The 72,089-nt window shown below is 46.7% G+C and overlaps 2 protein-coding genes across 2 annotated transcripts in view; one reads left to right on the plus strand and one right to left on the minus strand.

Moving 5' to 3' along the window:
* Positions 1 to 15,430: 15,430 nt before the first annotated feature.
* On the plus strand, positions 15,431 to 45,429 carry LOC143344993 (uncharacterized). The gene is made up of 3 exons (XM_076771657.1): positions 15,431 to 15,512; positions 16,593 to 17,125; positions 39,579 to 45,429. The coding sequence occupies exons 1-3, from the start codon at positions 15,431 to 15,433 to the stop codon at positions 43,332 to 43,334; spliced, it is 4,371 nt and encodes a 1,456-aa protein (XP_076627772.1). The 3' UTR covers positions 43,335 to 45,429.
* Positions 45,430 to 69,340: 23,911 nt separating this feature from the next.
* Positions 69,341 to 72,089, minus strand: part of LOC143345000 (cilia- and flagella-associated protein 43-like) — a 5,596-nt gene continuing 2,847 nt past the window's right edge. Inside the window, exons 4-8 of the mRNA XM_076771670.1 lie at positions 71,869 to 72,089; positions 71,526 to 71,809; positions 71,039 to 71,464; positions 70,024 to 70,888; positions 69,341 to 69,909 (exon numbers count right to left, since the gene is read on the minus strand). The exon at positions 71,869 to 72,089 is cut by the window's right edge and continues 581 nt beyond it. Of these exons, the coding sequence (XP_076627785.1) occupies positions 69,341 to 69,909; positions 70,024 to 70,888; positions 71,039 to 71,464; positions 71,526 to 71,809; positions 71,869 to 72,089 (2,365 nt within the window). The remainder of the gene's footprint in view (positions 69,910 to 70,023; positions 70,889 to 71,038; positions 71,465 to 71,525; positions 71,810 to 71,868) is intronic.

Below are 72,089 nucleotides of genomic sequence, written 5' to 3' on the forward strand. Positions count from 1 at the left end.
ATTACGTAATAAATTTTTGCCGAAAAATTCAGGCCGGAGTTGTTGTCGCTGCCTGAAACTTCTTGGAAATTTCAGGGATTCCGAGAAGTTTCAGGGACGCTGGTAAGTTTCAGGGATCCGAGAATTTTCAGGAATTTTTAGAAATGACGTCATTTCCAATTTGGAGAGGGAAAGAGGGGTAAAAAATTATGAGAATGCATAGAATTCTTTGAAATTATATCATTTATTGTCATAGATTTACATTATACAAAACTTTAATACATATAAACACATTATATTATACTACATCATGTCACAAGTTGTCAGTAGCGGTCAGCAGTGGTCAGCGATGGTCAGCTGACGTCGGGAGATGTTGTCAGAGGCCAGCTTGGGTCGGGAGATGCTGGCAGAGGTCAGCAGAGGCTGGCAGTAGCCAGTAGTAATCGTTATACGTTGCCAGAAATATAAGCGGTGGTCAGCAGTGGTCAGCAGCGGTCAGCAGAGGCCAGCAGAGGCCAGCAGAGACAAGTAGAGTCCAGCAGGGGCAAGCAGTAACAAGTAGTAATCGTTATACGTTGTCGGAAGCATCAGGGGTGGTCAGCTGTGGTCAGCAGAGGCTAACAGTGGCAAACAGTGGCAAGCAGAGTCCAGCAGGGGCAGGCAGTAGCAAGTTGTAATCCTTATACGTTGTCAGAAGTATCAGGAGTGGTCAGTAGCGGTCAGCAGAGTCCAGCGGAGGCAGGCAGAAGTCAGTAGTAATCGTTATACTTTGCCAGAAATATCAGGAGTGGTCAGTAGTGGTCAGCAGAGGCTGGGAGTGGCTAACAGTAGCCAGTCGTAATCGTTATACGTTGTCAGAAGTAACAGGAGTGGTCAGCAATGGTCAGCAGAGGCCAGCGGAGACTGGCAGACGTCAGTAGTAATCGTTGTACGTTGTCAGAAATTCCAGGAGTGGTCAGCAGCGGTCAGCAGAGGCTGGGAAAGACTAACAGTAGCCAGTCGTAATCGTTGTACGTTGTCAGAAATTCCAGGAGTGGTCAGCAGCGGTCAGCAGTGGCCAGTGGAGACCTGTTGACGGAAGATCGGATATTAGTTGTTCAAGAGCGAGAAGGGAAGTGTGAACCTTTCTCTATCGACTCCCACGAGACGGTCCGAACTTACTTTGGGCAACTTCGGAGAATCGAGAAAGAATGCGTCATTTTGCCTTTGTCGGGTTTCCAAAACTCCACGAGCTCACGTACGCGTAATCTGACATAGTGTGAGAGAGCACCTTCGTTGCCTTTCTGGCATCTCTGAGTGTAGGGCTCCATGACGATTTGTGTATGTTGAATCTGTTGAAAGATGTAGCATCAATTTGGATAGTTCTATGGGTTAGGAGCGAATGCTCGACTTCCGTCTTGCGCGACGTCGCCATGATTATTGGCCCAACGATTCGTACCGCGATTCCTGGTTCCCGAGGGCGGAGAATCGATCGAAACGCGAGTATCGAACAGTCTGGAGCAATTAATATCTATTAGAGCATCGGAAGTAGGGGAAGGGGGGTCGGTACGGACGGATGACGCGGCGGTGACGTCACTGCCGGTCAACTACAAGTATTTCGCATTAGCAGCCGGCCGGGCGCGCTAATTAATTGGGTTAAAAAGACGTTAGGCGAATTGATCGGTCCATTGAAGGTGGCCACCGGGCCGAGATAAAGTTATTATTCGGCAGTATCAATTTGCCGGGGGCGCGAGCGATCGCGTGCCACGCCGCCGTATCTCGCCTTATCGCGTTCGATTCGCCGCCATGGGAAAAACCACGATCGTTCCTTTTCCCGCGGTAAACTTTCGGTCCAGGGGAATCCTGGCGCCCGCTCGACCTCATCGAAACGTCCATTGGATATTACGGAAACTCGAGGATGTTCAAAGTTAACCCTCTGCATAATACGCACCGTAGCTCTATTCAAGTCTCAATTTATTGCAACACAAATTGGATTTGGTCAATATACGAATAAAATTTGAATTATAGATATTTATACATTTCTATGGAAACGAGATCATTCCTCTACCTTTGGAAGTTGAATCAGAAAATCGCAGTGGTATTGCTGGTTGTTCGTATTTGTTCTGAAGGATTAGAAGCATTAACTCACCCCTGGGAAAAATTTTAATGGGGGATTCTAGAGACCAAAATAAGACGAAACTCAAGAATATCAATTTGTTGATGGAGGCTTCGTTAAAAAGTTATTAGCGTTTAAAGTTCCGCCCGTTCTGAATTTTTTTCTCGAAAATGCACAGGATTTCGGGGGTATGTCTATCCACCAAAAATGATTGTAAGTGACCCCCGCAACCAAAAATAATTTTTCTAAAACGATTTGAAATTTTTTTTTTCAGTCGAAAAATTTCACACCTTCTCGAATTTTTTTCTCGAAAGTGAGTAGGATTTCGAGGGTATATCTAATGACCAAAAATGATTATAATATACCCCCGCAACCAAAAATAATTTTTCTAAAACGATTTGAAATTTTTTTTTTCAGTCGAAAAATTTGACACCTTCTCGAATTTTTTTCTCGAAAGTGAGTAGGAATTCGAGGGTATGTCTAATGACCAAAAATGATTATAATATACCCCCGCAACCAAAAATAATTTTTCTAAAACGATTTGAAATTTTTTTTTTCAGTCGAAAAATTTCACACCTTCTCGAATTTTTTTCTCGAAAGTGAGTAGGATTTCGAGGGTATGTCTAATGACCCAAAATGATTACAATTAACCCCTCTAGCTGAAAATAATTTTTTTAGAACGATTTAAAATTATTTTTTTCGCCGAAAAATTTAGGCATCCCCTGTCGATTTTTCTTAAAAATTTGTTTTTCATTTTAATAAGTTTCTTTGACGCTCTACAGAAAAGTTGTCTAATACTTTTTTGTAGGTACCCATGAGCTCTACTTCAGAAAAAAGTTTCATTGAAATATATTCACTATTGTTGGAGTTATGGTTGTTTGATAATTGGACCATTTTTATGGGGTTTTTCTCATTTTGCGGGGTCAAGGACCAACTTTTCGAATATTTTTGCGATTTGTACATATTCTCCATCAAAATACGCGTAGTTTGCTTTTTTAAACATTAAAATCGTCCAATCTGTTCAGAAGATATGACGTTTTAAAGATTCGCATGAAAATTCGGGCAGACATTTCTGGCCAGAAAGTATATTTTCCGTAAACAATTTTTTTCTCGAAAATGCGTAGGAATTCGGGGGTATGTGCAACGACCAAAAATGATTGTTATTGACCCCCGCAAACGAAAATAATTTTTTTAGAATGATTTGAGAAATTTTTTTTTCACCAAAAAATTTCAGCACTTATCCGATTTTTTTCCTCGAAAGTGATTAGGATTTCGAAGGTATGTGTATTCACCAAAAATGATTGTAATTGACCCCCGCAACCGAAAATAATTTTTCCAGAACGATTTGAAATCTTCGAATTTAATTCTTAATAACTTTTCAACGAAGCCTCCATCAATAAATTGATATTCTTAATTTTCGTCTTATTTTAGCCTCCAGAATCCTCCATTAAAATTTTTCCCAGGGGTGGCCGAACACCCCGTATATTATTCCACTATAAAAATGCAGATTACAAAATATGTCTTACATTTCACATATGAATAAAGATTCTCGGAGTACAAAGGGTTAATAACGATCAGAAACGAGTGATTCTATTCTCCTTTCCAATTGTATCGTTAGTATCGTGTTCCTAATGATACCGTCAAAGGATAATGATAGAGAGTTTTTCCAATTTATTGGCAAATTCCTAGGAACGACGTCTCGTGATCCGGAGGAACGTATGCCCCGACGCGCGCACGCGAGCATCAGAGATACAGGCGGATAAAATAGTTGGGACAAGCAGGGTCGACGGGCCCGACGTGTCCTGTCGCGTGACGTTCGCGAGAACCGCCTGGGCCCGGTCCCCGTGGTCCCTCGCGCTTTGATCTGACCGCCTCGACTGGCCCCCGGGACGACCGGAATCACCGATGCACGATGCCCGTTTGACATTTTCACTACGGGGGACGAGGCACGATAATAATAGGTTTAGCTCACCGTCAATCCGGGACTGGTCCGCGTGGTCGTCCTCCGTCCGTCTTGAAATTGCCTGGAAACCGACCGTCGCCGATTTTCGGTGTCCTCCGTCGATTTTTCCCGGATCCACGATCGCCGTCTGCGGATTAGCCGAAACGCTAAACGGATCCGCCGGTGTTCCAGCCCGTTCTAGCAAAAACAGAAGCCAATCCCCTCGTTGCCCGGCCAAGATAAATCAAGTTGACTCGGACCCGGCCAGGTACGCCGCGCTCCGGGGCCCTGCGCGACTGTTTGGATAGGGCCCCGGGCATCTCGAGGACAAATTTGTTTCTACTCTAAACACCGTTTCCTTCGACAGCTGCCTCGTGCATGGCGGGGAGCAAAACCGACCTCGAAAATTATTTTTTAAATAGAATACCGTCGATGGCGGGACGCGAGTTCATCGATACGAAAGAAGAATGTACGTTTCGCTTCGCACGCGATGCATTTAATAAAAAGAAAACGCGATCGGGATGAAAGTAGAGCAGGGACCGCCTCCTTGCGGCCGCGAACGGTACCATCCAGCCTTATGACTCATTTTCATGACTGACCAGTTGCCCCCGTATAATTATCAATCGTTTAGAACACTTTCTGGGAGAAAACGAGCATACGTTTCCCATCGAAACCTGTAAATTTTATACGCTCGCGTCCCCCTTCACGTATCACACACGATTTTTATTGTTCAAGATCGCCGCGAGGTCGGCGTACCTTCGAGCCGAGCGTATCATTAGCGTTTCCTTTCACGTGTGTTTAACTATTTTCAACGAACTTCTTACCGATACTGTAAATAAATAATCCACGACGGACCGCGGTGCTATTATCGGGGTCCGAGAGGGCCCCAGAAAAGAAGAGAATAGAGAGAACGAATCGCGAGGAGAAAAGGTGGCCAGAAAAGAGGGGGGGGGGGGAGCGAAGTAAGACCCCATCGACAGGGACGAAACCGATAAAATCCAGCAGAGCGAAGGCTGAAAGACCGGCAGAAACATCAATCGTTGACTCATCCCATTTGGATCACAAAAGTACGTCGAATTGGGTCGTCTGGTGTCGGGTATAGGTCCCAGGGTATAGGGGCCCCGAACTCATCCGGCGAACAATTATTTTGCGGGTCCCTTCTCGATCGTTTCTCTCTCTCTTGCTCACCTTTCTGCCCGTCCTCAGTCCGTTCTTTGCTTCGGGACAGAATGGTATATCCCGCAGCGCGACGTCCACCGACGCGCTGCAAGACAAATGGCCTCGTGACGGCGGCTACATTACGTTTCAAAACTGGCCTAATCGTCGGCTTTCCGGATGAGAAACAGCCTCGATATATAGAGAACCGCGGTCGTATAATACTACCTGCGCCGTTGCATCGCGGAACGCATTGTCTCCTCTGCAACGTCGACGCGACCAGGAGCAGCTCTATCGATTACGTTGTCGAACGAACATTTCTTTTATCTTGCACGTTAGAGACGCAGCGTCCCTCTGGCTTACGGAGGAAATCGAATCCTTTTAAATTCCAAAACATCGCGAATTGCCGCGAAACGCCGTGAATATTTTCGACGAGTTTTCAGCGAACACGCGCGGCTGATCTTCCTCGAGAATAGCCGGATATCGGGTTGTTGTTCGTCGAGCGTTGTGTGTAAAAAAAAAAAAAGAAGAGGCGCGAAAAAAATCGATTGTAACCACCGGAGGTCCGCAGGGACCCTGCGGATTCAATGCGCGGCCGATTCCACGAGAGAGAGAGAAAAAAAAAAAAAGGAAAACAGGGAATAAACCAAAATGTCCGTCACGTTGGGATACCGACGCTGGCAAAGGGAATACGATGAAGGAAATTGCATCGTTCGACGTGCACAGCTTGCAGTTATTTAAAGCGTTACGATTTTAATGGCGTGTGTGCGGAAAGAGCTAAACACTGTTACGTAAACCAGGCCGCAGACGGCGGAGCGTTTTTTGCTAACGAATAATTGTTCGGTTATCGTCATGAGACTCGATGATCGATACCAATTAATAGTCTATGAAAATAAGAGATAACTATTAGAGTACACGTATCGGGTATTTGCATGGAAGTTGTTACAGTTGCTACACAAGGCGATTTCGTTTTCTCTATATTAGTCGCGTCGAGAGTTTCTCTATTAACTCGATCGAGACTTATACCGTTGTTCCCGATCGTACATACGTTCTGCATACGAAGAATCCACTCGGCGAACAGTTGTTCGGAGGAGCAATCTACGAAACGGTAGATCAGCGATCGGAGAGCCTCGAACGGTGTATACACGGGTCTTGTTCATGGGGCGTGACGCGTTTCCACGGGGTTTCATTGTCCGCGCTATTCACCGGCCAAGAATACCACCATGGAAGGTAACTATGGGACAGAAAAGAAAGATTTGCGCGAGGTATCGTTGGCGTAACTAAAGGCTACCGAATGAGGACCTGTCGCGAGCTACCCCATTGGAGTATAAAAGGAGGGAAAACGGGGATCGACATGCAAATTTCGTGCCACGGGGAACAAAGTTTCCTTTTCTTTTATATCGATAATTAGTTTTTAGCTACTCGAGACACCAATTTGATGAATGTCACTTTGACAAAAATGTGTTCAAAGCTTCCAAATTTAATTATTACAATCAGAATCTACGATTGCAGGTTGTAAATGGACGATCTTTTAGCAGTTTTTTATCTATAATTATTTTTTGGTTACTCTGACCACCAATTTGAAGAATGTTACGTCGACAAGAATGTGTTTAAAGCTTCCAAATTTAATATTTACAATCAAAATCTACGATTGCAGGATGCAAACAAATTTCTGGACGATCTTTTATACCTATAACTAGTTTTAAGCTACTCTAGACACCAATTTGAAGAATGTTACTTTGACAAAAATGTGTTTAAAGCTTCCAAATTTAATATTTACAATCGAAATCTACGATTGCAGGTTGTAAACAAATTTCTGGACAATCTTTTATATCTATAATTAGTTATTAGCTACTCTAGACACCAATTTGAAGAATGTTACTTTGAGAAAAATATGTTTAAAGCTTCCAAATTTAATATTTACAATCAAAATCTACGATTGCAGGTTGCAAACAAATTTCTGGACGATCTTTTAGCACTTTTATATCTATAATTAGTTTTCAGCTACTCTAGACACCAATTTGAAGAATGTTACTTTGACAAAAATGTATTTAAAGTTTCCAAATTTAATATTTACAATCCAAATCTTCGATTGCAGGTTGCAAACAAATTTTAGGACGATCTTTTAGCACTTTTATATCTATAATTAGTTTTTAGATACTCTAGACATCAATTTGAAGAATGTTACTTTGACAAAAATATGTTTAAAGCTTCCAAATTTAATATTTACAATCAAAATCTACGATTGCAGGTTGCAAACAAATTTCTGGACGATCTTTTAGCACTTTTATATCTATAATTAGTTTTCAGCTACTCTAGACACCAATTTGAAGAATGTTACTTTGACAAAAATGTATTTAAAGTTTCCAAATTTAATATTTACAATCCAAATCTTCGATTGCAGGTTGCAAACAAATTTTTGGACGATCTTTTAGCACTTTTATATCTGTAATTAGTTTTTAGATACTCTAGACATCAATTTGAAGAATGTTACTTTGACAAAAATATGTTTAAAGCTTCCAAATTTACTATTTACAATCGAAATCTACGATTGCAGGTTGCAAACAAATTTCTGGACGATCTTTTATATCTATAATTAATTTTTAACTACTCTAGACACCAATTTGAAGGATGGTACTTCGACAAAAATGTGTTTAAAGCTTCCAAATTTATTATTTACAATCAAAATCTACGATTGCAGGTTGTAAACAAATTTCTGGACAATCTTTTATATCTATAATTAGTTTTTAGCTACTCTACACACCAATTTGAAGAATGTTACTTTGACAAAAATATGTTTAAAGCTTCCAAATTTAATATTTACAATCGTAATCTACGATTGCAGGTTGTAAACAAATTTCTGGACGATTTTTTAGCACTTTTATATCTATAATTAGTTTTCAGCTACGCTAGACACCAATTTGAAGAATGTGTTTAAAGCTTCCAAATTTAATATTTACAATCAAAATCTACGATTGCAGGTTGTAAACAAATTTCTGGACGATCTTTCAGCACTTTTATATCTATAATTATTTTTTAGCTACTCTAGACACCAATTTGAAGAATGTTACTTTGACAAGAATGTGTTTAAAGCTTCCAAATTTAATATTTACAATCAAAATCTTCGATTGCAGGTTGCAAACAAATTTCTGGACGATCTTTTAGCACTTTTATAACTATAATTAGTTTTTAGCTACTTTAGACACCAATTTGAACAATGTTACTTTGACAAAAATGTGTTCAAAGCTTCCAAATTTAATATTTGCAATCAAAATCTACGACTGCAGAATGTAAACAAATTTCTGGACGATCTATTATATCTATAATTAGTTTTTAGCTACTCTAGACACCAATTTGAAGAATGTTACTTTGACAAAAATATATTTAAAGCTTCTAAATTTAATATTTACAATCGAAATCGACGATTGCAGGTTGTAAACAAATTTCTGGACCATCTTTTAGCACTTTCCCCTTCGGGTACACTCGGTCTTGTTCCAAGAAGGAGGGAAAGATCGGCGTAACTAACGCAGGGGGATCGTCGCGAGGGGGCTTTAGAAATCATCGAGAGTCCATGCAAATTCGAAAAGTTCCGTCGAAACAGAATTTCGTGGCATTGTCTCAGACGACTTTCGGGAACTTCCCGGCCATTGTTCCCCGGGAGACCTGTCAACAGGTCGGTCACGCCGCGTTTCCGGAAGAATTCGCGCTTCCCCAGAGTCATCGTTTTAGACAATGGCCGAGCACCTGCTGCCCATTGACACTCCGCGGCAAGTTGAAGGGACGCCGCCCCGAAACTGGCCAAACTAAAGGAGCCGCTAATTATCGAAACTATCATTTGTTACAGAGGGGAGGGGGACACCAAGCCCTCCCCGCATGGGGCGCTCGCATCGTTAACTTCCTCTTGCGTGAAACCGCCTTTTTGCTCCTTTATTTTCCTTTTACTTCTGTTTTCTTTTCACCCGGCATCGATGGCTTCGCGAGCCTAACGGTGGATCGGGAAACGTATCGAGTAAACCTCGACAACTGTACAGGATACTGGAAATTTTAATATTGGCCTAAACAAATGATAAATCGAACGTGTTTACGAGAATCTCTCGGGGCAACAGGTCGCCATCGTCGATGACGCGATTCCTCCGCGAGTTCTGATCGTCTTGATCCGTTCGAGTAAAAAGATTCGTGCTCTCGATGAAAATTCTCGTTCCACGTTGCATGCCTCGCAGGAGGCGGGGGGGGGGCGTCGCGACAGCGTTGTAAATATCGATTAGTCGCTCGTAGGAGGACAATCGAACGGATCGATCGATCTCGTCCGCGAGGAACGTGTCAGGGCTGACTGCCGGAGCCCGGCCTTTACGTAACAGCGTCTCGTTCCAGCCGAACGTTGCGAAATCTCTGAAGACGACAAATATCGATTGGAAGAGTCGAACAACGTTTTTAGAAAGTTGCAAACTTCGTGGTAGGACTTTTGGAAATGGAAATTGCACGAACATTCACGTATATACATACAGTGATCGTTAATCTATAACACACAGCATGTTCTTACGATCTTCACACCGTTCCATATTCTTCCTTTCTTTAAAATAAATTTAAGTAGATACTATGACACATTTTGTGTGGTTTTCAGAATCTGGTCCAGCGATCAAGTTAATTGCGTTTCCTTTTTTGGGGACGAGAATGGTCGCTTAATTGCGTTCCCAGATTCTTTTCGAAGTCGTTTTCAAGGAACGATCGCTGGCCACTGATTCCACGCGACTCTTCCTTTTGACAGGGGGCGGGTGTCGACCTAGAACCGAGGTCGTGGTTTCCATTTTTAGAATCTTCGATTCGTTTCTTGCGTGCTTGGTCCCGCTCGTGACAAATTCATGTGCTCCGTAATTTGGTCGTTTTATCCAACATTCCCCTCTCCTTTCCATTTTCCAATTCCTCGAGTGACATGTTGTATACTGGATGTTCGACTACCCCTGGGAAAAATTTTAATAGTGGATTCTGGAGGCCAGAATAAGACGAAAATGAAGAATACCAATTTGTTGATGGAGGCTTCGTTGAAAAGTTATTAACAATTAAATTCAAAAATTTCAAATCGTTCTGGAAAAATTATTTTCTGCTGCGGGGGTCAATTACAATCATTTCTTATGAATACACATATCCTCGAAATCCTACCCTCCTTCGAGAAAAAAATTCGAAAAGGTGTGAAATTTTTAGACGAAATTAAAAAATTTCAAATCGTTCTGAAAAAATTATTTTCGGCTGCGGGGGTCAATTACAATCATTTTTGATCATTACACATACCTCCGAAATCCTACCCAGTTTCGAAAAAAAAATTCGAGAAGGTGTGAAATTTTTCGACAAAATTAAAAAATTTCAAATCGTTCTAAAAAAATTATTTCCGATTGCACGGGTCGATTATAATTATTTTTTATGAATAGACATACCCCCGAAATCCTACCCAGTGTCGAGAAAAAAATTCGAGAAGGTGTGAAATTTTTCGACAAAATTAAAAAATTTCAAATCGTTCTAAAAAAATTATTTCCGATTGCAAGGGTCGATTATAATCATTTTTGGTCAATAGACATACCCTCGAAATCCTAACCATTTTCGAGAAAAAAATTCCTTATCGAAAATATAATTTCAGACCCAAAAATTTACGTAAATTTCATGCGAATCTTTAAAACACCATAACTTCTGAACGGATTGGACGATTTTAATGTTCAAAAAAGCAAACTACGCGTATTTTGATGGAGAATATGTACAAATCGCAAAAATATTCGAAAAGTTGGTCCTTGAACCCGCAAAATGAGGAAAACCCCATAAAAATGGTCCAATATTCAAACAGCTATAACTCCTACAATTGTAAATATATTTCAATGAAACTTTTTTCTGAAGTAGAGCTCATGGGTACCTACAAAAAAGTATTAAACTTTTCTGTATGGCGTCAAACAAAATTACTAAAAACGAAAAAGTAATTTTTAAGGAAAATCGACAGGTGCCTAAATTTTTCGACAAAAAAAAAGAATTTCAAATCATTCTCAAAAAATTATTTCTAGTTTTGGAGATCAATTACAATCATTTTTGGTGAATAGACATACCCCCGAAATCTTACCCACTTTCGAGAAAAAAATTCAGTATTGGCGGAACTTTAAACGTTAATAACTTCTTAACGAAGCCTCCATCAACAAATTAGTATTCTCGATTTTTGTCTTATTTTGGCCTCTAGAATCTCCCATTAAAATTTTCCCCAGGCTGAACACCCTGTATTTATAGAATTTCCTGTTACTTTTATCCTTTCGTTCGTGTAGTCAACTCTTTCTCTTTCATAGTAAAATTCCAACAGAATTTTAATTTGACAAAACAATTTTTCGTCGAGTAACGTCCAACGTCCTCCGATGGCTTCACTTCGCGAAGCAGAGAAGGTGACGCGTCCCAGGAAGTCGACGAAGATTGCGCAAACGCCATCCTTGTAATCTGCCTAACAACATAATAAGTGATTTCTTGCTTACTTTATGCGAACGATGTAATGGCGCCGGGTGACGTCCGGCATCGAACTGAAATTACCTGTTAGAACGCATTCGTAAGCAGCGATAATAATGGAACGCGTTTAAACGTCGTTTCTCCTCGAGAGTAAAGTTACGACGCTCTTCTAACGCCTCCTGTGGGAAAGAGCTTACGCGACTCTTTCTATTATACCACGCTAACGCGTGCCCAGTGACCGACACGAGGCTCTCAATTATTTTTACTCCATTAACTCCACTACTCGATTTAAAATTCATGTATATGTAACGAATGTAATGAAGAAATTTTAAACTATCAAGATTTATAAACTTCTCTAAGGAAAAAAGGACGATTTTGATATTCCTTAAAATGTCGTTACAAAATTGTGTTCGAGTAGCCAATTCTATTAAAATGAATGCTTGGAGTGCAAAGGGTTAACATCACCCCTCTTCGAGTCGAAAATAAAACCCAGTGAAACAATTTCGAGCATCCCCCACGTCCATTAATTAATAAATCAGTACGAGATCCAATGGAGTAATGACTTCGAAGCCCCCCCCCCCCACTTAATTTTCTTTAATGTCCCTTCGATGGAAACGGAGGTTCCAGGCCTGTGGTATCCTTTCGTGGGAATCGGTGGGTCCGTTATCGAGGCGATCGTCGCGATATCGGGAGAAGGAAAGATCGCGAGGTGGGCGTCGCGGGCGCAGTTTGTACAGTACTGTAAACAGCCGCGTAGCCGAGGTTACAGGGCGCGAGTAAATGGTATGTAAACCGTGGGCGGCTTCACCCTTGGCCCGAACGTATCCCGTTCGCCGTCCCTCCTCGCACTCAGCAAACTCCATTAAAACATTATCCACGTGCCGATGCGCTCGGAAAATCAGACGCGACTATCCTGCCTCCGTGGCGTATTGATATTACGTCCCGGCAGCATCGCGTCGCGTCCCGCGCTGGTTATGTATGCATGCACTCGAATCTCCATTTCGTGGCTGCCTGGCTCCGATCGACCGCTCCGGTGTCGGGGGGCTTTCAGTTCTCTCGATTTTTTTCCTCTTTTCTAACCCCCCCTCTATTTTTTTTCCTTTTTTTTTTTTAGACTCTCAAAGGTCAAAAAGCCACCGTCGATACGGGATTTTTGTTTTCGGAAAAAATCGAGCCCGGACTTTCACGGCTGGAGACACAGTGCCTCTCAAATCGAGACGCTACGATCCACCGCGGGTCGTTCGCGACCCTGATCCCGAGACACGTGTTTCGGTGGCGCTCCTTAATTTTCGAAAACAAACCCCCAATCGTTGGCAGGAAGATTCCGTGGTAATTGATTCCTGTGAAAAATTACAGTGCGTAACACCTGCCGCGTGGACCACCCAACTGTCATTATCCTCAGAGTCTCTCAACCTGTGGTCCCGTGACCCACTTCCGAGCCTCGCGGCCTTCGAGATCGCACGAAAGCAGAAACGAAAGAGTTCGGGTTTATGTGTTGTGTATGAAATGGAGAGTATTGGGGGTTTGAGAACAGACAGGGTTGGCCAAAAATCGCGACCGGAAACGTCGAGAGGTAGACGTAAACTGCAGCGTAAACACTGTCCTTTGTGGAGTCCATCGATGCAGGGGCAAAAATAATACCGCGGCAGAAATCCTGTGAAATTCGACGGACGGCTGGCAGCGCCGCGTCTCGCAAAAATGCGTTTCGACCGCGTAAATCCAGCTAACGCACCCGACACCGTGCCACCCTACCCTTCCATCGATGTTCGTTCGTCAGAAAATTCGTTGTCGCGCGCAACCACCGAGGCGATCCGCAAAAAAAAAAAAAAAAAGAAAAAAGGGAACGAAAAAAATAAACAATAACAGCGCCGCGGGAAAACGGATCGAGGGCTCGCGAATTGCCGGAACCAACGTGTCTCTGTTTCACTTACTATTCGCAGTTGTCGGTTTTACTAAAACTATAATACTCAAAGGAAGCTAGAAAAAAAAATGCCAATGCACTCCTTTCTCCCTTAAATTGGTCCAACGTTTTTTTATTTCGTTTGGTACGCGACGTGCTTATTGTTAATATTTCCCAACATCCGCCATTTTTTCATCGAGAACTCCCGCGAAGATGAATGCGGTTCAAAGAGCAAGCAAACTCCCTGGTTAACGTATCCTGAGAATCGCGGTATTTAACCTCAAAGTTTCCCAAACGTACTTAACCTTAAACTTTCAATGGTGGAGATTTATTTCTGTTACTACGGGTCGCGTGACCCTAACTAATTGCATATATTAACGTTTTTTACGACAGCTATATCAGCTTTGAGAATATTTCTTAGTAATTCTCAGGGAATTATAATGGGGTGAAAGGAGGAAGAGAGAATTCCTACGGCCATCTCTGTCTTCTCGTTTCGCTTCTCTCCTACTTCATCTACTGTCCTAGACTCCTATAAAATTATCTGTCACAATTATTTTACTTTTACAAACTGCGTAACATGTTCCAACGAAAATTCCAAACCCAAAGCGTCAGAACAGCCTTCGATCTTTCCTGCTCCAGGGTCATCAGCTTCGTGTAAATGATCCCTTCCGTCCTTAATAACCTCGTAGCCGGTACGACACGAAGTCCCCGCATAAAAGAAACCTTCTGGTCGCCAAAAACCACGCCCCTCGACTTTCGAGACCGAAAGAGACGAATCCACGTGACGCGTGAAAGCCCATCGTCGGTCAACGGACGTCGGGAACTCGTTCCAGAATACGATTTCAGTCCCCGATCGTTCCCGTGCAACGGGGCCCCCCGACGTCTAGGTGGCAAGATCGTCATCGCGGTTTAATTAAATCGAAAATCGGATAGTCATTAATGACAAGTGGCGCCCAATCGCGATGACTCCGTGATTTCTATTGATCCCACGCTGGGACCGCTGTGAGGGTTCGGACCGCTCGCGGAGTCCCCAAGGGGCCCCGATGTGGCACCTACAACGACAATCATCGCCGTGGCCGCAGCGTCGCCCCCCTTAATGTTATCGCCCAAACAAAAAGCGCGTAATGGATCCTCCCGCGTACGCGTACACCGACCATTTTCCCATCGGTTCGATACGACAATGAGTGATTATGTTCCCGGTGCACGGGGCTGAGGGGACCGTTTCGGGGCCAGCTTTGTTTAGGTTGAACGGCCCCCGACTCCGACTGTGCTTCGCTAAATCGTCGAACTTGCTTCCCCCCCCGATTTTTATCGAAAATATAGCGTTCACAATTTGTCTGAGATTTATCTTTTCGGGCAGGAGTGTACAGCTACCCCTCGGTGTTCCTAGGGTGTAATCGTCGTTGATCGATAAATTCGCCGATGGCCCGTGATCGATGGGACCACAGATAGAGAGAGAAAAGATTAACGTGCACGGTTTCGATTAATGTTTTCGTCGTACGCGAAACCCCGGCGACCGATAGCATCGTCGAGTGTGTCTGCGCGGTAAGAAGGCCCATAAACTTTCGTGTCCCGAGATAGGGATCGTCAGGTGCGAAAAGCGTGACGGTTCTGGAGGGAAAGTGCCTCCGAGACCTTACGGGTGTTCCGACGACTATATACGTCGACCAGTCGGTGTCTGAGAAAGCAACTCGGCCCACCGTGTCCGCGGGCGTCTTCCCTTCGCGAAACTCCGGAACCCCAGCCTTGAACCGTTAACCCTGCGACTACGCGCTCCGTTCGCGGCTAAATTAACCCCTCTAATTACGAAAAACGTGATCAATTTTTGTGGAAATACATTCGCGAGCGCAGAGCTTGCAGACTTTGTTTTACAGTGTCCAAAGAGAAACATAATATGCCTCGCGCAACAGAGAACTTCTTGATACTCTTACGTTACGAAAATCCGAAGCTTCTCAGGTATGCCAAACCCTTCAACGGTTGGTTAGAGCCGGTGGTAGTTTCAATAAGCCAGAAAAGGTAGCCGAGTAATCAAAGGATCTTCGAAGTGGTACGGACCTATAAATCTAATCACCCTAAGGAGTCTCTTCATAAATTCTAATTATTTGCCGCGTAGACTCCGAACGTCGTAAAATAAAAATACCCGGTTAAGTGTCGCTTGGCCAGAAACCTTCGTTAGCGGATTGCTCGCCCCCTCGAACGCCTACATTGTCCCTAGAACGTCCCTCGAACTCGAAATTTGTACCCCCCCTGTTATTTTGGGATTAAGTGTATTTCGTTGTATCTATTTGCATCGCAACAGTCTCGAGTACAGAGAACAAAAGATGCGTTGACGCTCGGGCGAACGATCTAGAACGCCAGTCGGTAATTTGGTAATTATGCGCCCGTTTCTACCTTGTCGACGGGATTTTTTTTACTGACCTTCCGACACCCCTTGCCGATTTGGTCGCGTTGGCGTGCGCTTGGTAGTACGGGCGATCGCCGTCTAAGCCGCGACACCGTGGCGGCAGCAGCAGGTTGATGGACGCCGAGTCTCATGAGAAAATCCCGCTGGTGGGGATGCCGCGCGACTGCCCGTGCATTCCAGCTCGCACAGTATTGGTAGCGACGGCGGGATGTCGGTGTGTCGGAGGTGACGGTCACGTGTGTTGGTAGCGGGTTACGGGGTGGGGGTACGTCCGGCGACGGAGTAGTGGGGGGTAAGTAAGTACCCTCGGTGCCACGGCGACCCTAGGTTGCGTCCGTACGATACCCGGAGAGACAGAAGCGAGAGAGACACACGGAACAGTCGACAGAGCGAGTCGGTGGAAGGCTGGAGGCCGCGAAAGGAGACAGAAACAAAACGAAAGGACAGAGCGTGGCGTACGGTCCTGGGTGGTGGGAGCTCGAGACGCGGGGGTGGGAGGTGCCCGGAGGACCGGAGACGGCGTTGTGTGTGGGGGGTGGGGGGAGGCCGTTTGTCCACGGTCACCAACACACGCGCTAATCCGTGGCGCGCACTGCGGCCAAACAGACGACTCTCTCTCTAACCCCGTCTCCTCTCTTCTCTGTTGTTCCAGCGCTGGCGCGACTGTCGGGCCTCCGCCAGCAACGGAGTGGGGATGTCGTCTCCAGCCCCCGTGGCACTGGAAGGGAGGACAAAAGCGGCGCAGGGAGGGCGAAGCAGGCGACGCCGACGACCACGGTGACGACGACGCCGACGACGACCGCGTCGAGGGAAGGAGGCGGCTGCGGAGGTGGCGGCGGAGGTGGAGGTGGCGGCCGTGCCGGCGATGGAAGTGTCGATGGTGGGGGGACGAGCGTTAGTGGGGGGTCGACGGGTGGGGAGCGGAACGGTGGTGGGGGCAGTGCGTGTGGTGGGGGCGGCGATGTCGCGGAGAAGGAGGAGAGGCCACCGGCTTCAGAGAGTGTCGAGCCGACGGCCGCGTTTGACGTCGCATCCCTCGTACTCTACGGCTCGCGCGCACTGCCGATACGCCTTAAGATCTTGCTCGATCAGTTGTTCAACCAGTTGCCGCACGCGCAAGTGACACGTTTACTAGCCGCTTTCGGCTGGACGTACGAGGATTACACGCGGGGATACATACTGCAGGTGAGTCGATACATTTCACGAAAACGCGACATCCAGACGGGGTGTGACCCCAGGGACTCTGACAGACGCGACAGTGACAGTTTGGTGACTGGCAGGGGTAGCGTAGTTGTTGGTGACACGGCGTGTGACAGTGTAGGTAAGGGTGACGGACCGACAGATAGTCTAAATGTTTGGGTTTGCACACGTTGGACGTAGTAGGGGACGCGTACCGTAGGACAGCTATCGAACTTGGACGATTTTCTAAATCCTTAACGTGGAAGACTTCGTATAGTATTCCGTAAAATCGGGGATCGAGACGAAGTGACTTTGCCGCGCGATCGAACGTCGCGGAGTGTGACGTCCCGCCTGTCATCGGTCAAAGAAGGACAGTGAGGACGTTTCGAGGAACTGTGATAGTGCATCGTGAAGAAGTGCTCTGTGTGCCCGTTGGATCAAGATACGAGGCTGGTACGGAGTGCTGACGCGGTCACATGGAATCTTGTTGGCGAACAAACCGATCACCACCGAGTTCCAGAGTTTCAAATGGTTCCAGTGAAGTTTAAACAGCCCGGTTGAGGGTGTTAAGAAATTGATTTTGGCGACGATGACCAGAAGAAAGATAAGGGAAGGGGCACTCTTGGACCTGACTCTGAGATCGATAGAGTTTATGGGATGTCTATCTGTTGAACTTCGCTATTGTGATATTCGATCCATTCGAAGGACTCGTGGCCTTGTTGACGATGTTACTTCTTTTGTTTTGATTGGATAGTGATCTGTCAAATGGACTTGTGATCTGTCAAACTCTACTATCTAACTTGCTCCCTTTGAGAAATTCAGCGAGTCTACCTGTGGGACGCAAGATTGGAAAAGGGAACTGCTGAACTGGATCCATCCAAAGGATTTACGAGGCTTCTATGACAATTTTTCTACACTTTGGGTATCCTTGACCGTTTCCTGAGAATGAAACATTCGGAGAACACCGCTAAAGAGGATGATTTCCTTCGTGTTTGTGCTCCTACGTGTAGAAGAATACTAAGAAAAGGCACCTGACGTGCTCCAGTGCCAAAGGAGACGATCGATCTCCAAGAGACTCTTGGCGCCCAAGTGCTAAAAGAAAAAAAAACACTGTGTCGAAACGAATATTCGCGAGGTGCGCGTCCGCGAAAACCCTCGATTGGGCTCGGAACACCACCGACGAAACAGACCCGAACAAACGACAGTGACGGAAACGGAGTGTCGCGATCGAGTGGCCAAGATCCGACGTGCAGATTCTCACGGTGACTGGTCGATACAAGAAATCAATCTCGCGCTAATTAACCCGTCGATCGGTCAGGAGTAAGAAAGAGCGTCGTGGACGAGTTCGATTAGCGGGGGCCCCCGGACGATTAAGATCGAAAGCCTCGAAGAGACGAAGGAACGTTTCCTGGGAAAACGCGCACCGGTTGGGCATTAATCTCGCGGTCCGCGCTAGAAAATGGCCAGTATCCGTGTAAACTGAATCGCGGCGATGTCAGCGTGAAATTAAAACGTATGGGGAACCGGTTTCCCGGCCGTTGGTGAGCGCAACACGCACCGCGCGCGCTGTCCGCGGCTCCGCGTGCCTCTCCGCGACGCCCCGGAATTATAATCGACGAGAGGTTTCGCGCGGCGAACGCTCGGGCCGAAATCGTCTTGATCTTTGACCGACCGAGCGGGTTTCGAGCCCGGGGAGCAGGAATCGCGAACGATCGCGGCTCCATCGGGAGAGGATAGTCTCCGTGGGACAGGTTTCGCGACGATCGTCGCGCTGGTCACCTCCGGCGAACTTGATTCTTTATGGCGATCGAAGCGACCGAGGCGTCCAGAGCCTTAAACTTTTACGATTATTTCGACCGCCCCGATACAATTGTCGCGACCGTGATTTACGCGCCAACATCTCAGATCCGCGATATTTAGCACTCGAAACCTAACGATAATCGTAAAAGATTCGCTCGACTGGGCTTTCGCAAAATCCGATTTTCTACGAGAGAAACAGATACATAATTCGTCGTCCCTGATGGTTAGAAGGTTCTCTAGGCTTCTTTCACCTTTGACAGCCGGGTTATTATCGTTTGATTGATTCTTAATCAGTATACGTACCGAATATTTCGGTTATTGCAGCGTCTTTTTTTGACCCGTTGATCGAGTATACTCGTACGAAAAGTGCAATCTTATCACCAAATATTCACGTCACTGCTTGTTATCGTTTAGTACGCTGAAATATTAAATATTACGATCGGTGTTGCGCGTGATCTGTGGTATTTAGGTTGCACCTACTCCGAGGGATAATGTTCCCGGGTGTCGTAGGTCGTGCGAAACGCGCACGATTACTTAAAAGTGGCAGAACGTGTCCGGAATGCCAATGGCCGTGTCGCCCTTCGTTTTTTCTCCGGAGCCGGGGCCACCCCGGAGGGCGCCTCGTACTTGAAATCACGATAATGGGTGATTACGACGCCCGCGGGGCGACAATTTTCCCAGAAGTTCTGTTCTTCTCGTTGCGACTCGAGATTAATAAAACGCTCGCCGCTAATCGAGAGCTTTCGATCGCGTCAGTGATTTTCGAACCTCTTTCAACACGCCCCCGTAAATAACAAAAAAGAAACTAGAAAAGTTTCCGTGGTAAGTGGCAGGTTACAACGATTCGAGAAAAATATACCCCGACATTAATATAATGAAACGTTTACCCACGCCCTTTTCATATTCGAAATTTCCTCCCACCCAGTGGAAAATACTGACCTATATTGTAGGACTGATTTATTCGTACAATTCCCCCTAATAGGGCATTTTAAGTAATGTGGTTTGTGTATTTATTTTAAATTCTATATATTTGTTTTCATTTCACTCGATTGGATAAAATGCAGACCGTTATCGTTGCTTCGCCATTTGCAGAGAGCGTCACACAGAAGATACAACATCGATACAGCATAGATTCTGATGTACGAATGTATAAAAATAACATGTTCCGTGAACGGGGTCAACCGATATCCTACAATAACCGTAATTATAAATCGTCTTCAAAGATGGCGACATCCAATGATCGTAGATCCGAATACTCTCGTTGAATCAACTGCGTCTAAAAATCTTCTTGATAAAAACTTTTTAACTAAAGATTGCATCTCGTAAAAGATACCAATAATGGAATACTTTCCATATCGAAAATTCTTTAATTTAATAATTTAATATTAAACATCCGTGCTACGTATACGACGTGTAAATACAAAGACTATACAAGTGCGTAACGAACAGCGGCTAAAAGTGCTGTTATTAAACCTAACCTCGATATCGACCCTTTTGCAAGAATACGTAACCCAGCCAACGTTAGATCCGAGCTCTGTAAACTTTCTATCTTGCAATTTTCGCGATAGAATATCGTGCTCTAATCTCTCCTTGTGCATCGCAGGACATGCTTCTGTGTAATAAATAAATAATTATCCGCGTCGATCGGCGGTTCGCCATTCACGACGAATAATCCGCCCATCGGGAACCATTGCTTTCTTCTTCGTGCAGAATACAAAAATTACGAGATTTATTACACGATAGCCACAATTTTACGACAATTTTCTATCCCGCGACTCTTCTTTTACACTTCACGTGGACTCGAGACGCTATCCCCATGGGTGTTCGCTCCAGAACTCGCCAAGTGAAAATTCAAGGGGGCACGGTAACGCTTTTTAAACCCCGTAATGGCGTATTAGCGGTTGCCCGACACGTTTCTTCTCGACGGTGTTGTAGAAATTGGCTAGATGCGCTAATAATGCGTCCCGATGTTACCGTCCAAACGAGAAAGTCAATGGATATATTTATAAAGGCTTAACACGCGAAACCGAAGTTACATTCGGTACTTTCACTGTGGATCGCTTAAAAGCGACCAGCCTCGCCGGTGCAAATGCATTTTTTCAGGGGAACAATTGCGTTAGCCGGCGAGAATCCGACGAAAACAGCTCCCAAAGAGAAGAAATTTTCTTACAAAACGAACATTCCACGAAGAAACGTTTCACGCGAGCAACTTAAACGTTTCTTTCCGCCGTTGTACATTTTCTTTGCATCGAAACGATTAGTTCCCTTTCGAGTTTCCCAAGATCGACGCGACAGAAAATTTGTAATAATAGAAAACCACCACTGATCTCGACGAAATGTTTTTCTCTTTTTATGGGGGGGGGGGGACGCCTTCGAAAGAGTTTGGGGCACAGTTTGCTTGACGATTCCATCAGCTGTCTCGCAGTCTCGAATTATCAGCGAAATTCTAGCGAAACTTGGCGACGTCGTTCGAACGACGGACAAGTGGACGTTGGGATCGGTCACGTTGGTTACATTAAATGACGGATTTAGCATAATCGACCGTCTCGACGAAGGTTCTTCCGTTTGCTTCTCGTTCGCGCCGGACAGGCAAATAAACGCCAAGAATTCTCTAAAATAACTAATCAAGGAGGATTTGTTGCGTCGTGACAGACACGCGGGAGGTCTGTGAAGGATGTTGTTTGACAATCCACGGGGAAAGGCTCGCCTCTGATGTGAAATAGATTCATTGCTGGTCGAGTGCTTCTGATAGATAACAAAACTTTTAGACGTTCGTTACAAACGCGCGATTCGGGAACGTTTCTAAATAATTCATTTGGAATTCCCTGCGAGCAATCTGGTCGAATTCATCGATAATCCTTTGCTCTGGTATTTGCAATCTTTCCGTTCGTAGGATCGAATTTTTAATTCTACCTTCGTTAAGATCGTCCGGAGGCTCTCGAGATACTAGGTAGAAACGGGTTCGTAGAATCGCTAGAACACTCGGGTAGAACGCAAAATGGAGCCAGGAAGTTCGTAGATACGGCGAAGCACGATCAATCAAGTCTACAATGCGAGGAGCCGATGTGAATCCCGAGTACGCGGTGAGTTTGCGGATCGACTCGATCGAAGTCCCCTAATGAAGTTGCAACGGTTGTGAAAAATTAAATACTCGCATGGAAAACGTGCAGAGGCCGGCGAAGAATTATAACAAGCGACGGAGCAAGGAGAAAGTGCAACGAATTCTAGAGAATCGAGGAATGCAATCAATCACGTTGACAGTGTCTCTATGAGCAACTGGACTCATTAGTGTGAAACCGAACATTAGTACGGAGTAAATCCGAGTCGACGGTAGTCCCCGTGAATCGTTCGATGCGGGTAATTTCCGTCGCAGTTGAAATCCTTTATGGGAGATATTAAGGCCCCTGAAATGTCCTGTATCCAAGTGGAGCGTCGATAAAAAATGGACGAGGAATCATAGGAGGATGTAGCAAGATTCAAAGTAGAAACCTTCAAGTTCATTTTGGGCCCCGTTTCTCGTCCACTTTCATTCCAAAAATAAATTCTACTGATTTTAGAATTGAACTGGAAAAATATTAGGAGGGGTTTAAAGTTTCTTTTGGGCCTCTTCCCCCGTTCAGAGGCTCATATATTCCAGGGGGAGCATCGATAAGAAATGGACGAGGAATCATAGGAGGATGTAGCAAGATTCAAAGTAGAAACCTTCAAGTTCATTTTGGGCCCCGTTTCTCGTCCACTTTCATTCCAAAAATAAATTCTACTGATTTTAGAATTGAACTGGAAAAATATTGGGGGGGTTTGAAGTTTCTTTTGGGCCTCTTCCCCCGTTCAGAGGCTCATATATTCCAGGGAGAGCATCGATAAAAAATGGACGACGAATCATAGGAGGATGTAGCAAGATTCAAAGTAGAAACCTTCAAGTTCATTTTGGGCCTCGTTTCTCGTCCACTTTCATTCCAAAATAAATTCTACTGATTTTAGAATCGAACTGGAAAAATATTGGGAGGGGGTTTGAAGTTTCTTTTGGGCCTCTTCCCCCGTTCAGAGGCTCATATATTCCAGAGGGAGCATCGATAAAAAATGGACGAGAAATCATAGGAAAATTCAAAGTAGAAACCTTCAAGTTCATTTTGGGCATCGTTTTTCGTCCTATTCATTTTCATTTCGAAATAAGTTCTACTGATTTTAGAATCAAACAGTAATTGTTTCCTAATATTCTATCGTGGCGTCTCTGGGAAAATATTGGGGGGGTTTGAAGTTTCTTTTGGGCCCCGTTTCTCGTCCACTTTCATCCCAAAATAAATTCTACTGATTTTAGAATCAAACAGTAATCGTTTCCTAACATTCTATCGTGACGTCTCTGGGAAAATATTGGGGGGATTTGAAGTTTCCTTTGGGCCTCTTTTCTCGCCCCATCCATTATAATTTCAAAATTCTACTAACATTATAAACACTAGTTACTTTCAAATATTCTATCGTGACATCTGTAGAAAAATATCAAGGAGTTTGGAAGTTTCTTTTGGGCCCCTTCCCTCGTCCACAGGCCCACGTAGTATCTTAATTCCAGAATAAGTCTGAAAAGCAACGAAATCGAACGGAGTTTGCGGAAAAGCGAGTGGTCCAAAGTGAATTCTTCTCCATTCCCGGGAGGCCCATTCCCTGGGCCCGGGTACCGCGGTATCTAGTCGCGAGGGGGAAGGGGGAGGTCGCGGACGTGGAAACGGTAAATCATATCGCGGCGTCGGTCCGTATCGAGTACGTTTCGCGTAGTGGAAGCCAATTTCGCACGACAAGCCGGCGATACAGGCCCCGTGGAATCCGGTAGGGTTTCGCTGGGAGCCAAGAAGCGTTGCAGTTTACTGCGGGATGCCTCGACGGAACGCTTTAGAACGTGAAACCGCCTTCTGCGTCGCGGCCGTGCCAGATTTACGAGCGAATTCTGCGCCAGCGAGCGCGTCGCGAATCGCTCCGGCCCCGAAGGGAAGGAGACGGTAGACTTTCGAACGATGTCGATAGCCCTTTGTCGAAGCACTGCAGTCTCGATTCATCGACGGTTTCCTCGGGAATCGTTTGAACCGGGGCTCGAGTTCGAGACGAGAGCGCCGGAAGCATTGCTCGCCTCGCTGTCTCGAATATTCAGAAACGAAGTCTGCGGAGGATTAATGTTTCGCGTCGCGCAACCCTTCTAGCAAAGAATTTGCTCCACCACGGAGAGGAAAATTAACGAAATTAATAACTCGATTTCAACTCACTGGACGATACAAGGGACTTTTCGTTTGGACGAGAAAGGATACCTTAGATTATTTTTTTTAGCTTTCGATTCTTTCGAACTCAGGATGATCGAAACGTTCACTTTCAATCGTGAGCGATTACGTAATTTTTCACTACTTTCACCTCTCGCTTTGATAGCTATTATTTGTACGATCTTCCTTGTCACTTTACGACAGTTACAATTTTCTAGGATGTTTATACTCTTGCATAATTAGATTTCCTCGAAGGACTACTATTTCTCTTCCCTTCGAGTTGACGCGGAACTAATTGCAAGGGAAGTTTCGTTCGGGAAAACGTGTCATTGCGAATCGATCCTCCCATCGTAAGGTTAAGATCGGTTCGCGACGAAGGTTAAGTGAATCATGCCGATCTAAAAGTCAAATAAATCGTCCAGGTGGCGGTCGCGGCGGAGAGCCCGATGATATCTCGTTCGATCGAGAACGTCGGTTTATTATCCTCGTGGTCCGTTGACAGCCATAATTGTATAACATATTTTTTTCTTCTTTTTCTTATTAACGCGACTATTCATCGGCGCGACGGCGATTTTCCCCCCCTGGGCCCCCGTCAGCCGTGAAAGGGTCGCGGTCGACCGTGACGAATCTATCCGCGAACTCTCCGCACGGATTCGAATGGAAAACGAAAGCGACGAGCCGATCGTCGACGATTCCGCGCGCGTTTCCTCGCGAACAAAGGACGAAAGTATGTTTTCCGCGAACGGTCGCGAGTTTCGCGTCTCCGCGGCCACAACCGGAAGCTCGTTCGCGGATGGTGTGTCTTCATCGGCCTTGAAACGGAGTTTTGTAATTTTTTTAGTCGCAGAAAGAACGCCATTTCGACTCCTCGCGTGTGAAACGTGAGTTCTACCGCTGCTCCTGGCGCTCGATTCTTTAAACTTTGCGTGGCTGCGTCTTTAAAATGAAAAAGAAAGGGTAATTGTTTTTCCCCCCCGCAGAAACGCGCATGCGCGTACAGAGTTTATCCAGCACGCGGTAATTTCAAGTTCGAGACGCCTGAATAGCAAGAAGACGCGTTTTCAATCAGTTTCAGGCGCGGGGAAACACCGTAATTACACGCGGACGGTATTAAACACTGACATTACGCATTAGTACGTTAACAAAAAATCTCTTAGCGTTATCGATCGGCCCCCCCGCTCGATCGTTAATATCCAATAGCAGGGGCGGATTGAGCAAGGGACTAACGAAGCTTCAGCTTTCGATCCTCCGCATAAAAGAGACCCTAAATAACTCGTTTCTTCATTTTTTCACATAACTGCTTCTCGGAGTCGAGAAACGGGATGGTTTACGCAAATAACCCGCCGGTTTATTCCTAATTTTATTTACAACTTAATCTCTGGAAATTTATTGCTAACGAACCAGGCGCAATAATATGATATTCTTGCGCTGCTGAGTTGTGTTTCTTAGAATTCGGGCAAGGCCTAATATTCGAGTTCCTCGCGCGAAAAGAAATCGAAAAGTCCTTTGCCGTTTCGCGATCGGACGCTTCGTTCCCGAGATACGAGCGTTCGAAGTTGTCGCGCGCGAGAACGCTCACGGACACGCGTCGGTGTGCGCGTGTGGCGCCGCGAGATCAGCTGACCGGAATACAAATGGCGCGTGTCGGTAAACTTCGATCGCGCGTATCTCGAGAACGAGGCATCGGATCGCGAAACGATAAAGGACTTTTCGGTTTCTTTTCGCGCCAGGAATCCATTCCGCCGTATCAAAATCCTCCATATCGTTCAAATAAAATTCAGTCCCTGTCTGGCGATAAGTTTAGATCCGCCACTGGCCTGCTGGGTCTTGTTCCTCGGGCACGAGAACCAACGATTAACGATGAGTATCGGGCCATTCAATTTTTCCGTCGTCCGACGACGCGACCACGCTCGCGATCACCGCGAGGCACGGCTTCGTCGTTCGAAAGATGAACAATGTGACTTTGATCGGGCCGTTCCGTGCGTTTAACGCTGCCATTATCGCGGACTAATAATAATTCCCAGTCGCCCCGGGGCGACTCGCCGCGAAATCGTCCCCGTGAATCGTACGCGGAGAGACTTCCTTTCTCAGACGCTGACCGCCCGGGTCCCCCCATTTACATACGAAACGTGTTTTTTTCGGACCTGGCAGAGAGGCGTGGCGATTTTTGACAGGCAACGGAGACACCGCGACACGGATCCACCGACCACTGGTTACACCGTTCGCCGACCAATAAAACGAGACTGTCGCGCAGGAGGTTCCGCGAATTTGATGGCCCCTCGAACGATCCTGGCAGCCTGTGGAATATTTTTGGCGCCGGGCATTCTCGTGAAATTAAGACGATCCTAAAAAAATTAACAGAAACGATTACCACGCTTTGGGACATAATATTCAATCTTTTTGGTAGACTGCTTCCATTAAAAATTGCATTTCAGCATCGAACAATGCAACGACGAATTGTTGGCACTGCAAAAATGGTAGCAGGCGCAAGAGGTTCTCTCCGTATTTAAAAAACATTAACCGCGTCTTGATTTTACAACTTGATCGTGTCCTGAGCGCAATTAATGTCAAAAGTAAGGCCTAACAAGCGATCTGAAAGGAGATGGCTGCGTTTGTTCCGGTTCCGAGCGTGACGCACGGCATTTCGATTCGAGCGCTTAAGAAAATCGTTCTTTATTAATGCTCTTTTTAATCCAAAGTTCCCGTTACAGATGTTTTCGCATGGTTACATTAATGCAATCGTCACTGCGATCACGCTAACGAAACGAATCAAACGGCAGTTACTTATCCTCGGTTCCGTACCGAGTGATATATTTACGATTCCAATTTGCGGTTAGAAAACACACGGAAAAATAATCCTTGGGAACAGAATTCTCCAAAATTATACACCGTTGTCTCGATCTTTCTTATTTATACTGTTGATTCAATAGTATTCGACATAAATGGGTTAACGAGCGACGCCACTAAACAAGAATTTTATTGTTGTCTCTCAAAAATGCTCATACGCCATGTTCCTTACGAGTTCCCCAATTATTCTTAGCTATTCTCTGACTCTCTCGAAGAGATTCGATGGCTGCTCCACGTTCCATCGAACAAATTGATCCGTCGGTTGTCTATCGCTCGAATAAAATGTTGCCCCCGGACTCCGTGTTCCCCGGGAGGATCGGAACCGAGATGATTAACGATTTGCAGCACGAATGGCTACCAGGACTCGACCCTGGCCCCGTAGCACCCCGTAATTTTTCCCGATTTCTGGGCCCGTCTCGTTCCTCGTTCTGTCTCTGCGCCCCTCCATCGCGCGCACGATCCTCAGTCGGACGTAAATGCCACCGTCGGGGTTTTTAATTTCCCCCTGGACCCGATCGCGTTTGGCCACCGTTGCGTTTTCCGCTCGAACGATCCGCCTCGTCTTTCGTCTCCTCGTAACAGACCCCCTCGTCCATCCACCTGCCCCCTTCGCGATTCTATCTCGTTCCAGCCACCCATACCCCGAGCGTACGCGTCGTCTGTTCCCCAGGATGCTCTGTAATTTACGGTTTTGGATCATGCTTCCCTCCATCGAGGTGGAGTAATGACAGGTCGATCGGCTCCGAGCTACCATCTTTGCCAGTTTCCGTTCTCCGCCTCGCGTCTACTTACCGTTGCCACTTTCGACCTTACGAATCAGTTTTTTTCGCGCAGTTTCGTGGATTGTGGCCCCGGCTAGGGCAACCCGTGTATAGCCCGGCTCGGGCATTATCCGCACGAACGCTCGTCCCCGGGGTGGAGCGACTGTTTGTGGCTTTGGCAGTTCTTTGTTTCAAGCGGGACGTTAATTAGAGGCGCTGTTAAAGTATATTTATTGGACGTTAGAGCCATGGAGAAGGTGAACGCGCTTTTGGACGGTAGTTGGTGCCCCGACCACGTGGAGGACGAGGTTTTCGAACCTTTTTGTGCTCGAAAGGAAAGATCTACGAGGCTAAGTGGCGGGTCGAGGAACGACACGAGGAAAAATTGTACGATTGTCTCGATGATCGGTTTATTAAAGGTTCGTGTGCAATTCTGCTATTTTTATTCATAACTCGGCGATGTTACGGAACTCGTTTCCACGTGGTTAACGATCGAGCTCGTTCACCTTTGCCGTTGCTCCAACGTCTAATAAATATACTTGGTTTAACAACGTGTCATCCGATAGTTGTTTGAGGAAAAAGAGGAAAACAAACATTTCTTGTTATTTAATTAGAGGCGATCCCGGGCTCGATTTGTTTGAACTGCTGGAATAGGGGCAGCGCGGAGACTAATTTATGTCCCGGTCCCGAGGATCAGGCCAATACTGATATACAGGGAATTCTCTCGCTAACAGAATATCCAAGTATTCTATCCAATACTTGTATCTTAATTAAATTGTAAAAATATCGCCTGTAAAATGTTGTTTTTTATTCGAGGGGTTGTTTGGACACTCGTTGTTCGAGGTCCTGTTGTTCATCCGTCATGAAGAAAGCAACGTTGGCTGTCACAATGCAAGGTTAGACATCGTAATCCCAATCATCACGATGCCATTCAAGAGCACGTTGCGTCGAGAAAAAGAAATGGTGCCTACGCAAATAGTTTAGACGTGAAACGTACCAGGTTCAAAATAACAGACTTGAACTCGCGGTATTCAAAACAGTTTCTCGTTCGATGGCTAACAGATGACGGTGTGTCTGCCATCTTCACGGAGGATCCAATAATTTCTGCCTGAGACGATTGTTCCTATCGAGTTTTGATGCAATGTTTTAACGTTCTCGTTCTAAAAATTAAACGCCACGATCGTTATTCGAGCCACTGGAAGAGCCTTTCAAACCGAAATAAATCAATCTTTTATTAAAGATTATTAAAGACGTATTCTGTCGAAGATGAAATCTCAAAGTAATAAATTGTTACTGTTACAAACGGTATGACCGTAGTCTTCCGAGAAGAAGAAACCTTCCGACGTGTCCTGTTCGCCGCAGACGGCATTGAAATCTCTCGGGAAACATTCCCCGTCAAAATAAACCAATATAAAACTGTTTGCACGTCAATATCGAGGTTCTTTAGTCTTCGAACGATCAAATAGATTGCTATCGATGCAGCTAGTACGACTGTCTTCTCGCGGGAACAAAAGTACATGTCTTATTCGCCACGCTCGGCATTGAAATCACCCAGAAAGCAGAAATAAATCAATCTTAAAGGTTTGACTCGTCGGTGTCGCTGATTATTGAAAAAGATAAAATTGCTGTAAACCGCTGTCTCTGGAAACAACACAACAAATACCAAATTGATTTTTCGAACGTATAAAATAAAAATAAATCATTTGGACGTTATAATCGGCATGCGAAATCGCTCGGAGGAGCTTCGAAATTAAATTCCGGATTAATAGAAACGGACGAGGAGCGAATGACGATGGCGAACCGGATCGAATATCGAAAAGAGCGAAACAATCGTCTCCGGGGTGAAGGAGAAACGCAACAAGAGAGAGAAACAGAGCGAGAGAGGGGGGGGGGGAGAAAGAGAGACTGCAGGTAGCTGCAATCCAATTTAGAGGCGGATATCCACGCGAGATCTTCACGATTTCTACACACGAATAAGACGCGCTGAGCACCGGCCGTGAAATCGTATGCGGTGTCCAGTCACGGATGGCATTGCCGTCGCGATCGCTGTCTCTCCTTTCGAAGGGAAAAGCCACGGCTCGACTGGTTGGCGATCGCGCCGACAGATGGCACCAGCCACTGGAACCAAGAGACCGTTCACTCGTTAGGCTAGGTTAGGTTACGGCTAGGCGAGTCGCGAAGTAGGGGGCGTGACCTCCACGAAAGGAGGGGAAGCTTCGACAATTCGAAAATCACACCAAAGAGAACTTATTTCGAATTTTCAGGAATTTTTTTCGAGGAGACGAGCATACTTGAAAATTTGAAACTTCGTAGACGCGTTTGCAGACGATCGACGTAGCTGTAGGAATTTTTATGCAACGATTTTTTTACTGATGTAATCGCCAATTCGAAGACGAAGTTGGAAATCCCGCGGATTCGGTCTGCCAGTTAATGTACCGAACGTGCCACTTTTCTCTGGCGTAGAAATTGTCGATTTTTTTTTTTTTAGGGTGGTGGGGGCACCTTTCAAAGAGTTTGGAAACCACTAGCATGGCGTGAGTCGCGGCGCGTGCACGCGCGAGTACGTCGAAAGGAGAGCGCGACCCGAGAGTTTCGATCGAAAGCGATTTTGTAATTCGCGCGCGACGCGCTCACGCAACCGTCGGCTTTCTTTCGACGATGCAACCTCGGAACCCTTTCCAGTGGATGGAATCGTAACATTCTTTCGTCCATTTTGTCTGCTCTTCTTCAACTCTGGGGTATTGAACGAGGAATACGAGCACGAGATATAGTTTCAAATATTCGACAACTATCGTTGGATAAATTCGATTTAACAAGCTTCTTATTTGGAAGAAATTTGCATTAATATTTCTGGATAAATAAATGTGTGGATTCAAGTACCAGAAATGTATAAAATGGAAGATTTTGCTCGAGATTTGTTGATCGCGTATGGCTGCTGACAAAATTTTAAGACGGATCTTATAATTACATTTGCAATAGCGTTTGTAGAAAGATCGAAAGGAAAAGGAAATAATAATACGTGAGAACATGAAAAGGAAGTAGACTTTGAATCCATAAAAATGTTACAATGGTAAACGCATATAAGTGGATAGAGAAATATACAAAACCGATGTATAGCGAAGTATGAATAAGAAATTTAACGTCGGAACGGCCACTCTTATCCTCTCAGCTGGTTATCGTACAATCTACTTAAACTTTGTACACACTTCGTGGCTCCTGCAGGAGTGCATACAAGCAGATTCTATTTACTTTAATTAGGTTTCTTGTTGGTTTCTCGTATTTACTGCTACGGCCATGTATTATTCAAAAAGTTCGTTCATTTATTCATTGATATACATTTACCATTATAGGTTTATTTAATCTCTTTCCACGATGGGGCTCCACATTTTCTTGCAGCAATACATTTTTTATTTCTTATTAACACCAATTAAATACGGTTTTCTAAGGAGCGTTGAAAACTCCATTTTATCTATAATATCAACCTTGATGAATAACCACGAGCTCGCTTAATTATTTCTCGTGTATTCCGCCGAAGAAAAATTCATTCTCGCGCTATTACGACTAATAGTAATCAGGGGAGAAAAAGTTCAAGTCGCAAGGTTGGAGGAAATGGTTTATGAAAATTGAATTTAATCCGTTTTAAAGAATGATATTTCGTTCGATCGTTTGTCGATAAACGAACAAATATAAATGTAAACAAAACGTCAGACGTTGCGTCAATATAAGTTCCCGTAACGACTTCCTTTCCAACCTTGTATCCCATTTATGTTATGTTTATATAAAAGCGTTTAACCGTACCACGCTTTCGCATCATGATCGCGACTAAACCACGATATTTTCCCACCGTCGTCGTTTAATTGCTATCACGTCTCTCGGTCGGTGGTACGAGCACTGACAGTCGTCGGCTGCATTCGTTATAAAATTATTAATTCGATTATTACCGTGGGAGAATGACGTTTTGATTAGTGGATTAGCGGTCGGTTTCTTTAAAACGCCATCAGCCGGATTCATTTTTCAGACGGAAAATTAGCTCCCCCGGGAGCATGGGAATACATCGCGCTACGAGTCGGAGGCGTAAGCGACGCGAGTCTCATTGCGCAACGCCATAATCGCGCGTTTCATTTTCATTCCGACGCCTACGTACGTCCAAATTATTATTGTTCTTTCTATCGAATGCTCCAATCTTCAGGATCACCCAAAGTATTCGACACGTAATGGTCAACCGATTAGGGAGGGATCTTCAATGCCAGATATCTAAAATGAATGATTTGTTAAATCACGATTGATTGATGTTCGCGTTGCAATGTCGTAGAACTTATTTATGGAGAAAAAATCGTATTCGGGGCGGTTCCGTGATAACGTTAATTGCTCGACGATTTCATTAGCGCGTCAGATTTTTCCGTGAGAAGACCGAAGAGGGGGTGGGACGAGAGGCACGAACCACTTGAAACGGGTTAAACGCGATTCGCATCGTTCCGATTCTCACCGGTACGTATGATTTATTTTTTGTTTAAATTAGCAACCATCCTAGTCAGCCGGGTTTCCTTTCTTTTGTTTACGCGTCGGATTGCCGAGCACGATCGACGCCCACGGTAGGGAAAGGAAGCGAGCGTGGCCGTGTTCGTTAATTTGCGCGAAAGAAAAATAGGGAACAGAGCCCCGGACTCCGCCGGCTGATCCATATTTTACGTCCGCGGTATCATTGATTTATTGCTGGGATGATCGCGAAATGGAACTTTATGAAAATTTAATTGGAAAAGTTAAAGAGAAACGGTACTTTCAAAGTACCGCGCATCCGGTGGAAACCGACCGTTTTTCCATCGTTATGCAAATACACCACGCGTTGCATCTAACGCGGTAACGGTTGTATTTTATTTATTATTTATACGACGATCCGAATAAAACGAGGATAATTCTGTTGTGAGAAACATAATAGAGGCATTGAATTTTCAACGAGGAAAGTCCCGGATACCGTAAATATCGTTAAGATTCATTTCGGGTTCTAAAAAGCTGCGGTTCGTTTTCCGCGTCGTTCTTGCCGCGAAAGAATGTCCAGGAAGAGGAGTTTGAACGCTGCGATGACCACAGTATAAAGTACACAAGAACTAACCGCACCCGAGGCGATTTAAGAGACAGCAAATGGCGCATGAACGGCCTGGCTGACAGCGGCGTTGTCGGCTCGACGGTGATTTCGACTCCGCGGTCGATTTTTCGTGTTTGCATTCGGATCTTCTTTCCGTCGTTATAATTTATCATTAACCTTCTCCTGACAAATTCGTGGGACCGTCCACGAGCGAACTTACTATCGCTAAATGGCCACCTGGCGGCGAACATTCGAACCATTTCTCGAACGCCTCGAAGTTGGACTCTCTTAGCGCACTATTTTGTCGTAAATGGTTCTTTGTTAGCAAATTGCTTCCAAGGAGTATAAATAAAATAAGAGAAAAAGGAGGGAAGAAGAACAACGAGTCCTCTGTTGCGTGCGTTCCTGAAATTGAGACTCGTTCCGAGTCAAGTCCGTTCTGATACGTTAAATACCATCGGTAACTAATCTTATTTGATCGTTGCCGCGTTCTTGTTGCCCCCGTCGCGGCGCTCGTCGTTTAAACTAATGAAGTTTGGAGGACGAACGGGATCCACGGCGTGTTTCGAGTTCATCGTCCAATTTAAAGGACATTAGATCCTCGAAAAGGCTCCGAAGACCGTTCAGGGAAGTGGCGAAGAAATTGATCGCCCGGAGGAAGTAGTGCAAAAAGAGACATTCTGGCGTGCGGAAAGATACTACCGATTACACGGCATCAACAATTTAATGAACGCTCTCGCGTACGCGTGAGTTCGCTAATTCGACTGTTAACGGTGGCACTCGGATTCGTGTGAGCTCATGGGTTCGATCATTACCAATTGCCTCCGAGCGAATTCGCGTGCTCGGTTTCGCATTCGTTAAATCACCGACGATCCTTTTGCGCTTTGTCCTCCCCCCCCCAGTCTCGCAAGAATCGATTTTCTACATCCACGCATCTACTTTTAACAATATTATTTACAAACGTACCCCAATCCATACCTAATCTCAATGAAATACCATTTGTCTTGGATCGTACGGAATTCAGCTTTCAAATTCTCCCGCCGACGGCGGCGCGGCGCTCGAAAGATGGCGGGAACAATGGCGTCGTTTGTAATCGAAATATCGATAGTATTGATAATTTCACAACCTCGAATACGTTTCCAAAGACAAAAATTCGACTCGTCGCCATATTTCTGACAAAATGAAGTCGATCGTGGATTCAACATTTCCTGGGGGATTCTACGTAGTAGATGAAGATGACAGTTCCTCGGAACAGTACAGGATTATCCTATCGTTTGCGTGCGGAATGAAATTCGAGTCCCACGGTGCACACGATAGTTCTCAGACACGACCGTTTAGGTCCCCGGCGTTCCTTTCGCGTAACGACGAACAGTTTAGTCGTTTCGCGGAACACCTTTTCGCTCCGCGGGCCTCTGATCACGCACACGCGCGAACGATGACTCGTCCCGTAGTCGAGCTCTATGCCCGCGGAGGAAAATCCACGTGGGAAAGTCAACGAGGAAAGATCAGCGAACGAGACAGGGGGGGGGGAGAGGGGAACTGGCGTTGGCTTCCCGCGTTTTTGGATCCCCGCGCGCCGGAAACCGACAAAAAGTGTCCCTTTTTTTCTGATCGCGATCGTTTAAAGGTGAAAGTGGAGAGTTCGCAGGGAACCGGGACGTTTTTGTTAACCGGAACCGCGGTTTCCCAGCGACGAGCGACGCTCCTGCGTCTTGGCGTCCATGGCTATTCAGTCTTTAATGGCAACTTTCGCGTCGGTTCTTCCCGATGAACGTGAAATAGAAATTTCAGGGCAGACTCGGTCGAATTTAATGGTAACCGTCAAGCAAATTCTCCTGTATCTGTCACTTTTCCTCGATTCTGATCCGAATTATTAGAATATTGTAATACTTTGGTGATTCAGATGGTCGACAAATGTAATTGGAATGTTATTATTCGAATGGTTGTTAATTCCAGCGTTAATAATGTCTCACGAAATCTTACCAAAGTCTAAATTAATACATTGAACCCGCACCGTTTCGTTAAACTAATAGATCGTGTATTACGGTGCTTCTCCCGTTAATTGTCGTTAAATAAAGAAAAACCTCGAGTCGAGGCGGAGCGAACGAAAATAGAGGACGGAAGAAAAAGGAGCCCGGAATGCGATACAACAGTTTCTTTGCGGTCAATTTGCAGCGTGACGGGGATAAAAAACTATAAAATCGTAGCCTTCGGGAGTGTCACGCTATTGCTTCGTCATTGCCATAATTTTCAACGGATAAAGCTTGGCTCACACTATCCGTCGAAACGTTCCACGACGCTCGACAAAGCGGAGGTTTACTTTGCGAATTTAATCGCTTCATAACGGTTACGATCCATCGAGCAACCATTTTCTTTCATTGCGAAGAGGCCTCAAACTTGCAGCAAACGCAAAACGAATATAAAATTCTGGATACATTTGGGGCGTTAAAAATATTACAGAGGTGACCAGAGAATTTATCTTTAAATTTCAGAACCACTGTTTTCGTCTTTTAAATAATTGCTCACTGTCGATAAATATTAGTTTAACGAGTGGCTCACGTAATTTAATCCATTGTATTTTGCAAAAAGGCCACGATTCAGGGTCGAGGCGTTAATTAAAAAATGTTTGACTGGCCGTATCGAGCGATTACACGCGCGGCGTAATTTTTTGCCCGTCCCTGCGTGATGGATCACCGTATATGTGACACCGTAACTGTAATTCCCTTATTCGGTAATTCATTATCGCGCGTCGAGCGGCGATCGGCCGCGTCGCAATTAGAACGTCGACTTTCGCCCGTCGAATAATAGCGTTCGACGATCGACGAGGCTCCTAACAGGCGTCACGGGGCTAGGTTTCGTCGAACGGTATTATATTTAGCGAACGTAACTGCAAATCGCAGAAAGAGACGATGCCGTTCGACATTTTTGAGCGAGCGAGTGCGTCGACTCGCGTCGCGTTTGAGGAATTTTCCGCGTCTGGTTTCTTTTACGAGAAACAATTGTTGATCCCGGATTCCTCCCCATTATTCGACACCGGTGCCACAAAATTAACTGCTCCAATTTTCTCAATCGGTTCCACAAACCTGGAAATCAACGACACACGAAATAAAAATAAAGCTAGAAATTAATTGTACTATCAATGTCTAAAATTCTTTCAACGTTTCTTCGAAATAACTCGAAGCTTTATACAGAGTGTTCAGCCACCCCTGAGAGAAACTTTAATGGGGGATTCTAGAGGTCAAAATAAGATGAAAATCAAAAATACCAATTTGTTGATGGAGGCTTCGTTAGGAAGTTGTTAAGAATTAAATTCAAAAATTTTAAATCGTTTTGGAAAAATTATATTCAGTTGTGGGGGTCAATTACAAACATTTTTGGTGAATAGATATATCCCCGAAATCCTACGCATTTTCGAGAAAAAAATTCGAGTAGGTACTGAAATTTTTAGACGAAATTAAAAAATTTCAAATCATACTAAAAAAATTATATTTAATTACAGCGGGCAATTATAATCATTTTTGTTCATTATACATACCCCTGAAATCCTACGCATTTTCGAGAAAAAAATTCGGGTAGGTGTGAAATTTTTTGACAAAATTAAAAAATTTCAAATCGTTCTAGAAAAATTATTTTTAATTGCAGGGGTCAATTACAATTATTTTGGGTCATTAGACATACCCTCGAAATCCTACTCACTTTCGAGAAAAAAATTCGAGAAGTTGTGAAATTTTTCGACAAAATTAAAAAATTTCAAATCGTTCTAGAAAAATTATTTTTAGTTGCAAGGTTCAATTACAATCATTTTTGGTCAATATATGTTTCCCCGAAATCCTACTCATTTCCTAGAAAAAAATTCAGTACGAGCGGAACTTTAAACGTTAATAACTTTTTAACGAAATCTCCATCAACAAATTAGTATTCTTGCTTTTTGTCTTATTTTGGCCTCTAGAATCCCCCATTAAAATTTTTCCCAGGGGTGGCCAAACACCTTGTATGTAAGATAAATTTTAAGTTTCCCTCCGTTTGGAGCTTCCTTAGATTCGAGCGCGTCATTGGCGCTGCCCAAATTAGAGAGTTTCCGGGAGTTGTCCCCCTTGTTCTCACAATTTATTAACAATGTTTTAAGGAGACACTTTACGGGGCCGTGTTAAAACTCTGTTGCTTAAAATTCAGTTTCCTGCGGGGTCAGCGTCCTCGCGTCCTGGACGTGTCCCGTAATCCATCATACAAGGCTCGAAGCAAAATTACAGAGTATCTTCGCGAACCGTGGTATCCTCCGGGTGGGTCAACAAACTAATTACCCGTAATTTCTTGAATAACGCTAAGAACAAAATCGGTACTTGTCAAACTATTGTTCCACGCGATTAAAACCCGACGACTTTCCATCTTCTTTGCGTCTAACGAGACGTAACCAGGTAGAAAAGGCTACTAAGAATGAAAACAAGAAAATGGATCTATTGGAAAAGGGAAGCACCAACGCCATATTTGTTAGTCGAATCCTTACCTTTCTACAGATAACATCTAAAATAAGCAGTATTCGTTATACGTGGTATTTATGAACCAACAATTCTCACGTCTGAAAATAGAGCAATAATCTATAAAAATCTAAATAACTCTATAAAAATCGTAGCGTTCGAGTGTCTTGTAACCGATCTTCCACTTATCCGTGTCCCAAGCGAGATTGCCACGCGTATATTGAGGCTACGATTCTGAAAAATAAACGGACCGAATCTTGGTCGACGATATTCCGGAAAATCTGCACGACGAAGGCGACGCCTGGTTTTCGTGGAAACGCAAAAGACTATACACGGACTGTCGAGGGGAGGGGGTCGTTCGCGGGTGACGAACGAGCTTCCGTCCGCGCGACAAAGAGAAAATGGCGGTTGTCTCGTGTTACGGTGCACGCGGGTTTTCGGGGTCTGCGGTCAGCGGCGCAGCTCGGCGCGAAAAATAACGCAACGCTTTCGGCGCTCGTGCGGATTTGGAGTGGCGTCGGTCGTGAGTTCACGCCGGCCGTATGTCGTTGGGCGTCGGCGTGTGCGTGCTTGAAGAAATATACACGGGACGCGGGCGAAAAGCGTCGCGGCGCTGGGCGTCCTGCGTTACGTCGAGCCCGTCGGTATGCGTAAATATACAAGCTCGCGAGAGAGAGACAAGCTTACGGCCCCGGTCTATATACGCCGGCCACCCCGATTTTAGAAGAACACCCGTGACTCCGACAGTCGATACGTGACGTTCGAACGATAAACCCTCGAAAAACTGGACCACGACCGTACATCGAACCGTATTCGACCCCAAAATTCGAATTGACGCGCGATTAGACTCGAGGTAATAGGATATTAATAATCCGCGACGCTGGACGATCGAACGACACCTGGTTACGAAACCTGCTAATTGTATTACGGTAATTAGAAAGTACGATCGAGCCAAGCGGACCGAAAATATTATCACGCCCTGTTAATCGATCGCTAAGAAGTGCTCTTGACTTTCGATGCTGCGACTGCAAAGAACAGGTGTATTGAAATCAAGAACGCGAAAGAGAAACCCGAACGGCCTTAACTGAATTCGTGCATCGTCACACTTTACGCGAACCAGTTACACGACGTCAACCGTTATCTCGAACGTTACTTCGAACAATGATTTCGTTTCTAATCTGTGACTTCTGACCGGTAGAACGCGAAGTTACCAATACCGTTCCAATTCGAACCTAATCGTAATCGTCGTCCCAGTCTCGCGACATAAATATCCGATACTGTTTAACGACCGAGCCTGCAGTTCCCCGTTCGAGCAGGTTTCAATCCTAATTGATTAAAGGAACGGCACAGGCTCGATCTACTCCGACGCTCGACGCGACAACTGAAGCGGAACTAACTGCTCGCGCCACTAAAGGGAATAAATTAATTTCGTTATTCATTGATCCGCTCTTATTAATCGTCCCGTACATTGTACGCGATGTTACGCAAGCGAAGGCCTTCCGGCGATCGACGAGTAACGGAAGCGTTTTTATCCGAATGCGGAATTATCGTGCGCCAGCTACGCCTCAAAACTCTTTTTTAACTCGATCGGGAGGCAAAAACTAGAAACGCTAGGAAACAGCGCGATAAATTTTGTTTTTTCCCCCCTCTGTGTACAAAAGATGACTAACGAAACAGTTACAATTTTTAAACCAAACAACGTATCAACGAATTTCACGTACGATGATTCTTGACAATCTGAAAATTTATAAAATACGTCGCGAACCGACAACTCGCGTAACGCTTCGCTGACGGACGACCATGACACGGTTTTACGAAGCTCGCGGTTTTTCTCGAGCCTCTGGTCACGCCCTCGACTTTGCCACAGAGAGTTCGATCTGCCTCGACTCTTAGTTCTATTTGTTTAACCCTTAAGTGCATTATTGGGGCCCTCCGTTAGTTTAAACTAACAAGTGTTTAATATGTATCAATGTAATCCTCCATTAGTTCATTATTTTTAAAATGCTTTAAAGGAAAGTTGATCTCCATCTATCAATTTGGTAAAAATCAACATTAAGTAAAATAATTCAGTTGAGCATTTAGCACAATAAATATCGTATACGTTACGATAGTTAAAAAGTAGCACTTGTATCGTTTCAATTCGAATGGTCCTGGTCGAGAAGCCAGAATATACACCTTGCCCCGTAAACGTCGACCATTTTGAAACAGAACGAAGCTGCATGCTAACGGGATCCGACGATCTGTCCGCAGGATTCGCAGAACGGCCCGGTGCTGGACCGATGGAGTATCTGTTTACCTGAAGAGGAGCCGCTGGTGTTGCAGCAGTTCCTCAGGTTCGCCGAGACGCGTCCGTTCGTGCAGCAGTTGCTGCTGGCCGCCGGGACGCCGGGTACGGATGCTATGTCACCAAGCAGACGACCTTCGCCGCCGACGATGCCACTAGCACACCTACCGCCTTCGTTGCACCTCCTCCATTGCGGCCTTCCGCCGCCCGGTTCGAGGTTGCCGCCTCCTCTGCCCCCGCCGCCGCCTCCGTTGCCGCCGCCGCCATCCGTCTCGCATCCGTCTATGTCGCCGACCGCCCAAAAGCATTACTCCGTGTCCTCCGGCGGGAATTCCGTCGGCGTGACGAGCACCGCGAACTCGCCGCCTAGAAACCTGGACTCCCATCTGACGGTGTCGCCGTTGAACAGACTGCAGAGCATGCAACCGTTCGACTTCCGGAAGCTGAGCACCCTCAGTCTACCGACGTTCACGCCTCTAGCGCCGCCGCTGTCCACGGAGCAGCTGTTGCAGAACAGAAAGTCCATGAGGAACCCCCAGAGTCCGCACAGTCCGCCCCATCACTCGAGCAGCAATCACCTTCAGAGGCATCACATGCCCCCGGTGGCCCCGGTCTCCACGTCCGCGCTCAATTTCGGGCATCCTCTGTCAGTGGCGGTGTCCTCCGGCGCCCTGCCACCCAGTTTCCCCGCTCATTTTCCACCCCCACCAATGGGCAAATCCTCCGTGTGCGTGACCGGGATGACGATCCCCTCGGACGTGCACAGCGGGGGCGAGAAGAGCAGCGAGTTCGGCTCCGAGGAGGACGAGGACGACGACGAGAACTCGGACAGCGCCCTGAACCTCAGCAGACGCGACTCCGCGTCGAAGCACGCCGCCGAGCACCACCGGCACCATCCGTCGTTACCCCTTCAGGCTGCACCCCTGGGAAGGCCGCCAGGTATACCGGGGAGGAAGCCTCACTCGCCTGGGAAACGGCCGGGCAGCCAGTGGGGCGGCTCGGCCAACATACCGCCGAACCTGGGAACGCCGTTCATCAATCCTACCACCGGCAAGAAGAGGGTACAGTGCAACGTCTGTCTCAAGACCTTCTGTGACAAGGGCGCCCTGAAGATCCACTTCAGCGCGGTGCACCTGCGCGAGATGCACCAGTGCACCGTGAAAGGGTGCAGCATGATGTTCAGCTCGAGGAGGTCGCGGAACAGACACAGCGCCAACCCGAATCCCAAGCTCCACTCGCCGCATCTGCGGCGGAAGATCTCGCCGCACGACGGTCGCTCGTCGATGGCCCACGCCCTGGTTCTGCCGCCCCAGGTCGGGCTACCGGTCCCAGGCACTGGTCTGAACCACCTGCCCTTTGGATCGTTTCCGTTGTTGACCCCGCCGCCCGACCTTCGATCGCCAGCCTCGTTGTGCGCCTTGGACTTCAAGCACCTGGACCTCTCGTCCAGCCAGAACCAGGGCAGGCCGTACGACGAGACGCTCCAGCAGCGAATGTGCGCGAGCGCGAACCTCTCGACGACGACTGTGCTGACCACCGCCACCGTGGCGATGACCACCGCCGCGGAAACGCAGAGCACCGCCGCGAACAGAGGATCCTACTCGAGCGGCAGCGCGGTGGACACCGTGTCGCCCTCCACTCAGGCCTCGACCGCGGCGCCGGAGGGCGACGAGGAGGAGGACGACGACGACGGGGGCATCGTGGTGGTCGCGGAGGACGACGCGAGCAACCTGCCCTCGAGGCTACCCCTTCGATCCGGAGAGGAGGACGACGAGCAACCGGCCGACTTCAGTCTGGCGAAACGACCGAAGTTGTACTTCGGCGAGACCGCGGACGAGGACCTGGTGAGCAACCCGGACAGCAACGAGGACAACGACTCGATGGGCACGGTCGACCAGCACAGCTTCACCATGAGCCAGCACTCGATGAACTCGACGTCGTTGCACAACAGAGGCGTCAGGAAGAGAAAGTCCCAGCATCCGACTCGGTGCGCCGTTCTCACGGAGATGCACTCCTCGTCCACGGACGGGGACTCGTCCAACGACGAGGAAAGGGTGCAGAGACGCTGTCTGTCGGACGGCGCCGCCGTCACGTCGATGAACGACTTCCAGAGCCAGCCGGAGGACATGTCGATGTCCCGGCTGGAGGCGGAGGAACGAAAGGCGTCGCCGAACTCGCCCAAGAACCTCGGCTTCAACGACCAGGAGTCGAGCTCCCGTTCGCCGGAAGCCTGCACCAGGGAGACCAAGGCCTCTCAGGACCACGCGGATGATCTACCTCAGGACGAGCCGCGGGATCTGAGCTCGAGAGCGAGCAGCGTCAAGTCGCCGAGAAGACAGATCAGTCCGGAACCAAAGACGGCCCACGACGCGGCGGAGGCTCGTTCCGCGGAGGCGGCGGTTCCCGCGGCCACGAGGGAGCCTTGCCCCGCGGAGCAGACCGACAGGATCAAGGTCGAGTGCGAGGACGCGACGAGGGAGGACGAGTCGACGAGACCGTCCGTGAAGAAGGAGTCCGAGACGGATGATAAGTTAAAGGAAGAGGTGAACCAGGAGGAGGAGGATGATGACGATGATGAACCGATGGAGGAGGTCGAGGAGGATGAGGAGGATGAGGAGGTGAACGACGCGCTGCGTAATCAAGAAGGTGAGCGTCCCGATGATCCCTCCCGTGCCCCGAGCTCGGTCGATAGCCGTCCGACGACAGCCGACGACCTCTCCCACGACTCCTCGACCAACACTTTGCGTCAACTCGAGTCCTTGTCGCAGGGTCGCGCGATGCAGTACGCCGGGATGCAGCGGGCGGGTTCGAGGTCTGGCCGCGGCTCTACCAGCCCCGTCAGCCTCACGACGCACCAGGAGACCACCATGGACAACTCCTCACGTGGCTCTCGTTCATCCAGCGCCTCACCCTCCACAGCGGCCATGGATACGGACAATAGCCTGATCACCTATGCTCGATACGAGAACGGCGGTTTCGTCAGTACCCAGGAGGTCCCGTTGGACCGGGACAATCCTCGCCGTTGCACCGCCTGCGGCAAGGTCTTTCAAAACCACTTCGGCGTCAAGACCCACTATCAGAACGTGCACTTGAAGCTGATGCACCGTTGCAGCGTGGACGGTTGTAACGCCGCTTTCCCCTCGAAGAGGTCGCGGGACAGGCACTCGGCGAACCTGAACCTCCATCGGAAGCTCTTGTCCACCTCGTCGAGCCCGCCCCTCTCCTCCAGCCTGCCGCCCAGCCTGTCGCCCAGAGTCGACGACTCACAGATGAACCCTCTGCTGCACAACGAGTTCCTCGCGAGACTGTACGCGGACGCCGGCATCGGTGCGCTGGGTGCCTACCCCCTGACGCCTGGACTACCCTCTGCCGTCGATCTCGCCGCAAGGATACCGCCCCCGCATCCTCTTTTGCTGCCGCCTCACCTGGGCGCCACGTTCTCGGGCCTGTCCTCGTTCGCCTCCCACCTGGCTGGCCTGAACGGGCTCACCCACCAGCATCTGAACCATCTGACCAGGATGTCCCAGGAGCAGGGCAACAGACACGCGTCCGCCTCGGGCTCGCCGTTGTCCTCGCCGGGTTCCGAGGATCGGAAGGAAGAGGCCAGGTGCACGGTACCCGGTTGCGATCGGGTCTTCGGCTCCAGGGCCGTCAGAGACGCTCACTCCAGGGACCCACAGGCCCACCGTGACTTACCGGTTCTGTCGACCAGTGGCTCGTGACCGATCCCCTTTTGCGGCCGCGACTACTATCCCCTACTGTGATGCCAAAATTCTGACGATTCGACCGATCGCCAATGATCTCGATTTCAGTCCCGTTGTTCGACGTAAACGTGCAATATCGAACGGGACGCCTCCGAACGCTGCACCACGATGGACTTCCGCGACCGTGACATCTGGTTTCGGGCACGTAGCCGACTACAGTGCAGTTCAGTGGTCCCTAACCGTTTCGAAGACGCGTTTCTTTTCGAGAACAGCCTTTGTACACTTTGCCCCGAATCCGAGACTCGCCTAATATAGCCTTGAGGTTAGAATCGGGTTAGAACGAAATAGGCTAGGCTATATCTTTCGTCTTTCAATCGATTGGAATTTTTCGTAATGGCGTCTCGCTGTCCCTTGGGAGCCGCTGATCCTCGGGCGTATTCTTTCCCAGTTCTCGGGTTAATTTTCGTATAAACGTGAGGTGCTCCCAATCTAGTCAATTCGGAAGTCTTCAGCCACCGGGGCTGAAGTTGATAAAATTCATTCGCTTCGTCCGCAGCAACGCTTGGCCCCCGAATTCCGACGATGTTCCTTGATTCAAAGATTGTAACGTTTGCCGATCCGTGAACAGGAAAAGAGTACGCGAACCGTAGTAGCGCAGCGATGGTTGGATAACCGTGAACTACGCGAATGCATTGGTGGAAATTTCGTTGAGGGAAAATTGGTTGCAGTTATCCGAGCATTGCTCCAACGTCGTCGTGGTGCATACGTTTAGGTGTCGCGGAGGTTCCCGTTTCCAGTCCGCGTGTCACGAAGAAGAGAACTGGTCGAGGATTCCGAGTTCCGTCGATCGAAAATAGGGGAGAGAGTGTGGGTGGAAGGGGTGGGCGGTGGGAAGAAACGGAGCCGATAGATCGAACACGGTTTCGGTCGTCCGGCTGATTTTATCATCGTTGTGATAACGTAACGTTTAGTAAATATGCCACTATTTAATCAGTAATCAATCGCTACTGCTGTATATATAAACATAGTACCTTTCGATGTATCGCGTAATTAATCAATTAAGCTATCGACGCGACCGACGCGACACGAGAATCTCCGACGGGAGATACACACACGATAGTTTTGTAAAGACTGGGCCGATTGCGAGCCAGGAAATCGAGAAGAGGCATTGGGGTTATTGAACGGCAGCTAAGAGCAAGCGTCGACGCGGTCGCTGCTGAGTACGCCATCTTGGTGAACGCTCGGTGGATCCACGAAAACTCGCGTGAAACAAATTCACGGAATATATAACATTCTAGAATCGTTTGAGCCTGAGAGAAATGGATATTTCTTGATTTAAAATTCGATCATGGACCATCGAAACGAAACCGAGCAGCGTGCCCAAAGATATCCGGGTACCAATGTCGAGGATACTCGAACACAGCCGGCTCCTGTGACGAATTTTCATGGATTTCGATGGGCAGCGATCGCGTCGAGGCGACTGGAGAGCGATGGAAGATCGAGGAAAGCAGCGGGCACCGATCGACCACTGAATCAAAGTGACGGACATCGTCTCGCGCTAGATAAATGAGAATAGATAGATTTTATTTATTGTTTCCTAGAAATCCTACACGACACACACTGTACCAGCGGCCAGTAGCGGGCACTGCCGCGGAGACTTCCTTCTCGTAGAGTCGAAACGATCGCGCGTCGATCGGAATACGTTCGGTGAACGCGGATCGACGCCTTCCGACGAGCGTCGGAACTGCCAGACGGCCCTTCGCCCTTCCGTCGACTGTTTTTCTTTCTCTCGGTTGTACATACGTTTGTATACCTTTATCGTTTCACGTAAAGCAGTCTGCGCGTCGAACATTTTCTGCGCGGCACGGCCAGGACACCGAAAATCGGGGACGAAACCAATGTACAGTGATGTATATTATTTTTCTTTTTTTTTTTTTCTTTCGTTTTTCTACGCGCCTGAGCCTACGTTTTACACTTTTGCCTCGCTGTACGGCAGCTCGCGACACACGACGAACCCACTACTAATTACACTCCTAAGGGCGAAACCAGATTTACAATTGTAATTATGTATAAACCGAATGCTATGATGTATGATATTATAGATCGATTATAAAGAACACTCATCATTATGAAAATAAATACCTATCGAAATCAATCGAGCCCGATGTGAGTTTTAATCATTCGCACCTGGCGCAGCTTCGTGGGACGTGGCTGATTCTCTTCGTTGCAGACTATCTGGACGCTTGTTCGACGTGGGACGAAGGAATGGGTTTGCACTTGGTGACATTTCATGGATTATTATCGTACGTCATAGAGACATCGTTTGCTATAGAGTCATTGAGCTGATTGATACAAAATACTTTCCTTCGATCTGAGAATCTTCAAATAACAGTAACTTCATCAAGAAACGTGTTTTTTAAATGGAAATAATCATAGTTTTAGACACTACACAGATCGTTAACACAGATCGAAACTTCAATTTACCGCCAACTATAGCAACCTATTCTAAATCTCGAGTTTCTATCCTCCTATTTAACGTAGGACGCAACAGTGTCGAAATAGAAATATGGCGTCCCACACGTCCGGGCGCTCGTAACCTAGAAAAGCGATCGGTTTGGCGCGAAACGACCAGAGTAACCAGAACTCCACCTACGCCGCATGATCCAGTTCCAGGTTCCGCGAAACGCACGGGGCTCGAATTTAAATATATACCCCGCGCAGAAGGTGTACCCTCGGGGAGAATGAAAAACCGCGGACCCCGCCTACGACCTCGAACGCCTCGACCTCGTTTTCTGCGAAAGAAATTCTCTCGAAACGAGGGACGTCGGCTCGTTTATCAGGGATCTCGCGGGCGTGCACGCGCACGCCTACCAATCCTCGTGCCACGAAGGAACCACGAACGAAGAGGAAAGAGGCACCTGGAGGGGGAAAGGTTGCGGAGGTTGCCTGAATTTCGCGACGAACCACGGCAAACGGGCGAAAAGGTACGGCTGACACCGGGCCACGGTAATTAGAAGTGTCCAGGCGGGGTTAATTACACGTACGAGGGTCGACCTGGGCCAGAAACCCTCCTTTCGGTGCCTTTAATCGGTCGAGCTGGATTGGATTAGCACCTTCGATTCCTCGGGCCTCGTTCGAGGGTGCACGCGAAATCGAAACTCGCTTGGATCGCGATAGAGCCTGGTCGCTCGTCAGCTAAGATGGAGGAACTCGAGCACTCTGGTTAGGTCTGGGTTAGGTTAACATCACGAACACGAAAGATCGTTGTATCTTGCGAGTAAACGCTGTCCAGGTTTGACGATCATTTTGAGAGAATTGTACATTTGGTAAGAATCGAGAGAAAGAACGTTGAAGAGGCCACGGGTCGAGAGAGACCCGAGGAACGCGGGGTCGAGCAACGTCCCTCGAAGGTGGAAGTTTGCTACCACCTCTCCGGTCGGGAGGACCGCGCACGACAGGTGTAGCGTGGGAGAACGAGGGTTGGAGGGGGAGGGAGCAGAAACGGGTAGACGGGCAGAGTGCAGAAGAGGAGGATAGGGAGGACGGAAGACCGAGGACGAGGCAAGAAAAAGAATAAAACGGGTGAAAGAACGAGAAGGCGGTCTTCGGTTAACGTTGGCTCGCCCATCGATCCCCCGCACACCCCCGTCAGGACCTTAACCACCATACTGCTACTCAGACCCACCCCACCATGCGTTTCGCGCGGCTACTTCGCTCGCGTTACCGATCGCGACAATGGAACTGGGATTTATCCCTCCAGTCGCAGCCAACAACCGCGGGATTTGGGATCTCTAAAAATCATTTTATTTTTAAAGTTATTTCAAGGAACGAAAGTCGTCGAAAAAAGTGAAAGTTTGTACCTTTAATATTTTTCTGCCTTTTGTAGAATCGATCGTAAAATCGGTTGTTTCGCTCGTAAAAATCATTCCCCGGATACGCCGTATTTGCATTCGAGTTAAATTTAAGTCCCGATCACCGTGTCCGAGACGAATTTACTCGTCGGTACTAAATTTTAGGCACACGCGCAGGGGCCATTCACGATCGACGAATTTCTCGCGAGGTTAACGCGTAACAGTTTTTACGGGGCCACTTAATGCACAGGTAATTAAAACAGCGCCCGGTTAAGACGTTATTGTCCCTGTGGCCGGCACTCGACGTACAAATTAATTTGTAAATATTTGGAAACAAACACCGTACGTTTAATCGTACAGTTCGTGTTCCGCGATGACCACTGGTGTCTCCCGATCCTATCAGTAAAATATTCAGTTACGAAGGGATAAGGGATCTAACGTAAACCGCGACAGTTATCGAGCAACAGTTTAAGTACAGTGTAAGAATGGTAATTCGTCGGGACGACAAGGGCGCGGAAAGAAGCTCTTCCCGAATTCGATCCTGATCGATGGGGCCCGGAGGAAGCACGCGGCCTCGCTAGGGGGACAATAAATTACCAGTTTTTGGGATGCTCGCCACGGCGAAGATTACCCAGTAATTATAACTCCATCACGTCGATGGCACGATAACGACAAAGTAATAACGGCGACTTCGCGCAACGAAGACAGCCATCGAAGATTGTCAATTTCCGTTGCCACGCGGGACCAACGTTCGCGTCGATCCAGGGATTATGTCAACGCACCTGCGAGCCGTAGATCCCTATCGGAACGGCAGATTAGCGCCTCGAGATCACTGCACTTTGGTTCGCTAAATAAATATTTCTACCAGTACGTTTTCGGATACCGAAACAATCGAGTAGAATCCCGATTATTCGGGCGTGTAATAATAGTGTACCCTGCTCGATCGTGCTCGCGAAACGGTTTCCACATTCGAGTACGAGAATTTCTGATTACATACCCGGATAATCGGTGTCCGAATGATTGGCATTCGATTGTACGTAGAGCTTCCGAACGATTTGGCAGCGACTCCGAACCGGCATTTATTAGTTCCTAAAACTGCCTCTGATCGTCGGATGCCGTGCAATTATTTCTCGCAATGACTTCCACTCGATCGTAAACGAATTCTCGGGATCGAACGAAATCACAGATACGTCTGATTCCATGCATTCAAGATCGACCGTAAGAAACAATCTGGCAACGAGTTCTGCATTTTTAAGCGATTGAGAAATCTGCGTTGCAACCGTTAACTTCGTGCTTACTTTTTTTCGTGTTACTTTCTAACAGTCATTTTCTGTTTTGACGAATTATTTTTTAAGATTTACCGTAGGGTCGTTCATTAAACGGCAAAGAAGTAAAATTTCCGACTGGTCTCGCGCTGTTTTCGTAGAAAATTCTTGACTTGCCCCGGTGTACCGTACTAATCGACGTGGTACGAGCAGAACGTGGGGCCCGTCCCCCCGTTTTCGGTGTATAGGCGCGCTCTAAATACACGTTAGAAGCGCGTGGCCACTCGGTCGTTTAATCAGACGCCGCAGGCGAACTTCCATGTCGAACCGTGAATATCGGCCCCTCGTATCTCGGCCAGATAAATATCGCCACGGTAATTTCGGCGTCGTGCACATGTCGCGTCCCATCCGGTCTGGTCGGCGCGCGAGGATCCGCTGGGAGGAACGAGGACGCCTTTATCGTTCGCCGGGGATCTATCGATCCCGATACGCGGTGTCGATCGCCGCTTCTAATCGATGGGCCACTTTTAGACGCGGCCGCCATTTCTAGAAACTATTCCTCCTCCGAGGGGGGACGACCAGTTGCAGCTGCTGCTCCTGGCGAAACAAAACCACCATGAAATTTCGAGAAATTGTATCTCGAACTATTCGTGCATCGAGTTCTCCGAAGAACTGCTCAAAATTACTAAACCAAGAATTGGCGGACAAGAAAAACACACGGTTCGATTAGTGGAGGAAGAGACATTGATTCTATCTGTCTACTGTGCAATTGATATTCTTCATTCTATAATATTTAAGTTGCTACTTTTGATTTTGGTCTAGCATGTACTGTGCAGAGCTAGAATGATGCTCAATACGGCAATAAGTCCTGTGGGATCATGTCTAATCTATTTTCTCTATATCCAAGACATAAATATATTGATTCTATCTGTCTACTGTGCAATTGATATTCTTCATTCTATAATATTTAAGTTGCTACTTTTGATTTTGGTCTAGCATGTACTGTGCAGAGCTAGAATGTCGCTCAATACGGCAATAAGTCCTGTAGGACCATATCTAATCTATTTTCTCTATATCGAAGACATAAATACATCGATTCTATCTATCTACTGTGCAATTGATATTCTTCATTTTATAATATTTAAGCTGCTACTTTTGATTTTGGTCCAGCGTGTATGTACTGTGCAGAGCAAGAATGATGCTCAATGGCCTCCACTAATTCTGCAGAGTATCAGCAATAAGTCCTGTAGGACCATATCTAATCTATTTTCTCTATATGCAAGACATAAATACATCGAGTCTATCTGTCTACTGTGCAATTGATATTCTTCATTCTATAATATTTAAGTTGCTACTTTTGATTTTGGTCTAGCATGTACTGTGCAGAGCTAGAATGATGCTCAATGGCCTCCACTAATTCTGCAGAGTATCAGTAATAAGTGACTAATCTACTTTCTCTATATCCAAGACATAAATGCATCGACGTTACGATTGATCGTTAATTTTTCTGCACATCCTTGAAAAGAAGCTTCTTATATCGAGCACATTTTACGAGCACTGGAGCCCCACAGTGACAGGATACGCAGTCCCCGGTCCTATTCAACGAAATTTGCATTTTCCCACGGCAGCTCCGTCCCGAGAAGAGTCCATCCCCGGTTTCAGGGCGCGGTTAAGAAGTTCGCGTTTCCCGGTGAATGTCCGTCCCTCGTTTCTCGAAGGAAACGACGGAATCGCAGATGACAGGCGTCCCCCCTGTGGAAGGTGCATCTTTATTGTCGTAATGAGGCCGTTTTAATGCCGCTCGGAACGAACCTAACGGTCATTAATGGTAACGGACTTGCCCACCTTTATCGTTATTACGCGATCGTTAACGCGTTCACGCGCACGCATGTACAGGGTGTCGTATTTTGAGCTGGTCTCGCGATTATCTTTTAAATTGTCGGTCGTTCCGGGGCACCCGTTCCAAATTACAGTTATCCCGCGTTTAGACCTTACGCTGTTTACTTTTAAAATCTGGATCCCCGGAACACCGATATCGTTATATCGGGGTGGAAATAAAACGGAACTTTGGATTCTTTTCCCCGTAAAAAGTACCATCTATCTTAAGGGGTTGTCCCACAAATAATTACGGTTTACCTTCCCCCCCATATTCCGAGGCTGACGACCAGTGACAAGAGTTGGAGCTCGAGGGTATCCTGGAGGCTCGCGCGATCACGTGACCGGTGTTAAATTTCCGAAATGGAAAGCAACGCGTGGCCAAACAGGCCCAGGATCGATGTTCGGTGGCAAATTAGAAGGCGGTCGGCCGAACCCTGAAAGACGATGCGTATAAACATTGTCGGCGGGTCGAAGATTGAAGCGAACACTTTGACAAGAGGGGCTTACTTGTAAATCAATTTGTTCGTTGACGGGGCCCCGCGCGGTGGGACGTTTCGCGCCGTTTCTTATTAAAATTCGGGACGCGCGGTCGATTTTAACGATCGCCGGTGCCGCGGATGGCGCGTAGAACGGGACGAGATGTAGGTCGATGAAGAGGAGGTATTTGTTTGGGGATATGATGAACTGCGCGGAGGAAGTCTGACGGAAAGTCAACTCGTTGGAAATTACGAAGCACCGGCGTGGAATAAATTGATGCAAAAATATGGAGGGGGCTGTATCGAGGCGAAGTATAATTTAATCTAGACACCCGTAGGACAGAGACCGGTTCTCGAGCGCAACTTTCTCGCTGCCTGTCAAATTTAACGCTACGATCGACGAGGGATCGGTCACCGGCGACCGTCAGTCGAAATACTCTTGTTACCGTGTAACAAATTCAAAAGATATTCGCGGAGGGTGTACTTGCTCGCGCCCCGCTGATCACTTCCTCGTTGGTAATCAACATTAAATCCACAGACTATTGGATGAACGGTAAGAAAACCGATAAAATCTCGCTGGTCGAAGGACCAGTTCTTCTGGCGATTCGATCAATAGGAGTCCCCTTCGAACCGGTACAAACGTTCTTAAAATTGATATGAAATTAAGGAGAAGAAATGGAGTAAACTCGTTTTGAATTTTATATTAACCTCGCGTCGGGAGATGCTTTAACAAGCTAGACTTTATTGGTTTTCTTGCTACGCGTCCAGTCTGTGATTTATATTCGAGTGAATCTTATCCTCGAACTACCGATATTTCGAAACCTGTACGCCAGAGTGCCCCCAGTTTACCAACGATATAAGTATAAATAAAATCGATTGTTAAATTGTTCAAATGCGAGGAGGATAAGGGGATACCGCGTCGCGATTTCGCCGAAATCTCGGAAGGATCGTTTCTCAGGCTCGACCGCAGAGCTTTTCCGGTGCGACCCCACGTCAGCTGGGTTGACAGCGCACGCGATGCTCCGCTGCCATCTGGTACCATCGCGATTGTCGTTGGTCGAAAGTGACAAGTCCCCCGGTTGACCATCGATCCCTGGCGACGCGATTTTCGAGTCCCTTTTGCGGCGATCGGGCCGGGGACACGCGATTCCTTCGACCGGAGTTCGTTCACCGTGGCCCACCCCTTTGTTCGACACTCCAGGAACGTCGCCTTTCTCGCGAAAATCATTCCTCGTATTCTCTTTGTCGACGTCACCCCTACCGCGGGCGCCTTTGTACGAAATTCTTTGACAGTTTAATGGAACTATTCATTACTTCTCTTTTCATCGTTCCTCGATCACTTCCTCGAAACATTAATTTATACGTATCGGCTCCGCGCTTTGTATTCTCGTTTTTTCGACGAGGACCGTCCATTTCTACATTTTGTTTCGACAGTTTAAGAACAAATTGCGTTCCCTTTGTGTAAGGGTAATAGGTAGATTACGAGGGTTAACGCGAAGGATAGAATACGTGTAATGAAGGTGGCTCGTTCGATGCACGTGCGCGGTTGATAAAGTACGAATTTAGGTACCATTTTCGTAATACGAAAAAAAATAATACGGTCACGGTCCTGTGTTATTTGGCCAAAGCCCGCGCCGCGTTCCGATCGGTTGGTGCCGCTGCACCTGCTAAGAGTCATTAGCAAACAATCACTGCATCGATCATCGAAATCGAGATTACCATAATTTGATATTGCAGCACGAGACCCGTGGCTCAAAAGGATAAACATGTATTCCTATACGATTCTTTCGTCCGAACCGATTACTTCGTTTATTTATTACGGAGGAAATCGACCGCCAAAGAAACGAGCCACGAAATACAGGGTGTTCGGCCAACCCTGGGAAAAATTTTAATGGGGGATTCTAGAGGCCAAAATAAGATGAAAATCAAGAATACTAATTTGTTGATGGGAGGCTTCGTTAAAAAGTTATTAAGAATTAAATTCAAAAATTTTAAATCATTTTGAAAAAATTATTTTTGGTTGCAGGGGTCAATTACAATCACTTTTGTTCATTATAGATGCCCCCGAAATCCTACGCATTTTCGAGAAAAAAATTCGAGTAGCTACTGAAATTTTTAGACGAAATTAAAAAATTTCATATCATACTAAAAAAATTATATTTACTTACAGTGGGCAATTACAGTCATTTTTGTTCATTATACATACCCCCGAAATCCTACGCATTTTCGAAAAAAAAATTCAACTAGGTACTGAAATTTTTAGACGAAATTAAAAAATTTCAAATCATATTAAAAAAATTATATTGATTACAGTGGGCAATTACAATCATTTTTGGTGAATAGACATACCCCCGAAATCCTGCGCATTTTCGAGAAAAAAATTCAGTACGGTCGGAACTTTAAACGTCAATAACTGTTTGACGAAGCCTTCATCAACAAATTGGTATTCTTGATTTTAAAATTTTTCCCAGGGGTGGCCGAACACCCTGTATATTAAGCACCGTTTACGCTATAAGCGTCCGTGTCGTTCGAATTTTGTGCAGCCCGAATTCTGCATACTTTGCGTAACATAAAAATATATAAAATCGCTCTAGAGGAAGGAACATGAATTTCGGTTTTTTAAAAAACTTTTAATACACATTAGCCTCTGCAATTTGGAACCTGACCTCATCTAGGCTACAGCCTCCTATCATTAGCTTTCCATTCTCGAACCAGTAGTTTCCAAACAGGCGCTACCCTCAAAAAAAGGACAATTACCCCACGTAAGTGGCAGGTTCAAAACGCTAGAAAATACAATTCAGCAGGTGGTGAAGTCCGATGATTAATAGAGTTAGAAACGGATACAATTACGTTTAATTTTCTCTCGTGACATTTCTATCTCTAACTGTCTCACAGAGATAATTCCCCCCCGGGTTGCCTGGAACGTTTAATAAAATTTCAAGCCGAGTTTGTAGCATGGGTATGCAACGGGTAGCCATTGAGGCGCGTTAAAGAAGCCCAGCGTCGGGGTTGCTCGCGCCCTCGTCGGCCATTAATTCAAAGTGGAACCCGTATTGCTCGTTGATTACAGTTTCTACGCAAAAATGCCAGCACTTTGTGCCGCCGTCTGTGTCCGATTAGCGTGTACAATGCTTCTCGCGTACTTAAGGCCGTTCCCGATAAGATCGACCCTTTTCGCGAGAGGACTCGCCGCAATTTTACCGTCACACCCGTGCACCGTGGTTGATGCATTAGCGCGATTATAGAGCCCCAATTTGTTGCTGTTGCGGATAGCGGACCGTTATCGACGGCTACGATCGTGGAGCTTTGCGCTTCGCACGAAACCAACACGCTGACGGTTACGCCACCGGACTTATGATTACGTCGCGCCCGTGCACGACCTGTCGTTCACCGTGATCCCCGAGATTTCCTTCCGCTTAACCGACCGCCTAACCATCCTTCCGCCATCTTGCGAATTAAATTTTCCACCGCGTTTCATCGAGCATAGAGCTTGAATCCTTTAGTGGCGAGCCCAAAAGACCGCTACTTCCACCAGCCGCCACTAGAGGCCCCCTGACTCTTACTGATTCTCACATGCACTCGGTCTCGAGGCTTTCCACGTATCAAACACGATTACACCCAAGCCAAAGACCCTCGACACAGCGAAACGGTCGAGATCAGACTGTTCGGAGGTGGGGCAGCGGGCGAAGATTTCGCGAGGAAGGATCGGATGCAATTGCATCTCTCCGTTGGGCAGTAAAACGATCTCTGGCTCCCCTCGGCCCGCGGGTCTCTCACGCTCCGGTTGGCGGTCGAAATTAGAAAAGTGCCGGTATAAAACCGAGGGAACGAGATAGTTACAACCTATGGCCGAACAGCTGCCGCTGTAACCGCGAGAAGTCCAACGTCGGGATATCACGCGAGAGAGAGGAAGATCGTGGAAGGAAAGAGCTGGACGAGCAACGGCTGAAGCGATGGAACGACGATGAGGGGGGGAGGAGGGGGTCTGTGGCCGAAGACAACGACCCGCCACTCAGAGCCTCGTAAAAAGGACGGAATGTCACTGAATGACGGTCCGCGGGTCCATCGAGACCGGTAAGTAATTCTTCGCCAATTACATAATTACTCGTGGTCGGCGGTTGCGCGTTAGGCCGACCGGTGGTGCTGGTGGCGGGCACCAAGAGCGGTCGTTACGATATTTACTACTATATAATGGCTGCCCCTGCCGACGAAGAAACGGGCCGCTCGGCAGCGAGCGCGGCGTCCTCGGGCGTGCTTCTTCCCACCGGGACAGGTGAGACGTGCCACGGCGTCGCCGATCCAGGCGTCCCTTTCCACGAACGGCATCTTTCCCGCGGGAACCGCTCGTTACTTTGTCCATCGAGGTTCGACGGACGATAATTAGCGTTTTGCGCCATCCCGGTGTCGTTTCTGGACGCTGAGATCGGTTTAGCGAAAATGGCAGCCTGTTGCGTTGGTTCTTTTGGCGATCGTTATGGCGGTACCGTTAGTTTTGTCTCCAGACTCGAATGCGTTTATCAGATCGGACCTTTCCTCGTATTCTCAGGCAAGAAAAACGATGATAAATGTTTCTTATTTTAACTGAGTCTCCGAGTTCGGAATTGTCCCTAGATTCGCGACCGCCAGTTTTAAGAGACGATAATTAGCGTTTTGCACCATCCCGGTGTCGTTTCTGGACGCTGAGATCGGTTTAGCGAAAATGGCAGCCTGTTGCGTTGGTTCTTTTGGCGATCGTTATGGCGGTACCGTTAGTTTTGTCTCCAGACTCGAATGCGTTTATCAGATCGGACCTTTCCTCGTATTCTCAGGCAAGAAAAACGATGATAAATGTTTCTTATTTTAACTGAGTCTCCGAGTTCGGAATTGTCCCTAGATTCGCGATCGCCAGTTTCAAGAGACGATAATTAGCGTTTTGCGCCATCCCGGTGTCGTTTCTGGACGCTGAGATCGGTTTAGCGAAAATGGCAGCCTGTTGCGTTGGTTCTTTTGGCGATCGTTATGGCGGTACCGTTAGTTTTGTCTCCAGACTCGAATGCGTTTATCAGATCGGACCTTTCCTCGTATTCTCAGGCAAGAAAAACGATGATAAATGTTTCTTATTTTAACTGAGTCTCCGAGTTCGGAATTGTCCCTAGATTCATGATCGCCAGTTTTAAGAGACGATAATTAGCGTCTCGTGCCCAAGACCGGGTTTGAGAAGAGTTTCTGGGAGCAAAGATAGGAACGAATCGCTCGAATCGTTTTTGCTTAATACTTTCGAAGTACTTTCACGATTACGATAGACTCGAGTGCATTTATACGATTAGCGTGGGTCCTTCGTGTCTACGGGCTCAAGAGACTTAAGGTTTCGTGTTCAAGAGAGTTTCTGGAAGCAAAGATGGGAACGGATTGGAATCAGGCTTTGCTTTGATCTTGCTGGGCATTTCTTTGATTACCCGAGTCTTGGTTTTGTTCCGCTACTTTCTCACACTATGCAATGCACCATATTCACTATAAGCAAAGTACCATAATGAAAAAAGAATTTTGTAAAATTTCTTTACGGAAATACACGTTTTAAGACCCCCTGATCATTAACTATTGAAAAAATGGAAATTTTTTTATGAACGTACACATGTACGTATATTATTAATACCACTGTATACCACTGTTAATATTCCTAGATTATTATCAGCACTGTAGGAAGACTGGAATTATCTTGGGAAACAAGCAGAGATCTCGGCGAAGAATATTCGAACGCGTCGAGTGCGTTTTGCTGGTAATTATTGCGTCGAACATTGGCACCGCCGCTAATGTTCCGAGACTCGTGACTATTATCGCTCGCGATTGATAGTGGAAGGTTCTGGAGTTCGTCGGGAACACTGTGGACGTTTCTTACCGGAGGACGAGCGGATTACGTAGAATTGATGTAGCGTTACGAACACCGCGACGGCTGTAATGGATGTACTGCTGCTGGTGGCGCACGATAAGCCGCGAGAATGGATGCACTTTTCACGCATGTAGCTTTCGCTCACGGCTATGCACTTCTCGCGCTGTTGCAGGTGGTTTCCTTGTAATTGTGGTCACTTTTCTTGTGACAGAAGGTAGCCTTGTATCGTGCAACCTTAATGAAACTAGAACCTCGTGGTCTATTTAATAAAACGTCACTTCTAGTTTCTTTCCATTTGTATCATGCTTCAAATCGAAGTTTTAAAACGATAGAATCACAGATAAGATACATGCATACAAGCAAACCGTTACATACTTTTTCGGCCCATTATCATTTCGATGACGCTCGCAACATTACCAACAGTCTATAGAAAACGATCACAGCGCTTATTATGGCGGGAAATGAAATTACCGAATAACGAAATCGAAGCGTCTCGTAATATTTCGATCCTCCACTTTGGAATCCTATTCAGAAATGCGAAAAAGAATCTGAAATAGTTGTTTCTACCCCCGTAAGGCGGTAACAACGGTAAAAAAGGGTTTGACGCGGAAAAATTGGATCGTCCACGTCCGAGTGTCTCGTGACTCCGCGAAAAGGAGAACCGATGGATCCAGCAACCTAGGACGATCTCGCGGCGTTTGCATGGCAAACGTAAGGGATCCAGGTTCTCACGTTTTGCGTGCAACCGAAGGGCGAGGGGGAAATAGTCGGAGCAACGGAGAGAGGAAGAGAGGGCGGTTTGCAAAAATAAAAACGAAAAAGACGCCCCGGGTCCGGGGCCCTGGAACAAGAGCGAGCGAAACCACCTTAAATACAGGTCACGCGTGTTTTGGCCGGCGTTTTCCTTGCCTCCTTGCTTCGTCCTTCTCGATCCCCCTGCTTCTTTTTCTCGTCTCAACGTCCTGGCCGTATTTACCTGCTGTCCGCGTACCCGAAAGTCGTCGTTAGAAAGATTCCACGCGCGTGAACCGGCCAGAGAACTCCTATTAACAGGCATTTATTCGCTATTCGTTGGATCTTTCCTATTTCTCGATTATAATTTTCCACAAAGTATTTCGATGGAAACGAATGTCACGAATGAATTGATATGGTACGAACAAAATTCTGCCCGACCGTGGCGGCGGGGGAAGGCGAGAGCGGGTGGTTGGAGGTTGGTCGAAGCATGACGCGTTCTCTTATTCGGAATTCGGTACAGAGTCGGAGGCGGACGGCCTCGAGAACGGTGGGAATGACGGCCGTAACCATTGAAATTGCTAATCGCGGCTCTCGCGTGCTTGACGGGACGCCTGTTGCGAGCCCGCGAATTGCACCGTTCACGATGGGGCCTCGCGAAGGGGAGTAAAGCGCGGAATTACGGAAATTACGCGCCACCGACGCGGCGACGATTTCCATCACGCGTTGGGGTGTCGTCGTCGTCCGATCTACGCGTTACTTGTTGATTCTTTATCGGCGCGCTATTGTAAGAACGATGGTCTTTTCCAACATTGTTAGAATCTTTACATATTCCCCATCAAAATACGCGTTGTATGCATTTCGAAACATTGAAATCCTCCAATCCGTTCGGGAGTTATGATTTTTTAAACATACGCATGGAATTGCGGAGAAACATTTTCGGTAAAGAATTTTTTTCTCAAAAGTGAGAAGGATTTCGAGGGTATGTCTATCCACCAAAAATGATTGTAATTGATCCCCAAAACTAGAAATAATTTTTTCAGGACGATTTGAAAATTTTTTTTTTCGCCGAAAAATTCAGCACCCACTCGAATTTTTTTCTCGAAACTGCGCAGGATTTCGGGGGTATGTCTATTCACCAAAAATGATTGTAATTGACCCCTCTAGATAAAAATAATTTTTTTGGAACGATTTGAAAAATTTTTTTTCCGCCGAAAAATTCAGCACCCACTCGAATTTTTTTCTCGAAACTGCGTAGGATTTGGGGGGTATGTCTATTCACCAAAAATGATTGTAATTAACCCCCCTAGATAAAAATAATTTTTTTAAAACGATTTGAAAAATTTTTTTTCTGCCGAAAAATTCAGCACCCACTCGAATTTTTTTCTCGAAACTGCGCAGGATTTCGGGGGTATGTCTATTCACCAAAAATTATCGTCATTGACCCCCCTAGATAAAAATAATTTTTTTAGAACGATTTGAAAATTTTTTTTTTCGCCGAAAAATTCAGCACCTACTCGAATTTTTTTCTCGAAACTGCGCAGGATTTCGGGGGTATGTCTATTCACCAAAAATGATTATAATTGACCCCCCTAGATAAAAATAATTTTTTTGGAACGATTTGAAAATTTTTTTTTTCACCGAAAAATTCAGCACCCACTCGAATTTTTTTCTCGAAACTGCGCAGGATTTCGGGGGTATGTCTATTCACCAAAAATGATTGTAATTGACCCCCCTAGATAAAAATAATTTTTTTGGAACGATTTGACAATTTTTTTTTTCGCCGAAAAATTCAGCACCCACTCGAATTTTTTTCTCGAAACTGCGTAGGATTTCGGGGGTATGTCTATTCACCAAAAATGATCGTCATTGGCCCCCCTAGATAAAAATAATTTTTTTAGAACGATTTGAAAATTTTTTTTTTCACCGAAAAATTCGGCAACCACTCGAATTTTTTTCTCGAAACTGCGCAGGATTTCGGGGGTATGTCTATTCACCAAAAATGATTGTAATTTACCCCCCTAGATAAAAATAATTTTTTTGGAACGATTTGAAAATTTTTTTTTTCGCCGAAAAATTCAGCACCCACTCGAATTTTTTTCTCGAAACTGCGCAGAATTTCGGGGGTATGTCTATTCACCAAAAATGATTGTAATTGACCCCCCTAGATAAAAATAATTTTTTTGGAACGATTTGAAAATTTTTTTTTTCGCCGAAAAATTCAGCACCCACTCGAATTTTTTTCTCGAAACTGCGTAGGATTTCGGGGGTATGTCTATTCACCAAAAATTATCGTCATTGACCCCCCTAGATAAAAATAATTTTTTTGGAACGATTTGAAAATTTTTTTTGCGCCGAAAAATTCAGCACCCACTCGAATTTTTTTCTTGAAACTGCGTAGGATTTCGGGGGTATGTCTATTCACCAAAAATGATCGTCATTGACCCCCCTAGATAAAAATAATTTTTTTGGAACGATTTGAAAATTTTTTTTTTCGCCGAAAAATTCAGCACCCACTCGAATTTTTTTCTCGAAACTGCGCAGGATTTCGGGGGTATGTCTATTCACCAAAAATGATTGTAATTGACCCCCCTAGATAAAAATAATTTTTTTGGAACGATTCGACAATTTTTTTTTTCGCCGAAAAATTCAGCACCCACTCGAATTTTTTTCTCGAAACTGCGCAGGATTTCGTGGGTATGTCTATTCACCAAAAATGATTGTAATTGACCCCCCTAGATAAAAATAATTTTTTTGGAACGATTTGAAAAATTTTTTTTCCGCCGAAAAATTCAGCACCCACTCGAATTTTTTTCTCGAAACTGCGCAGGATTTCGGGGGTATGTCTATTCACCAAAAATGATTGTAATTGATCCCCAAAACTAGAAATAATTTTTTCAGGACGATTTGAAAATTTTTTTTTTCGCCGAAAAATTCAGCACCCACTCGAATTTTTTTCTCGAAACTGCGCAGGATTTCGGGGGTATGTCTATTCACCAAAAATGATCGTCATTGACTCCCCTAGATAAAAATAATTTTTTTGGAACGATTTGAAAATTTTTTTTTTCGCCGAAAAATTCAGCACCCACTCGAATTTTTTTCTCGAAACTGCGCAGGATTTCGGGGGTATGTCTATTCACCAAAAATGATTGTAATTGACCCCCCTAGATAAAAATAATTTTTTTAGAACGATTTGAAAAATTTTTTTTCCGCCGAAAAATTCAGCACACACTCGAATTTTTTTCTCGAAACTGCGCAGGATTTCGGGGGTATGTCTATTCACCAAAAATGATTGTAATTGACCCCCCTAGATAAAAATAATTTTTTTGGAACGATTTGAAAATTTTTTTTTTCACCGAAAAATTCAGCACCCACTCGAATTTTTTTCTCGAAACTGCGAAGGATTTCGGGGGTATGTCTATTCACCAAAAATGATTGTAATTGACCCCCCCTAGATAAAAATAATTTTTTTAGAACGATTTGAAAATTTTTTTTTTCGCCGAAAAGTTCAGCACCCACTCGAATTTTTTTCTCGAAACTGCGCAGGATTTCGGGGGTATGTCTATTCACCAAAAATTATCGTTATTGACCCCCCTAGATAAAAATAATTTTTTTAGAACGATTTGAAAATTTTTTTTTTCGCCGAAAAATTCAGCACCCACTCGAATTTTTGTCTCGAAACTGCGCAGGATTTCGGGGGTATGTCTATTCACCAAAAATGATTGTAATTGATCCCCAAAACTAGAAATAATTTTTTTGGAACGATTTGAAAATTTTTTTTTTCGCCGAAAAATTCAGCACCCACTCGAATTTTTTTCTCGAAACTGCGCAGGATTTCGGGGGTATGTCTATTCACCAAAAATGATTGTAATTGACCCCCCTAGATAAAAATAATTTTTTTGGACCGATTTGAAAAATTTTTCTTCCGCCGAAAAATTGCATCCAGATAATTTCCTGAGAAATTCCACTCAGAGCATAAAGCAGCCCCCGAAACGTAGGAACGGACAGAAACGCATCGACGCGAGCAATCAGCTTTCCAGATATTTATTACAATAACCTCGAGACTGACCCCTCGCCGATACCAACCCCTAGCCCCGGGAACCGAGAGAATCATCGTTGTCCCGATCCCAATTCGATATCACCGGACGCGGAGAAAGAGAAAGAGAGCTACGGAGAGAGGTATATCGGTCATCGGTAATAAATTTAGAAACAAATTGCCGGTCACCCCGACGACCCACGAGGGTTGCACGAGGCGGGGAACAAGGGGGGGGGGCGGTGGAGTGGACGCGAAGGAGGAAGCACCACGGATCCCCGGGTGGAAGAGCTGCAAAGCAAACAACAATAATAATTATTTGATAGGAACGAACGGGGCCTTACGCGGCCCCGTAATATCTGTAATGGGCTGTTCTACTCGAGTGACCTGTCAGGCGGCGCTGAATTAATGGCAGCCGAGATTTCGCGTGGAAACGAGACGATCGACGATGGACGAGGGGGGTCGGGGAGCGAAGAAACGTACGAGATCCGTGGCCAAGGCCCCCGAAGTCTGTCGAGGCGGCCGGTGTGCGTTCGTTGTTCGTTGTTTGGTGCACGTTCGTGGCTCGCGATCATCTCGAGTACGTACGTAACCGCGATCATATTTCTGCGTACCTGTCGTAGGTGGGAGGGGGATTGAGCCGACTTCTAGGCACTCCAGTCCCCCGTACGCAGGCTCCTTCTGGCTCAGAATCGCGGAAGCGATCTCCTTCGGCCCACGACCAGCCGCGATCGTCCGTTTGTTTCTTTGTATGGTCGATAACCGAGGTGTCGGGACCCGAGGCCCCGCCATCGCGAAACAAATTGAGAGCCAACACTGTTGTAGAATAAGAGAAAACTAGAAACAACGCGTTATACAGGGTGTTCAGCCAACCCTGGGGAAAATTTTAATACGAGATTCTAGTGACCAAAATAAGACGAAAATTAAGAATACTAATTTCTTGATGGAGATTTCGTTAAAAAGTTACTAACGTCTAAAGTTCCGCTCGTACTGAATTTTTTTCTAGGAAATGCGCAGGATTTCGGGGGTATGTCTATTCACCAAAAATGATTGTAATTGACCCCTGCAACTAAAAATAATTTTTCTAGAACGATTTGAAATTTTTTAATTTTGCCAAAAAATTTCAACACCTACCCGAATTTTTTTCTCGAAAGTGAGTAGGATTTCAGGGATATGTATAATGAACAAAAATGATTGTAATTGCCCACTGTAATTAAATATAATTTTTTTATTTAATTTGTTAATAACTTTTTAATGAAGCCTCAGTCAAGAATATCGATAGTCGAGTTTTCTTCTTAACGTGTTGGGCGTCGTTTTAAATCTGTCGACGACGTCTGTTCAGCGTTTCGTAGATCCAGGACTTTTAAAAGCCCGCGAAACCCAATATTACGGGCCACAATTATTTAAGCACACGCGCGTTCGTTCCACGTTTTATAAAACACGCCGCCCGAGAGATACAAGATAAATGTTCTGGTCTTCCCGCGGATGGTTTGTGTATTTATATTTTCACAGTGCGGTGGGTGTCTCGTGTGGGTGGAAACTTAGTTTTCTGCGTAGGTACCGATGGATGAAGGATGATTATTCCGGCCCGTGAGTAATGAGTAGTATATCACGGTCTTTCGAGAGTGTTTTGAGAATAGTTTTCGAGCTGAAAGTTCCATAAATCGGGCAAACGTGCCCTCGATATATTTAATACCCGCCCTATTGTTCTCCACCGAGTGAATCTCTGCACAAGTTCGAAAACTCGAGATTCTTTCGACGCGAGAGAACGGTGGACGGCCTCCTGCGGTCAGCAAAGCGTCAGGACAGGAGATTAGCGCGCGATTCGCTACTTTGGAGCGTTCAGACGACGGGAGCCTCCCCCTACGCGGTTTACGATTACGCAGCTAATCTCGTTTTAATGACAGGGTCCCAGCGAGCTCGACGAATGATGAAGTGTCAAATCGGGGCCCGCGGTGGGCGTCAGTTTCCATCCGTGGACCCCGGGAATGGCAAAGGTGATGTATTTCATGGGCAGATTTTTAATTAGCGCAGGGTGGATCCTGCCCTTCTCGGCTCCCACCGTGTCATTATACCGTCCGACCGCTGTCCGGTGTTTCTCGCTCAGAAAACTCACGCCCCGCCAGCCATTTTCCCAGCCTTTTCCACGCTTTTCTCGCGCCACGTCGATCCATCCTGTCGATCGTTCAATGGCCACTTTCGTCCGGCGATTTCGACGCTCCGAAACGCGCTAATTATACGATCTTCGAAGTCACGCGGGAATAAATTCTCGATGAACCTTTTCCTACAGTTTCGTTTCATTCTACCCGCGTGATTTCTTCGGGATTTATTTTTACAGGAACTGTAAACACCCGGTGCGCCAGTTTACGTACGCGTTTGCTCCCTTCGCCACGCTCCCTCGAAACGGTCCACGTTTATTTTCGAGTACTCTGGCCAGTTTTTTCCGAGTATGCGTGTAATGCACGTTTTTCAAATTCTCCACGAATTCCGCGAGCCTGGCCGGGAATTTAGAGACGGAAAAATTTCGTTGAATCCACTCGCGACTAACGGGGTTGACGAAACGAGGCAACGGTGTTCCAATATTGCGCGATAAGGGCGAACGGAGTAACTCGAACGAACGTTCCACGCTACCGTTTCGAAATGGGAGCTCGTGGAGGCGAATGAAATTTCCGTGTACGCGAAATGGCGGTTTCAAGACGTGTTTCTCGAGGTTGGCTGAATATCGCGGCAGGACGATGCAACGTCGCGGGCATTCAGCCCAATCCGGCGAAAAGGAACGAGGGTGGCGTTCTCCTCCATCTCGCTTATTGTGGATCCGCGCATACGTAAGTGTCTGAGGCACGGCGAAACGCAGAGAGACGTCCAGCACGTCGGGGATTAATGTCACGTTTTGGTACGGTCCACTCGATAGCGACGAGGCAGCATCAAAACTGATAACGCAACCCCCGGAAACAGGGGATTTCGGTGCTTTTCGGGCGTGTCGCGACGCTTCGTTTTATTCCAAAACACTCGATCGACAGAAGTACTATTTAAAAAATTGCATATCCTCGATTGACAATGTTCCACAAGGTTGCACTTTGCTCGATTCAATCGAAGAGTGGTGTTAGATGTCTAGGCCAAACATCGATAAGTCATGGTCTGTTAGTCGCTAGGTCTAAGGGTCCTCCGCCCCTTCGATTTTGATGAAACTTCGTACACTTATAAAGCAGCCAAAAATAATCGACACGTATTTTTTTTTAGCTGTGGTAACTCGAGTTTAAGGGGTGTAACCACCCCTTGAAGTTTTGGCTTTCGACATACGAAAAAATTGTTAATGGGCGAGGTTAATGGTTTCTTATGTACGATAACATGGTGTTAAAAAATTTAACAAAGTACAATTTGTTTGTAACAGATCGGACCATGGGGCCCGGGAGCTCAGAGTTGCCCAAGAAGTCTGCGGGTGTTAACGTCTTGTCGAAGAGTTCAGTGTAAATGAATAAACTCTTATAATACGAAAAGAGCATTACTTGACCCCCCCGGATTCCAACAGTGGTGTAAATTCGTGGGGCAACCTCGTCGGTTGGACGTCGAGCGCGTCCTTTCTTCGAGCGTGCGTTCTCACGGCGAAACGGCCATCATGGCAATTAAGTAGAGCATACTATAATCTAAACACAAACGGTCGGAACTGGGCCGTCGGTAACGCCGAACCAAAGTTCGCCGAAGTACGGGCGGCGTTAGGTCCACGCAACGCAACTTTTCTCCGTGGTTTGGCGTCTTCGTTTAACCGCCCCCGTATTACGCCTTAAAATCCTTTAATTGCCCCCCACCCGGCGGGCAATTTCGAAATTCCGCGATGACTGACGCCAGACACGCGAAACGACCAGTCCCGTCTATGACTTCGAACACGCAAAAGCGTGAAGTTTCGCGCGCGAGCGGCCATATTCCGAGCTCCTGTACCCCCAGAATTAGACGAATTCTTCCCTACTGTTCGAAGATACCCAAAACTTTAAAAATTTCCAAATACGACAGTTTAGATCGTTCGATTCGAGGGTTGGTACGTTGATCGTGTGGTTCCTCGAATCCACGAATGACACCAAGGTTTTCTATGTTACCCCGATCGCGCCACCATAGAGGTACTCCCCCGGAAAGTGCATCGTGGGTCTCACCGTCCGTCTCCGTCGGTTGCAGGACGGTTCTCCCTCGCGAAAATGAGAGTTTACTGCCTGGCAAACGCGGGCCGCAGAAGAAGAACGCTCCTTTGTCTGTTTATGGTCTGAAAGTGGCCCGTGGAAGGAGCGAGCCGCGCCGGACGGCCGTCGCCATCGACGTTCGGGGCCCGTCTTCTTCTTGGACGCCACGAAGAAGTACGGTCGGATAATAACGAGTTTCGCTGTCGTCCCTTTCGCCCTTTCGCGTAGCGCGAGTCGTAAAGTCGGCTCCGTTGCCTGCGTTCCTTCCTCCCTTGTCCTCCCTGCGTCGACCGTTTTTCTTACCCGGCCACGAGAGACGCCCGGTGGACGATCGCGTCGAATTTTTATTGCGCCTTATACGGGACCACGGTGACTGCGAGCCGGAGAACTCGCGGAACGTACACCCGACAGCCTTGCCTCCGCAATCGTTTTTGAGAATTGCTCGGACTCTGCCCGGCCACGGTTTCTCGAAACACGATAATACATGGAAAAGAAAATATGGCGCAGGATGGAACCTGATTCTGCTCTAAAGTCGTCGTTTTTACGAATCTCTAATTTTTAGAGGAGTATCGCTCAATTTTTGTAGGGGAATCCCACTGAACTGAACATTTTTACTCTTCAACTCTGACTACCAAAGCGCCTGCTTGACCACCAGTGATGGACTCAAGACGCTCCATGTCACCCTCGAATGTCCCAACGGATCAGAAAATTGAGTCTCGAGGCCCTTCGGTGCCCCTACGACCCCCAAATTGATCGATCCCCGAGATTCTGCTCTAAAGTCGTCGTTTTTACGAATCTCTAATTTTTAGAAGAGTATCGCTCAATTTTTGTAGGAGAATCGTTGGTTTAGATATACATCCCACTGAACTGAAGATTTTTAGGTAGCGATGTTTGAGGTAGGTGGTCCTGAAAACACGGAATGCACGAAGACTGACAGTAACCGACTCTAAGTACCGAGTACCGGCTCGCGGCGATTGGGCAGTAAGGACGTTTGACTGAAGGAAGTTCGCATAGTTTTTCTAGGGATGCATATATTATAGTGTTCAGTGGAGGGTGGATGATCTAAGCCTCCCCTCCTAGTGACTGGAGGAGCAAGACTTTTTGCGGAAGTAAACTCGAGACTGCGATGTTATCAGTTTAAAAAGTTTACAGTCTTCGTGAGAGATTTCTAACAGGTGAACTCGAGATTCCAAAGTCACCGGTCGATCGTTTCTTTTCACAGTGTTCCACGATCGTGACACGACTTTCCACCGTAAAAAATAGGGGAGCCCATGGGGTCACTGTAAATATTTTCGCTCTAACGATCGTGTGATTTTTATTAACGAGCGCGACGGGGATTCTCGCGGCTACCCCTCCAAATATTATGGCGGCTGAAAGGTTATTCATCGGTTTCCTCTTTCCGTTGCCGTCAGTGGTGACCCCGGAGATCGATTAATCATTGGCATGGAGGTAATACTGTCCTCGTTTTCAAAAAACACAAAAATTCTGGTACCAAACTCAATCAAGCAGTAATGAAATATTAATTTCATAAAGTTTGTGCATCGAGGAACGAACGATTCGCGTTTCTTTTCAATTTACTAGAGGCTAAAAATCGCGAGGTTGTCTTGCATTCCAAAGACAGGACCGTCGATTTGGACGGAAGTCGAGCGGATTTCGCGAGTGAAATTAGCCCGGATAACGACGTAGCGGTGCCACAACACGAGGCCAGGCCGGTTATCGGGAAAGCGGGCACTCCAATCAATGCAAATCAAATCGAGAGCCGTGAATACGAAGCGTATAGTCAAATCAACCGAATAAAAGCTTCATGAATGTAAAAGACTGGTGAATGCGAGCGGCGCGAGCCAATCTGGTAATGCGTCTTCTCCTCTCCGCGCCGCCGCTTTTCCGCCTCCTTCTTAACGGGGGTGGGAAAAATAACCACCTCGGAATATCGCGTTACCGATGCTCCTGCTACGGATGGACAAAGCGTTTAAAAAAATATCGCTCTTTCCCAGAAATTCGGGATCAAGTTCTTCCGTAAAATCGTTGTGTTAGAACAATTTTCTTTGCAACTATCGCGGAATTCATACGCGATATTTAATTTGCATTGTTCAGTTCCTATTCTTCTCTCTGTTTCGACCCTTATTTTTTGGGGTCGATGCCATTGTATTTATGCAAAACTTCGATGTTTCGACAGAGTTAATATAAAAGAAATGGTAACTATCGATATGACACCAAAGATCAAAGGGGTAGTTTGAGAGTCACCGAATCGAAGCACTCCCCGTTCGATGGATATTTGCAAATCGTGTAAAAAATGGGTCGAGAGTGAGACGAGGGGGGTCAAAGCGTACGAATGATCCGTCTAATCGTCGCAGGGTGAGTCTGGAGTTCTTTTTTTCTGGAAACGGGTCCACCTGGGAACTTCTCAGACCGAAATTGATTCGTACTCGAGCGATCCGCGGCGATCACAAGATAATCCCGCGTTCCCGTGGACATCATTCATCTCCCCGCTCTACTATTAGTACAGTTATTTATGGTAAAAAAGAGTATAGATCGCCGTCGCCTATTATGTATCGGGACCACGGCGTCCCCCGTGTGATTTATGCGCCGCTGCAAATTGCCGCTTGTCCTTTGTGAGAGCCAGCAAAGCGACTCTGATTAAAATCCTTTCGACGTCCGTAATTTAACGACGCCCAGAACTCTGCGAGAGGGGTGGCGGAGCGTCGTGCTCCAGGAACCTGGAAATCGTCTTGTTTATAGTTCATCGACGTTGGGAAATAGTATCCAATCGCGAAAGTATCATCAATCTGAAATTTTTCAAGTCTTTGACATCGTTCGAAAGGAGGAGCTGGCCGAGAGCTGGATTAAAACGAATATTTAATCGAGGTTAAAGACGTGAAACGTACGAACTGGGTTGCAGCAACGTTTGAACGATTTTCACGAATTTCCCACCGACAGAATGCCAACCAGACGGCTGAAAGGTAATCAGTCGATCGCTGATTGCAAAGATGAAAGCGCAAATACGAGAAATGAATTTAAAAGCGGCGATCGGGATTTCTACGGCGTTTCTCGCCCGCCATTTTGCTCGAGCGAACGGAAAGGGTTGTTAAGTCCGTTCGACCGCCGGAAGTTTGTCCTTTCGATCGTAACGGCGGTAATTTAATTGCAGCTAATAAAGACCCGTCGAAATAAACGCATTCACGTCCGGGTTTCATCGAACCCATTCGTTCCTATTTCTATTCAGCGGGTCTATCGCTGCCGTTAAATAAATCCGAACCGGCGGGAGCTCACAAAATTCCCTAAATTGTGCACTTCTATCGCGATCAAACGCGCCCGCGTAATTATCGAAATTACTGCGTTCGACTTCTTTGGCGATTTACATCGACCTGGTTGCGGTACAACGTTTCTCGCGAACGTTCTAAACAACACAGGAAGTAATAATTCTAAAAAAAGGATTTTCAGAACACAGAAACGATAAATCGAAAATCTTTCCCAAACGACGAGTCTCGTTAAACGAACTCGCCGCGAAGGAACACGGGGAACAATAAAAATGCGAGACGCGATGATGAGTATCGTTTCCAGCTTCGCGCTTTGCCCGCTCGTCTCGTCGGCCCCGAACACCGCTAGAACCAGTTCTAACGCTGCTCGTATCTTAACGAACCCAGCCCATCATTGGACGTCTTAACGAACGCGTCACTTAAAGCAAGAAGTCGCTTGAATCGATCATCGGGCGATAAAAGAATCCTCCGTGAGGAAACAGCTCGTCACAGGTTCATTAACAGGGACAAAAATGGCGCCGCGTCGGACGAGCCTCCTCGTCGTGCGTGTCGTCCGGGGTCTTGAAGTGGAGGGTCGGGTAACGACGAAGCCTGAGCAGCTCGTGCTCCGTCTGCAGCATCAGTATCTCCGCGTAATTATCCTGCACCTTCTTGATCAGGCGGGATCGCCTCATGACCATCCTTATCTTCCACTCTGTGTGTTCCCGCTGCCTCGCCTCGCCGATAAGATCGCGACGCTGCTCCATCTCGCACCTCGCCACGTTCATCTCCAAGATCCGACGATCGAGATCCTCGTTCGTGCTCCTGGTGATCTCGATCTGGCTCTCGATGGACTGCAGCCGGGACCTGTGGCTCGCGATGATCTTACCGAATCGCTGCTTCGTCGCCTCGATCTCCTCGTCCATCCGCTCCGCGGTCTTGTCGTCCGGCCACCCTCTGGCCGTCCTCTTCAGGTACTCCTGCATCTCCTTCGTCACCACCACCGACCCGAGGAACCGGAGGTCCTCCTCCAGGTCCTCCATACGCTTCTTCTCGCACTCGTGCTCCCACTCCTTCATCACTGTACCTGGAGATCGCATCGTTAACATATAAACGAGAGATCTTATAATAAATATTTTTAACTTGACACCGATGTTTATATTTCTTCGAGTACCCGTACCTAGGAGGCTAAGAACCATACCTCTTTTGAAGTTCAACAGACGCGACAACGCATCTAATTTGCACTCCCCAGCGGCCCGGATCAGCTTGTTCACGTCCTCGATCTCGGTCCGTGAGACCAGGATCGCGTTCTCCGTGTCGTTCAGGTCCCCCGTAAGATCGATCTCGACCTGGCCCATCTTCAGCACCAGCTGAACCTCGACGTCCAACTCGGAGATCCTTCGACGCTTCCTCATCTCTTCCAAATTCCTCGTCGCCTCGTCTGTATCGGCCCTGCACTTGTCGTTCCTCAGCTTCAGCCCGTAAATAACGTTCTCGACTTCCATGATCTCGGTCTGCTTCGCTCTGAGCTTCAGCTCCGTGTTGATCTTCTGGCGACGCAGTCGGACCAGCGTCTCCCAGTGGTGGGTCTCTATCGTCGGCGGAAGTACGCTTGGTCGAACGTCCAGATGGTCCAGGGCTCTCAGATAATCCGTACACTCCGATGGCAGGTACACTGGTCTGGTTCGAGCGACCACGTGGCCACCGAGGTCTAGGAAATCGTACGATCCGAGATTTCGCAGGCTGGTTCTCGGTCGACGATTGTACTGGCGCTCCATGAGCTCGGTTTGCAGCTTGGTCAACGTCGACAGCTCGGTCCTGAACCTTCTGGGCATCGTTTTCTCCCGGTTGCACAGCGCCTCGTGCTGAGCGAGGAGCTCTCGACGAACGGTTTGAAAAGTCTGCTCGCGGGCCTTCAAGGTAGCCTCGTATCGCCGTTTCTCCGCGATTCGTTCATGCGCCTCCTCTTCCTGGTGCAGGGCCTTCGTTCGATAATAGTTTCGCAAGCAGCCGCGAACGTATCGTAGGTGCATCTGATTTATGGCCGACTCGATGTTCATCTTCAGCTGTGGGATCGCTGAGAATTATTGGTTTCGACGGCGGAGACTTCAATGATGGGAATCGTTGCCTTCGATTGATATTTCGTTAACCGAAGATGGAAAACGTGGAGCTCGCGTGGATTTTAATTTTGCGTACGATAGAGTGAATGAACCTACGCGAAACAATTCGTCGAGTTTCCCGTTGAACTTGTCGACTCCCTCCTGCAGGAGTTCGTTGACCTTGACGTACTCGACGGTGAGCATCCTGTGGTAGCGTTCGCGTTCCTCCTGAAGGAACTGGACATCCTTTTCGTACTGCTTCACAGTCTGTATGTCCTCCGCGGTGTAGTCCTTCGGTTCCTTCTCGAGCATGCAGGCTGGCTTAGGAACGTCTATCTTGATGGTGTCCTCCCATCGAATCTCCAGCACGCCGTCCATCATCGCCATTAGCGCGCGTTCGCGAAAGTCGTCGGCCAGCATCAACAGTCTGATTCGCTCTTCCTCAGCCGCCTGCTTGTCCAGCAGCTCTTGCTGCGACGGCGAGACGTAAGGTTTCGCGTCGACCTCGTGATCCTGGACCGTGATGATGCTTTCCGGCCTCTCCTGCGCGCGGAAGGAAACCTTAATAGACTCTAAACGCTTTGGATCAACGATGTAGATTAACCTGCCAATGCCATTCGGGGTTGGGAGGCACGCGAGGCACGGATCGTTCGAACATGACGTTCAGTTCTGAGTTTATGTGGCGTATCTTCTCTATCCTCTCCTGTATCACGTTCATCTCCCTCTCTTTCATCGCGTAGACCTCGTCGAAGGATTTGTTGAAGTAGGCTCGAAGCTCCTCGCAGTCACGCATCAGGAAACGATTGTTTATCGTCACGTGATCGTAACCGTAGGACTCCAGTTGGGAGTAGCAGGGCGACGTCTCGATGAATTGGTGGGCGATCGTACCTTCGAACAGAGAGGAACGCGTTTCAATAGATTTTCCAGGTAAACAAGTACTCTCTCACCTTCCCATTCTCTCTGCCTCGTCAGTTCCCCCTCGGAGACTTCCGTATCATCCTCGTCGTCCAGCAACAAATCGATCCTCAGATCCTCCTCCCGATGCAGCGTCAATCTTTTGTTCAATTCCACCTGCAGTTCGTCCTCGGTATACACCTGCCAAGGTTCGAAAGTCTCGCCTTGCATGATCCTCTGGACGGCCTCCTTGCAGAAATGCGCCCACTTCAAG

The sequence above is a fragment of the Colletes latitarsis genome, chromosome 1 (genome assembly GCF_051014445.1).
Source record: "Colletes latitarsis isolate SP2378_abdomen chromosome 1, iyColLati1, whole genome shotgun sequence".
Lineage (NCBI taxonomy): Eukaryota > Metazoa > Arthropoda > Insecta > Hymenoptera > Colletidae > Colletes > Colletes latitarsis.

What these genes read in the sequence shown, in the direction of transcription:
- LOC143344993 (XM_076771657.1), top strand. Translation starts at nt 15,431, where the DNA reads ATGCCTCGCGCAACAGAGAACTTCTTGATACTCTTACGTTACGAAAAT. An exon ending in GTATGCCAAACCCTTCAACG is followed by an intron (nt 15,513 to 16,592) that starts GTTGGTTAGAGC and finishes CTGTTGTTCCAG; the next exon opens with CGCTGGCGCGACTGTCGGGC. An exon ending in CGCGGGGATACATACTGCAG is followed by an intron (nt 17,126 to 39,578) that starts GTGAGTCGATAC and finishes ATCTGTCCGCAG; the next exon opens with GATTCGCAGAACGGCCCGGT.